The sequence below is a fragment of the Perca fluviatilis genome, chromosome 14 (assembly GCF_010015445.1).
Source record: "Perca fluviatilis chromosome 14, GENO_Pfluv_1.0, whole genome shotgun sequence".
Lineage (NCBI taxonomy): Eukaryota > Metazoa > Chordata > Actinopteri > Perciformes > Percidae > Perca > Perca fluviatilis.
This window is the reverse complement of record NC_053125.1, coordinates 19,450,647-19,511,594: the sequence shown is the minus strand read 5'-3', so window position 1 is coordinate 19,511,594 and position 60,948 is coordinate 19,450,647. Positions and strand designations below refer to the sequence as shown.

The window sequence follows — 60,948 nt, the reverse complement described above, 5'->3', positions numbered from 1 at the left end:
TTCTGCTGTCAATCCCATGATGTGAAACATTGCTTATCATATATATACATACATATATATTCATGTATACACACACATATATATATATATATATATATATATATATATATATATATATATATATATATGTTGTCCTCGCTCTTTCACTAAGCAATTTAAAACACCGGAGTCCATTTTTTTTTACACATACATGGCCTATAGGTGGTTCTGATTCTGAAGATGGCTTTGTTTACAATTTTAAAATTCATGTTTTTAGGTTTTATTAGATTCATTAAAAAAAAGATTATAAAACATATTAAACTGGTTGTTTAAAGAAAATCATTTAAGATCAATTAAAATCACTGCTGACAGCGTACTGTTGAAGCAAAAGTTTATTTAAGCATACAGCAATCAACCAAACATTTAAAAGAAGATTAAAAGACATATGATGTATTTACTGTAAATTAACTGCTATTAGATTGACTGTACAAAATAAACAAAGGTGCACACAATGATTACATACAGCTGTAAATATTATTAAAATAATGATGTGGGTTTTCAAGTTGTTATCCATTCTGTTGATTTTGTCTAGACGGATGTATTTATTGACCTGGAAGAAAACCAAAGGAAATAGAGATTTAGGATTATTTAAGAATTAAGGGTGCTTTATGACATTTTATTCCAATGTATAACACATTTCAATGCAAAATAAATCATTAGTGTGAATAATAATCCCAATATGCACACAGGCGGCATTATTACCAAGAGCTGTTCCTGGTTTGACTTCAGACTAAACAGTTTCATCTGCTGCTGCAGGACCTGAGAAATGGAGAGATGTTTGTTTCTTATGTTTGCCAGTAATGCCCCAGTTTATAATGATAATGTACTGATATATGTATACTGTTTTCTTCAGAAATGCAGAAAGTAAACGTGATGTAGAAAAGAAAAGCACATGAGAAAACATGTTACAGGCTACAACAGGTTGCAATAATAGGGCACAATAGTTTATAATGATAGTTGTTGCAAGTAACGATTTAGGAATAGATAAAAAATAAATAAAAATACAAATTAAAGGAAATTACAAACAGATACAATTTTATATATAGATATACCAACTTGTCTTGGATGGACACAGAACTCACATTTACACTGTGTCCAAGACAAACTTGCTGGACAATAACAGATGCCGGTTAATTTAGGCTTTATTTACCTGTATCTTTCTTGGCTTGAGTGTGGGAGTGTACCTGGGCATATAACAGGTCGTCTAAAACAGAAGCCACATTTTGGGTTATATATGAATGGATGGATCGATAGGCAGAATAAAGCTAAGTTAAATGTGTCATGCCCTCATGTTTATTTCAGGACTGCCTGCAGTAGGTTCAGACATTAAAATGCATAAATGGAGAATACAATTTACAAAAAGTCTCAAAGCTTTAATGTACTGTATGTGTAGGATTTGATAATTGCTGACTAGTGGTTGTATGAAAAGATTACACTGTGGCAGGCAGCACCCAATAAAAACTTCAGGCGAGTCTGTTGTACTTGACTGTACCTGCAGCTGATGCCATCTTCACAGTCGAGTAAACAGTGCTCTCTTTTGGCTCGTTATTCCTCCCTGTTAGAAGATCACATGAATGTATTAAAAGACAATCGACACTGCTGGCTTACAAAAGCATCTTAAAGTGCTCATATTATGCTCATTTTCAGGTTCATAATTGTGTTTATAGGTTGTACCAGAATAGGTTTAAATGGTTTAATTTTCAAAAAACACCATATTTTTGTTGTACTACACATTGCTGCAGCTCCTCTTTTCACCCTGTGTGTCAACACATTCTCACACCCAACTCGTAAAATAAGGACGTTCGGTCAGGAGCCTTTCTCATTCTTATTGACATTAAAAGTCTCCTTTAGCGTCTCATGTAAACGTGCTTGGTCGCCACTATTGCCGTCCCTTAAAGCGACTCCAGCAAGCGGGGGAGGACGCCTCAAAAGCCGGGAAATGGCCGCGGGTGAAGTGCGACAATAACGGAATCGCGGAGGTTGGGTTTAGGAGAAAAACCAACGGGGAAAGGACGCCTCAAAAGCCGCGAAACACAACGCCACACGCTGGGCGCGAACCTGAGTCTCTTGAGTGAAAGTCCGGTGTTTTACTCATCCGCCACCCCAACCAACCTCCTCACGCAGCAATTTCCCCTTACATACCACTCGCTAAATGTCATTCAACTGCGGCTCTCCCCAGTACGTTACACAAATACGCCAAAGGGTGCCTTTTTCGTCGCATCAGACGCTGAAGGACACTGCCCAAACATACTTATTTTACGAGTTCGGAATGAAAACGGGTTGTGTGTGTTGAACTCTCTGTGAGGCATCTCACTTCTGTTCCATCTTTGTTGCGAGTCCCACATGCGCACTAGCTAGGTAAGGAGTACTACCCAGCAGACATGGGGGACTGGAGTCACATGACTTGACTCGAGTCGCAAATTTTAGGACTTGAGACTTGCTTGATAAACATTCATAAAAGACTCTTGACTTTGACTTGATATTTATGAATTGAGACTTGACAAAAGGCCGTTTTACAGTTGTGCGGAGGCTCCACCCAGAGCTCTTGCTGTAGCCTATGTAAGTGGCCTGATGTTTATACTTGTGCGCTGGTCTGTGCGTTGAGCCGCATGTGTGTGTGTGAGGAGTGTGTGGTAGAAGGGAGAGAGTGCCGGCGATCGTAGCGAGTAGCGACTCTAGAGTCATAGTGACAGAAACAAAGTGTCTCCCCTGTGTTTTCTGACCACAGTGGGGAATCTGTAGCTGGAAAAGTATCCTGTCCTTGATTTCATGTTGTTTATGGAGAAGGGGAATCAGAAAATGACTAGGGGGAAATGCAACGCTACCAAGCCACGGACAAGCGGCGTGTAGTTACATTTTTCGAGAGGTGCAAGTCAGGCTACGGCGTAAGGTCTGGCGTAGACGCAGAGGGGTCTGCATCTACTCCAGACCCTCCGCCGTCGATTTGACGCACAACTATAAAAAGGCCTTTCGACTTGAGTCAAATGACTTGACTTTCTATTTAATAAATATTTATTTTTTTCCCCCTATAATAATGAGGAGGAGTTAATTTTATGAGAGACCTGGCTATGGCTAGTAACTTAACATCATGGATCCCTCTGCACCGAAAATAATAAAGTTTGGCTATAAAGATTACACATCTGACCAGGCAAAGAAGAAACGAACGGCAGTTTGCAAGGTCTGCAGTACAAACATTTCCGACGTCAACCACCACCACGTCAAATTTCATCAGACACTTCAAATCGGGAGAGATTCGGGTTCCAGTCCCCATATTCAACAGAATCACTATTTGGACGTTTGTGATGGATAGAACTCCCTTCAGTTTTGGGCTATGAATAAGCACACCCTCCCCTTTGTTCAAAGTGGGGGTTAGAAAGAATAAAACTAGGCACACACACATACACAGACAACACAAACTGCACTCTCTTTCTTTCTCTCTCTCTCTCTCTCTCTCTCGCATGCACGCACGCACGCACGCACACAAACACACACAGACGTAAGTATGTGAATAAAGCTAGGCACACATACAGTACACACACAACACACTCTGCACTCACACACACGCACATACACACATTCACTCACCAATATTAATAACTTTTCACTCACTCTCTCAAACACGCACACATTCACTCACAAATACACTGACAAATATTAACATACTATTCATTCCATGTGATAAATTCACTGTCAATCTCTCCAAATTACACAAAGATGGCGGGATTCAGCTACTCTTAAAGAATATGTTTTTTCTTTAAGAGAAGGAAAAGTTAAAGGATGTGTTTCTGTCCCATAAAAATGATGTTTGTTTGAAGAATATTATTTGACTTAGAAACCATTATACTTGAATTGTTTGAATTAATTTCATGATTTGATGTCATGTCTGAGGCATACTGAACAAATATGTATGTTGATTTATTGTTGGCCTAATATCAGTTTTAGGCTGTGCGTGTATCTGTATCTGTAAATTTAAACTGTTGAGATGTGGCTTGGACGCAATGTGTTTTGAATATTTAGTCAGAAAAAATGCAAATAAAACTCCAGCAGTTCATAACCACTGTCTTTAGCTTGTTTAAAAATGTATGACTTCACTTGTGACTTGCTTGATTGTCACAAAAAATGACTTGGACTTGCTTGAGACCTGAAGGTTAAGACTCGAGACTTACTTGTGACTTGCCCATGTGTGACTTACTCCCATCTCTGCTACCCAGTCAGAAGCAGAGTATGAGGGCGTGCCACGCTAGCAGCTAGGCGAGCATTATAACGTGTTACAAAGTGATGCATGTTCGTACCTGAAGTAAAGGCTGGACTACAATAGAGCAGTTTGGAGCAGTTTGTGCACAGTGTTCTGTTGGAGATGGTAAATCCCTTTGGGGTGGACTTTGGGCTTTTTCACTATCTAAACTCATTATGTGCACAAAAAAGATATATAACACAATAAAGAAAAGGGGAAAAGCCAAAAAAATAGAGCACTCACCCTTTTTAGCAATGTTTTTAAGCTCGACCACAGAATATGTGACATCCTTGGATTCATCTGAAATGTAGATGTTTTTTTATATAAGGGATTGTCAATCAATCATGCAATCATCTTATTCTACAGTTGAATTTGTAACTCCTCCAAATTAAACAAAGTATTTACTGTACCATGTTTAGGTTCTTCAGGGCCTTTGATTGTTTCGTAGAGATAAGCATCACCTACAGAGCAGTGAAAATCAAGCTACGGTCATATTAATAACTTTAATCCCATTACATGAATTCCATAATCTAAACAACAGATCACCAGAAATGTAAATTATTGGTTTAGAGTAAATTAGGATCAGGATTAAGGCTGACCATGGAGAACAGATGCATATTCCTTGTGTTGAGTTTCTTCCTGGTTGATCATGTGGTTTGTTGCAGGGCTCTGATTGGTGCTCGGAGACCTGGTGGGCCAGAAACATGGAAGTCAATCCAGTGGATTTAATAAGGAACATGTAATGTGCTGCTGATATGTTCAGAATGAGAGAAGAGAGTGTTGTACCAACCTGCTGAAACATGAATCTGTAAAAAAGACATTTGCTGTTACATTGTTTTGTATTACATAATGTTGTATTGTTACTACAGGACAGGTAATTAGATCAGAATCAATCTAACGTCAGAAGGAAACCATCTCACCGTTTGACTTTCTGTAGCGATACAGAAACAGCAGCAGGAGAAGAATCAGTAAAACTCCACCAACCAGCCCAACAACCAACAGCACAGGAAATGGAGAGATTTCTTCAGGCCTGGATGCTGCTAAGATGAATATTATATTAATAATTAATACTATATCATTTTAAAATGTTTCTCAAATAGAGTTTGACTCTCACACAAATACAAACATACTTACACATAATAAATGCACAGATAAAAGATAACCTACACTAAAATACACTTGCATGAACCCCTGTTCACATACGTCATAGCTTTCACTTCTAAGCGATTCATAAGTTCATATGTATAAAACAAGTTCTCACACTAACAGTTTGAATCAGATGAAACCAAGCCGACTTCTAATTCAGTTATAACTTTTCTATCTCAGACTGTAACACAGCTTACAAAAAAGAAACTTTAATCATACTCACGTTTTACTGACATCCAACTCTGTTGTGACGTCTGACTCCTCCGACCTGGTGACTCGTTTCCTTTACATTTATAAAAGCCTTCATGTGACTTTGACACTGCAGAGATAGTCAGCTCCCCTCTTGTATTATTTTGGATGAGTTTGCCATTTTTATAGAAATCCACATTATAAAGAACATTTTCTGTCTTCAACCTGCAGCCAAGAGTGACAGAATGTCCCTCAGCCACAGGAAGGACAGGGCTCACCAGGATAATATCACCATCTGTAAAAAGATCAAGGAGTAAGAGGTTTAGGTCAGAGAGATCAGCTGGTGCAGGGTGAACAAGCTGAAGTGCATGATGAGGAGAAATAAAAAAATTCTACAGCTGCACATAGCTGCTGAGCAAATTTCACGCTATTTGAATGATGGAGAAGGTGACACTTTTGGCTTTTACATAATTAAAAATTACAGCTATATTGGTTGTTGAATGTGTTCACACATCAACAAGTATTTTTTTGTTGGCAGCCAACGTGAATTTTGTGTCAGTGTACTACAGAATGGTCTACTGAGGGAACAAAAGTGTTTATTCTGACTGCAGGTGTAGCGTAGGAGTCGAGATAGAGCCAGATTGCTACTGTCATAAAGATGTCAGCGACATATACAATCTTAATGACATTTTCTTGGATAATATTGAGAAATGACGCTTGAATGAACTAAAGCTGTTGAGCTTGTTTAATGGTTTGTTAAAAGAGAAATAACATTTAACTCATTTTGAAAATAAGTTTGATTGTTAATCACCTACAAATTTCAAAACTATATTCAATACTTCAGAAAAATCTTTTAAGTTAATTCAAACTCACACTGTATAGTGATGTTGACTGCATTGCTGATCTGTCCTGTTTCAGACTCACACCAGTACACTCCACTAAACCAGAAACGGTCTATGTTGCATGTAGATCCATTCATTTTCCCAAAGATAGAACAGGAAAACACAGTGCTAGGTTCAGTAAACCTCTTCACTCTCCACTCAGTGGAGTTTCCCTCACAGCTCAGTGACAGAGACTCTTTGTTAAAGTGCTGCGATCTGTCAGGACCCACTGTGAGAGACGCTGCTAGATGAACATCTGAAAAACATCATGTAGGGAAAAGCAATGTATAAAAGTAAGATTAAGAAGACCATAATGAAAACAGTTATTTGGTTTTATTGTGTATAATCGTTTAAGTTGTTGGTGAATAAAATCAAAGGATCACACCTACACAGCTATATTTTCAGTTAAAAAGACCACAATGAAAACCTTTAGGTTTACTGTGGATTTAATCTTTTTCACAATTTTTTCAAGTTTCTTTTCACAGCTGATGCTCCATAGGGTACCTTTATGTAAAGTAGTAATACCAAAATAGACAAATGCCCCATTACAACTAAATGCCCTGTACTTAAGAGTTTGAGGGAAAGAGAGACGGAAACAAGCAAATGTGAAAAGAAGGAATTAAGAAAAGACAAATTAGGAAAGGAAAAATGAAGGAAGGAAGGGATGGATGGAAATAAGGAAAAAAATAGAAAGTATCTCAACCTTACACTACAGCGCATATTTAGGTAAAAGTTTATTTTCCAGATCTGGGCATTGTTGGCACGTCATTAAATTAAACATGTCTTAAAAATATAAACTATCATCATAAATACTTGTGGTATATAATACAAATATAATGTATTAGTCTTACAAGATGAGGTCATGGATTTCCAAAGTCAATAAATATATTACTTTAATTATGCAAGAATGGAAAAGCCAACCTACCTCCAGACCAGACAAACTTCAGTTCACTGTAATGAGTGTAAAACACTGGATCTCCTCTTGCAGCTCTGCACACATATCCTGCTGTGTGTGTCTGTCCATCAACGATGTAGGAATCCTGTTCAGTCCCATTGGTGCTGCCAGGTAGCAGATCATAGCTGTAGGAGATGTCTGACAGTCTGGGAACAGCCTTATACCAGTAGAACCTCCATCCTGCAGATGGATCTTTAACACTGCAGCTCAGAGTTACTGAGGCTCCAGGACTCAGCCATGATGGAGACACAGTGAGGACAGGCTGAGGTTTATCTGTTAGAAAGAGATTTATCAGAATGAAAACATGTTATGATAGTGGATCAAAAGCATCCTTTGAAATCTGTAAATACAAACTTGAATATTTACTAAAAACATATGAAACAAAACAACCTGAACATTTAGTTGAGTTATTTGATATTCACTTTTAAATAAATGTGATGTCACTTACTGTTTGATACTGTCAATGTAATGGGATCACTCCACTCTGTTGAAGACTGCTGTGCACCTTTCATTCTGCCCTTACAGCTGTAGGTCCCACTGTGGGATGCATAAGCAGATCTAATATGGTGTTCATTTTGATTTGAAGGTTTTATAGAGCTGGTTGTTCTCCATTCATACTCCCACTCAGAGTCTCCTTCATCTGTGATCTCACATCTGAGAGTGATCTTCTCTCCTTTGTATATTTCAGACCAGTTTGGTTGCAGAGTCACAACAACCTTGTTTGCAACTGTTCATGTTCAAGAATTTCCAGTAAGGATAAAAAAAGACAAAACATTTAATCTACACCAAAACATAATTTATTGTAATCAATCAATAATTTTGAATACAAAATAGTTTTTTAATTCAGTTGAAAAAAGACTGACACCAAACTCACGTTTTTTGTTGACAGCGATTGGATCACTGTACTCTGTGTAGTAATCAGGCTGTCCTCTTCCTCCTCTGCACCAGTAGACTCCTCCTACTGAGACACGGATTTGTCCATTTGTGAGGAAGACAACATCTTGTGTGGTCACGGGTTCAGAGGTTTTCTCTTCTCTGTACCAGAAGTATTTCCAACCAGACGATGATGATGATGATGATGATGATGATGATGCTGTGTTCACAGAGCAGGTCAGGGTCACACTGCCCCCTACTGGAATGTCTCTGTTGTCAACACTCAGTTCGGCCCGGGGTTTGTTTGCTGTGAAGTTAGAACAAAGAAATAAAAATAGTTATTATTGTCTCTTTTTAGCCCTTGGATTATGTGCCGTTCAGTTTAGAACAAAGACAAAACAAGTTCTTTACTTTTCCTGTGAATAAACTCAATCAAAATACCTTAATGAAATTAATTCATTATTAAGAATAAATAATGAATTTTACCCATTCTTGGAGGTGAAATACTAACTTTGGCAAGGCCAAAACAAATATTAATTAATTCCTTAATTTTTTTATTTAAATCAGTAAAGAAGTACATTTCAATGCTAATGTGCACTTATTGGTCGCTCCTCTTGAGCTGTTTTTGCACACACAAAAAGTTGTGATGAGGAGCCAGTTGAACAATTGAACAATTCTATTTTTCATTTTTTGGAAGACAACTGTAAAACTAATACTGTAGTATCTATATATCTATCATCTGTACCCACTTATCCTTTGCAGGGTCACAGGGAGCTGAAGCTGATCTTAGCTCATATTGGGGGAGGGCAAGGGTAGACCCTGGACAGGGAGCCAGTCTATCACAGGGTTAACACATAACACAAACTACTATTCACACCAACAGGTAATGTAGACCAGCCAATTAGGTTACTAATCTTAATTAACCTAACTACCAATTAACCTAACCTGCAAGTTAACTAGGTTCACACCCAGAACTTTCTTCCTGTGCTGGAGTAGTGTTAAACTGCACCATCATTACACTCTGTTAGTCACTTGATTTTGTTTCATCATTCCTGTACGTTTCTCTGTTAATAAAAAAAACAGTTAGAATGTCTTACTGCATGGCCTGAAGAGAGATACATAATTGTTGAATAAAAAGGTGTTGGAAAACATTGTTAACATGTATGAAAGATGGTCCATCTTACACAAGACTTTCAATGTGATGGCTTCACTCCACTCTGTTGAGGTATAGGTGTCTCTTCTACCCAAACAACGGTATTGTCCACTGTGGGACTCAGTAGCACTGATAATAGTATATGCCTTGTCTGTTGGAAATGTGTTTGAGCTGGTTGTTGTCCATCCATATGTCCACTCAGTGTCTCCACCTTCCTGGATCTCACATCTGAGAGTGATCTTCTCTCCTCTGTATATTTCAGACCAGTTCGGTTGTAGAGTCACAACAGCCCTGCCTGCAACTGTTCATGTTCAAGAATTTTCAGTAAGGATAAAAAAATGACAAAATATTTAATCAACATCAAAACATAATGTATTTAGCCTTTTCATCAATCAAAAATTACGAATACAAAATAGTTTTTTAATTCTGAAGACAAATTCCAAACTCACTCTTTTTGTTGACAGTAACTGGATCACTGTAGTCTGTGTAGTAATCAGGTTCTCCTCTTCCTCCTCTGCACCTGTAGACTCCTCCTACTGAGACACGGATTGTTTCATTTGAGAGAAGAACATCTTGTGAGGTCAGAGGTCCAGAGGTTTTATCTTCTCTGTACCAGAAGTATTTCCAATCAGATGAAGATGATGAAGATGATGTTGATGATGCTGTGATCACAGAGCAGGTCAGGGTCACACTACCCTCTACTGAAATGTCTTTGCTCAGTTGGGCCTTTGGTTGGGCTGTTTCATTTAGAACAAAGACATACAAAGTAGTAATTATTGTCCCAGTGACTTAGTGACTTATTTGAAAGATAATTCAAATCAATAATACATTTCCATCCAGTATTCTTGGTGGTGTTACAACTAATTGTAGGAAATAATACAGAAAATATTTAATCACTTATGTGGTATAGTAAACTGATGGAAATCAATAATAACTAGGTTAACACACTTATTAACCACTGAAGTTGTTGGTAAAATTAACCCAACATGGAAACAAGTTAGAACCAAGACACTTTTAATGATAATTTAAATTCAGCCTTCTCTTTTTCCCTTTGTTAAGTTTTCAGTGTTTCTACGATAATGCAGAGAAATCATCACTTTGCTTCTCTCTTGGAATGCCTGCCTTAGTATAAAAACTGCTTACGTTCCATTTTCAGTTTTATTGGTTCGGATTCTTCGTCCTCAAATTTACACGTGTAAGAGCTCCCATCTGATTTTACTTGAACTGTGTTATTTGATATTATCAGTGGCTGATGGTTCGTGTCTATTTGAATAGGTGATCCGTCTTTGTAGAAGACAGCATTCTTCTCCTCTGTCTGAGTACAATGTCTACAGCGCAGAGTCACTGATTCTCCTTCAAACAAAGTGGATGCAGGAGTTTCCAGGATCACATCTTTGTCTTTAACAAAGCTCATACCTTGTTTTACTAAATGAGCTCAATTAAATTAACATATAGTATGAATAAATGTTTAAAAAGTATCAGCAATTAATGTTTTCAATATATTTTGAATTTATATCATCATTATCATTACATGATGTGAACAGCTGACCCCTGCCCATCTTTCTTCTTATTTTAGTTCTCATGATCATGTGATCATTGGTCATTTACACAAAGTACAGGATTACACAGTTACACAGCTTCATATACAGCATCAGTGGTCAAACTTTAAGGTCTCTTAATCTTAAACTAGTGTTTACACTAGATTAACAACATTAAAACATTATATATTAGCACTTTGCCAAACAGGGTGATCATATCACCAAGGCTCTTAATAAGTAAGTATATAATAATAAGTAACTTACCTGATACAGTTAGAGAGACTTTATTACTTTCTTTTCTAAAAGGTGGCGAGATTTTGTGATCACCAAAGCACTGGTATTCACCACTGTAACCTATAACTAGTGGTTGTAATATATAGTTCTTGGAGCGGATAAATTCTCCACCATCCTTCCAGATTGAGTAATACCAGTCGGTGTCTTCTCCTTCCCTCATGTCACATATGAAGGTAACAGACTCTCCGGTAAATAAAGTGGACCAGTTTGGTTCAATGGTCAACACAGCATCTAGAAACCAACACAAGATACAGAGTAAAAAAGGCTTTTCTTTTTATTCAATGTATTTATCATACACTGACAAAACAGAACACAGAAAGAGAATGTGGTGAAAAGTGATGCAGTTGGTGATTTGTCATGAGTGAATATATAAAAAGAAATAAAATTATACAATTACCTTGAGCATGTCCACAGTAGAGTGCTAAAATAAAGTTTGAAATCTCATCAGACATGAAACTGACAGAAACTATCAAATACATAATAACCTCAGACATTTAACAAGTGTTATCAATGGTAACTATGATTTAAACAGAGAAAGTCACCGATGTACTCACAGAAAAACCCCAGCACACAGAGCACAGTGTGTCTCATGTTCACATCCAGCACCGACACTCTGTTACTCTGCTTCTGCTTGGTGTAAAGAGAAAGCTGTAAACTGTAGCATATGAAGAGAAATCAGGAACTGTGGAGAAACAGAATAAGCATTACATTTGAATGTTGGATCGGAAGTGTTCTCTAACTTCTTCTTCACATGGTCTGCACTTCCTTCCCTTTCAAACGAAGATTGCACAGCTAGTCTGATTTAATATTTATTTGTGCATATATAAGACATAAGACTATTGAATTGATTTCATCTCATAACGGAGAGATAGACATTTCAATTTCCTTCCTGATATAGCTTTTATCATCCTGTAGGCAACTGCTGCTGCTGCATAAAATGTTAAAGTCAAGAGTTTTCTTCTAGAATAAACGGCACACCAGCATGCAGTTTTAAAGGAACAGAAAAAAAGGCAGCTGTCATACTCATTAAGTAATTCATAGGCTTTCTCACTCAGTGGGGAATATGTTGAAATGCAGTTCCACTGTAGAGAGAGAAGTACCACTCCAACACAGAAGTTTTACACATGTTTTACACTAAGTTTATTGATGCATACAAATGCAAAAAAAAGGACTTTAAAACCACTCTTTTTGAGTAAAGTAAAATACATGGCGTAACTATCAATACATTATTTAGACAGAGGAAATATATACAAGTAACAGCAGGTTATTACATCTATTAAAGTAATGGTTGATGACCATCCTGGATCTTTCTTAACACTGAAAAGATGCTAACTTTAAAGCAGCTGGTTACTAAAGCTCAAATATACTGAATCAATCTTTTCTATTGGAGCTGTTTTTTGGAATAGCTTTCCTACAGAAACCTTAAAAAGCTAATTACAAAATGACTGTAAAAATAAAATGAAAATATGCCTCAGTAGTCATGTGCTGAGAGATATGAAATCTACATTATGGAATTCTTTCATATGATCTACCATCAAGATAACTGTACACGAGCATATCTGATATTTGGATAGTAGGGGTGCACACAATCATTTTATAAAAGAAGCTGTCAACTGTTTGTCGATACACCTCTCCTTACAGACCTGGAGGCAAACAAAAACACAAACAAAGATATATTGTTATTCAAGATGTAAGGATGCTAATAAATAATCCTTAAAGTATGCACATCATATGGCCACATTATTACCAAGAACTGTTCGTGGTTTATGTAACTTCAGAATAAACTGTTTAATCAGTTGCTGAAGGAGTTGATTTCCCTAGAAATGGAGAGGTGTTCAGTTTAAAACAATTGCAAAAAAGTGTAATAATAAATAATGATAATAAACTGAACTGTACAACATCTCCACTAATACCAAGAATGAATGTAATGCTGTACTCAAACTGGCCACATAGATAATTATATAGCTTTTATACAATTTAATAATGTATGCAAACTATTATTATTAGAAATACATACAAAAAGTAAAATAAACATGCATTACTAAAAAAGACACATAAGCAAAGAATAAAAACAAAAAATGATAAACAACTATGATTTTAGAAATATTGAACACATTCCATACTGTAAATTGCACGACCAACATGTTGGACAATACCAACTGTAGGTGAATGCAGACTCTACTTACCTTTCTTCTTCTTGACTTTAGCTTTATTGTGGCAGTCGACTTGGGCGTACATCAGACTGTCATCTAAAACAGAAACCAGATCTCAGGGTGTATTGCTCAGCAGAAATATACTGTACTGTACAGCTGGATGTCATCCATCCATGAACGGAGTGACAGGTAGAATGAAAATAAAAGAAATGTGGGATGCCTGTGTTAACCCTAACTGTACATCAGCGTCTGATATAAAAATTGAATAACTAAATATGCAACCGTAATTTTAGAGAAGGGACAAATTGGCAGCAAACATTTTACAACACATATTCAAAGATGAAATAATCATGTCAGTGATGAGACTGTTTTTGAATATAACAACCTATAATGGTGCCATTTCATTTGTGTAAGACAAAATGGAGAGGGTGGAGGGATATTTCCACATACAATCTATTTAATATGCATCAGCATGATTAGAGAGTTAAACAATAAGAAAAAAACAATTCAGTTCATACCATGTCTGTGGGATAGAAACATATTATGAACAAATGACACAACAGATATAACAATCCCATACTATATATGAAAAACACAAACTAAGAAATACCAAAAGTCTAAAAAGGCCCTAGATGTGTAAGATGTTGTATTTGACCATTTAAAACTCTGGTGACGCCTAGTGGTAGTATATAGTAGTTAGCCAAGGTGACTTGGATTAATTGAACTGCTGACTCATCATTACCTACAGCATGGTGTAATTATACGACACATTTCAATACAAACTTTGAACATGACTGTACCTGGAGTTCCTATATTCACATCAGAGTACACACAGCTCTCCTCTGGGTTATGTTGCTTCCCTGTTAAGAAGATCAGATGAATCCATAAAATGATTTAAAAAAAACACTTCAGGCCTAAACATTGCTTAACTGTTTTGTATCCATTGTATGAATTTCAAGTACTCACTCTTCTTTCCAATGTTTTTTAATTCAAGCAAAGAATACGTGACATCCTGGGATTCAGCTGCATCTGAAATATACATATTCTTTAGTTACAGGATTGTATATAAATCACTTCGCCTTACATATTGCTTAACTGTTTTGTATCCATTATTTGAAGTACTCACCCTTCTTTCCAATGTTTTTCAATGCAGGTAAAGAATACGTGGCATCCTGGGATTCAGCTGCACCTGAAATATACATATTCTTTAGTTACAGGATTTTATATAACATCCTGAAGTGCCCTTAACATGCAGTTGTTTCATTTCTAACTACCACCGCAAACACTCTATTTCCAAATAAGTGATATAATCTTACATTTAAATTTCAAATCTGACTTGTTTTAATTATTGATTATTGATTATCTAGTGCCAACTATACAAGGCTGTTTGACTTAAATCAAGTAAGTGTCACTTGCCACGTCTTAATTAACAATTTATCTTATTTAAATTGACATTTTCACATCTAGAAACAATAGTAGCACACATTTTGTTAATTTGATTATGCACTGGCGGCCAAATTTGCCACTGTTTCATGCAAATTAAACTAAAATTGGACAGGGCTTTTTTGCAGTGCATGAATCTTCAGAGCCTTTGACTGATTCATAGAGATAAGCATAAGCACATTTGAAATAGATTTTGTCCAAAAAGAGTAAGTAAGAGTAAGAGTAAGAATTGAATGATTAAAACTTTTATAAGTGGATGTCCCCACAGTGTTGCATGTCAGGGGGAGAATATGGTTGGAACTTGGATATTGAACTTGTTTTCCAGTCCAGAAAAGCGTAAGTGACTAGATTATTATTGAACTACAATGGTTCAATTGGGCTCTAAATATTTTTGGGAACCTATTTACCTCATGGCCCTCTGCATTCTACTCAGTGGTAGATAGGTTTAAGAGAGGTTTAAACTGTGATATGTCAGTTCATAGTTTGTTCATCTGTTATTCCATTAGTGCTAACCCCAGACTAACCTTCTATTTCTAATATTTGTAAAGTTTGAAGAATAGTTTTGCTAAAGCAACATGTTGCCTGTTAAATCCAACTTGTTGTAGACATTTTTGCACACTCAACCACTGGGACCTATAGGTTCAGGTACCTATATAAATCTGCACACATTTTGATGCTACACTTCCAGATTTTTTTACTAATGACTGCTGATTTCTTCTATTCTTACTTAACTGTTGCTCAGAGGGATCTTTGTCTCTTTCTGCCCTTGTTAGTCTGGTTGAACCATTGTAAACCGTTTTGTTCTCCATGTACAAAACATGACTATTAATGCAAACCCAACGTCATAGAAAATAACATCTATTTGTAAAGAGGTCCTTCAACCTAAAAGCATGAAAGACCCTTCAAACAGTAGTCCTCCCAGCCATCTGACTGTAGCCGGCAGTGTGCTGTATGCACACAGTAAAATCAAGATGTGTGCTCACCATGGAGAAGAGTGGAATATTGATTAAGTTGATCCTCGTTCTGGTTGACCATGTCACTAGTGGCAGAGCCCCGATTGGTGCTCTCGGTCTGGATCGGCCTACAACATGTAGCAAATACATTTAAAAAAGGAACATGGAATGTATTTGCTGCCATGTTCAAAAGAAGAGGGTGTTGTACCAACCTGTTAAAGCATGAATCTGTGAAAAAGACATTTGTCGTTACATGGTTTTGTATTGTAAGTTGCTATACAGCCATTCTATGTCATGAGATCAGAATACATCTGTGTATTTGAATAACTAAAGCTTAAAACATCTAATAGAAGAAAAATGTCTCACCTTTGGACAGTCTGAAGCGACACAAAAGAAGCAGAAGAATAACAAGTATGATTCCACAAACCAGCCCAATAATCATCAGCACAGGAAATGAAGAGCTTTCAGGCCTGGACACTGCTATAATAAATGATAACTGTTAATACTGAAAATTCTCTCTTAGACAGAAACATGGTTTACATGAAAGAAAAGCAGCATTTGTTTTCTTCCTCACCTTTAACTGACATCCAGCTCTGTGTGGACTCTGTTCCTGAGTGTTGACACTTGTAGAGGCCTTCATCTGACTTCAACACTGCAGAGATATTTAGCTCCCTTCTGGTGTCATTTTGAATGACTTCACCATTTCGATAGAAAAAAACATTCAAGGATTTCCCTGAATGTTGTTGTCGTCTCGATTTGCAGCTAAGAGTAACAAAATCTCCCTCAGTCACAGGACGGACGGGGCTCACCAGGATAATATCTTCATCTGTAAAACAGTCACAAAGAATATGAGTTTTCAGTCAGAGATCAGCTGCTGCACAACTTCAGGATGAGTGGACGTAGAATGATGAGAATGGATCACACTTTGTTTTTACACGGTACTATCAACTACACAGTACTTTTATGGGGATCCTTGGAATAAAAACTAAGTAAAGTACAGATCACCCATAAACCTACAGAAATATACTGTATACTACATTCAATCATCATCATCATCATCATCATCATCATCATCATCATCATCATAAGGTGATGGAATGTTTTTCAGCCTATACAAGGGAGATATGTGACTGGGCTTTATTTGGAATGAGTTTCATACTAAACTCTTAATTTTGAAAATAATTATATTTGGTGGATTGAATGTTACTGTTGTGCAAAGCATCTTATTCCCTAACTGGCTGCATAGTATTGTCGTATTGTGTAACAACAATATAATGACATTAATATTGAGCTTTTTGAGTGGATGGTTAAAGAAAACACATAACATAAAAAAAATACTTAATATTTGTGATATTTTCTTTCTGTCAAACATGTTGGTGTAACTTCTTTTGTTTCCAAAGGTGCTGCTAAATCTTGATGGTACATACTAATGGTCGAGACTAACACTGAATTATATTAAAATAGGCTAAACCATACATACTTAGTCAAATCTACAAACCATAGACAAATATTCTGGTTAATGTCAGTCACTTACAGTTACTTTAGATACCATGTAGCAGAGTAATGGGCCACACTAAATGTCAGTGTACTGTACTCTTCTATGTTGCATACAACATAATTGTAAAATATATACTGTATGTTGAAACATTTTATTATATATGGCATTTTCTTTTATATTATTTATAAAAGAACAAAGAAAATGTAATGAACCCATACTCTGTATAGTGATGTTGACTGCATTGCTGAACTCTCCTGATCCAAACTCGCACCAGAACACCGCAGCACTGAGTCTGTAACGCTGTATGGTGCATGTAGATCTGGTCATTGTCCTCCAGCTGGAGCAGTATGGCCAGTAGCTGTTCTCAGGAAGACTCTTCACTCTCCACTCAGTAGAGTTCCCCTCACAGCTCAGTGACACAGAGTCAGAGGTGAAGTGTTGCACTCTGTCAGGACTCACTGTGAGAGATGCTGACAAATCAAATTCTGAAAAACAAAACAGGCAAAGTGATTTTAAGATTAAAAATGCCTAAATGCAAATATTCATTTGCTCTAATTGTTTTTGCAGAGGATTAATGCTAACATTGCAACAAGGTGCAGTGTTTTAGTAAAACCATGATATCTCTCTTGAAAACGTTTTACCATTTGAGTGAATGATACTGTAGATAACCAAGTGAATACAGGAGCTGTTGGCTCAAAGATGGAAGGTAAAGGTAGGTCGTTTTTTACTCTACAAAGATACAGGGAGGGAGTATTTCATACTCAAATGTGCTGCATTGTCTCTCTCAGTGGTTTCCTTTGCCTGAATTTGTTTTTTTAGAAAAGTTGTGTCTGTCTGTACACCTACCTGACCACTGACCAGGTCTCTTCTAATTATTGATGTCCTGACTGTTGTGTGAGGTAAAAACTATACGTATCACCAGTAAAATGAGTTAAACTAGCTGAAGTAAATGTACTCATTGCAAAGAGGATTTCAGAGTTTCAGCAAACATCTTATCATTCTCTGGTGACTTATAACTCTCTGACTGATGTTTTAATGCTATCAGGTGAATTGAAAAAGGAAAAAGTTAAAGACAGAAGAAGTTTTCCAGTCCAGTATGTAAAATCACCCAGTAAGGTAGAAAGCAGAAAGTTTGGCTCATAAGGTCACCACAGTCAATTAATGTCTTCAATTGGGGCAGCATGGATATACACAACTAATTATTTTATAACATAGGCATAATTTTTCAAGATACTGTAGAAACATTAATGAACCAAGGTGAGAAGAACAGACAGAAACTAACCTACCTCCAGACCAGACAAACTTCAGTTCACTGTAATGAGTGTAAATCACTGGATCTCCTCTTGCAGCTCCGCACACATATCCTGCTGTGTGTGTCTGTCCATCAACGATGTAGGAATCCTGTTCAGTCCCGTTGGTGCTGCCAGGTAGCAGATCATAGCTGTAGGAGATGTCTGACAGTCTGGGAACAGCCTTATACCAGTAGAACCTCCATCCTGCAGATGGATCTTTAACACTGCAGCTCAGAGTTACTGAGGCTCCAGGACTCAGCCATGATGGAGACACACTGAGGACAGGCTCTGTTAGGAAGTGATTTAACAGAATGAAAACATGTTATGATAGTGGATCAAAAGCATCCTTTGAAATTGGTAAACACAAACTTGAATATTTACTAAAAACATGTGAACCAAAACAACCTGAACATGAATTATTTAATATTCACTTTTAAATAAATGTGATGTCACTTACTGTTTGATACTGTCAATGTAATGGGATCACTCCACTCTGTTGAAGACTGCTGTGCACTTTTCATTCTGCCCTTACAGCTGTAGGTCCCACTGTGGGATGCATAAGCAAATCTAATATGGTGTTCATTTTGATTTGAAGGTTTTATTGAGCTGGTTGTTCTCCATTCATACTCCCACCCAGAGTCTCCTTCATCTGTGATCTCACATCTGAGAGTGAGCTTCTCTCCTTCGTATATTTCAGACCAGTTTGGTTGCAGAGACACAACAGCCTTGTTTGCAACTGTTCGTGGTCAAGAAATTCCAGTAAGGATAAAAAAAGAAACATTAAATCTAGACCAAAACATAATTTACTTTAATCAATCAATAATTATGAATACAAAATATGTTTTTAATTTAGTTCAAAAAAGACAAACTCACCATTTTTGTTGACAGTGATTGAATCACTGTAGTCTGTGTAGTAATCAGGCTCTCCTCTTCCTCCTCTGCACCTGTAGACTCCTCCTACTGAGACACTGATTTGTCTATTTGAGTAGAGAACACCATCTTGTGTGGTCAGAGAGGTTTTCTCTCCTCTGTACCAGAAGTATTTCCAACCAGATGATGATGATGATGATGATGATGATGATGGTGCTGTGTTCACAGAGCAGGTCAGGGTCACACTGCCCCCTACTGGAATGTCTCTGTTAACAGCAGTCAGTTTGGCCCGGGGTTTATATGCTGTTTTAAGTTGGAACACAGAAATAAAAATAGTTATTATTGTCCCTTTTTAGCCCTTGGATTATGTGCTGTTCAGTTTAGAACAAAGACAAAACAAGTTCTTTACTTTTCCTGTGAATAACCCCAATCAAAATACCTTGATGAAATTAATTAATTATTAAGAATAAATAATGAATTTCACCCATTCTTGGAGGTGAAATATTAACTATAGCAAGGCAAAAGAAAATATTAGTTAACTCCTTCATTTTTAATTTTAATCAGTAAAGAAGTACATTTCGTGTGCTACTGTGCACTTGTTGGTCGCTCCTCTTAAACTGTTTTTACACACACAAAAAGTTGTGGTGAGGAGCCAGTTGAACAATTGAACTGTGTTTTTTTCCATTTTTGGAAGACAACTGTAAAATTAATACCGTAGTATCTATGTATCTATCATCTGTACCCACTTCTCCTTTGCAGGGTCACAGGGAGCTGAAGCTGATCTTAGCTCATATTGGGGGAGAGCAAGGGTAGACCCTGGACAGGGAGCCAGTCTATCACAGGGTTAACACATAACACAGACTACTATTCACACCAACAGGTAATGTAGACCAGCCAATTAGGTGACTAATCTTAATTAACCTAACTACCAATTAACCTAACCCGCAAGTTAACTAGGTTCACACCCAGAACTGATTTGTCTATTTGAGTAGAGAACACCATCTTGTGTGTACAGAGAGTTTTTCTCTCCTCTGTACCAGAAGTATTTCCATCCAGATGATGGTGCTGTGTTTACAGAGCAGGTCAGCGTCACACTGCCCCCTACTGGAATGTCTCTCTTCTCATCTCTCAGTTGGGCCTTTGGTCTGTGAGCTGTTTCAGAACCGAGAGGTAAAAAAGGTAATTGTGGTCACTGTGATTTAGCTCAATATAAATAGTAAAGCCCCCAGAGGCAATAACTACCTAGATTTTGACACATAAACTTGCTTGATATTGTAAACATTTAAGTTATTTATATACACTGCATACATACTAATTTAAATCTAACCAAGGAACTCTGTTGCATGTCAGACCCCTCTCTATTTTCCTGTGGGTCTTCTCTGTATCTCTACTCTAAATAACTAGAAGCATAATTTACCAAATTTGCAACATGAACGCTGCATTTTGTCTCTCCAGACAAGACAACTGTGTAGTTCTGTTCCTCCCTGTAAAGCATTATAAATCAACAGAACACTGTACTGTATGGGGGGGGGGGGTCCTCTAAAGTTATTCTGTTCTCACAGTAAAAAAACAACCACAATGTGTTGCAGAGCTCCCTGTAAGAGACTTCATTATTGTTGGAGAGAGAAATGTTTCCTAAATGAAAACATTAAAAACATTGTCCACATGGCTGAAAGACTTACCTGATACTGTGATGGCTTCACTCCACTTAGTTAAGAAATAGTCACTTCTACCCATACAACGGTATTCACCACTGGGGTACTCAGCACTGCTAATATACTCTTTTCCTGTAGGAACTATGTGTGAGCTGGTTGTTCTCCATTCATAAGTCCAGTCAGTGTCTCCACCTCCCTGGATCTCACATCTGAGAGTGATCTTCTCACCGCTGAATATCTGAGGCCAGTCGGGTTGAAAGGTCACAACAGCTTTGTTGGGAACTGTTCACATTAAAAATACAGTTAGGATAAAACAGGATTAACAACTAAACAGAAACAAAAAAAAATCCACTACAATCTTTATGATACTTATGTGAATGCATACTGTTCTATTCTGCAGCAAAACAATTATAGAGTAATCCTACAAATTCTTTAAAATAAACTGCTCAAAGCCCACTAAAGTGCCAAGTAGTGTTAATACTAGCAGCTACTCAGGGCATTAAAGAGCTTACAGAGACTCACAACAGTCTCCCAAAGTACTGCAATACTAGTAACCTTCCACAAGATACATGTAGTACAGGGACTAGACAGTTTGGCCGCAGCAATTTTGATTAAAAAAAAAAAAATGGTTTCACTAAAAGGTTTATGAACAAGACACCGTTTTATTTAATGTTTTTTTTAAATTCAACGATTTAAAGTTTATTCAATTTGAAATCTCAAAACAGGATGCATTTTGGCATAAATAACATTTATGTTTGCCTTCCAGAACAATTTGTCATCAATAACCCTGTAAGTCTAGAGACGTTTCAACAATCTTTCCACTGATTGTGTGTTAACAGCTAACTTAACTATATGTTCATAACTATGATCTTATGGACACCTTAAAAAAAGTGGATTTGCACCATATAAAAAATGAAATGATAGAGGAAAGATGTTGATTTGGCATCACTGACTCACTTTTAACTACTGTAAAATATTTAGCAGAATAATGTTTAAAGTCAAGGGGAAAATTGCACAAATACTGTGTTCAGGGGGTCCGTGTACTTTTTCGTTCATTCGATTTTCATTTCATAATCAGACTTAAAAAACAAAAAACGAATGGTTATTTGATTTTCGTTTTAAAATACAACAATTGAAATCGAAATACAAGGCCTTTTTTTCCTTTTCATGGTCAAAGGGGGATGGGAGAAATTAAAAATATGCTGTGATTTTCATTTTCTATTTCATATAACAAAAATAAAATCACTCGGAAATAGGAATGAAAAAAGGTTTGTTTTTTCATATTCAGAGACCGGATGTTGTCATTTCCAAGGCAACAGCGCCAGCCTAGCCTACCAGTGTTGCTTTCAGCCCAGGCTAAAATTACTTTGGAAACCTGTGCTCTTGATAATGCTTGGGGGGGATTTTATTTCATAATGCCACATGTATTTATTCCCCTCTCTCCCTGCCTCCCTCTGACTCTCTGTCTCTACCCGCCGCAGACAAGTTCGCCCCAAGAGAGTCGAACCAGCTGAGGAAACAGACTTTCAGTTCACGGCTGTAACGTTACCGTTACGCCACCGTTAACAATCCCAAACGTTCTGTTGCTGATCTGGCAGAGAGTCACCGGCGGTTCGGGATCAGATCATGGGGATCAGACCTCCGGTGCTGGGTCTATTCTAATATTAGCTGCTGCTGCAGATAGCTAGCAGATAGCCACCAGCCCTGTGACCTCGGTCCCCGTGGTTCGCCCCCCAGTGCTGACTGACTGGTCCGTCTGCAGAGCTGGCGTTACCCGCTCTAGCTGAGCTGGGAATCTGCCGCGCTCGTGATTTATTCATATTTTATTTTATTTGCAGATAGTGATATGCTATGATGCACTGATGTCAGGCAGGCTTGCTGCTGCTTTTAGTCTGAGTCTGTGAGATAACCAAACTTCCTTTAAATATAACGTGCATATAAATAGATGGAATAAATAAAAGTCCCTCGAAATACATAGTAAAACATACATGTATTTAGGCTATTGAACTATTATGACTAAAGCCTGTATTTCATGATCTATTTCATAGCCATATGTATATTTATGTAAAGGGGGGCAAAAAACGGAAGTTAGGCTACAGATTCCCTCAGCAGCAGCAGGGACATTCTAAAACGCTTAACGTGAAAAAGCTTAACTTTAATGTACATAAACAATGATCAATCAAATATCAGTCAGTTATCAGTCAGATAACGTCCATAACGACTTTTATAAACAGTGATCAAAAAATCGCTTAACGTGAAAAAGCTTAATGGTTAACCACGTTAAGCTTTTTCCTTACAATTTCCCTTAATGAAGCAGAAACCCTTAATGTCAGCTAACGTCCATAATAATTGTACTTTGGGTTAGATTTTTTAGTTTTTCAGTGGTTATGAGGAGCAATATGAGAGAGACATTTGGTAATCCTTGATCATTGCTCATTGATCATAGAGCGGGTAACGCCAGCTCTGCAGAGTCAGTCCCGGGGAGCGAACCGCGAGGACCGAGGTCACAGGGCTGGTGGCTACCTGCTAGCTAGCTGCAGCAGCAGCTAATATTAGAATATTAGACCCAGAAAATCGAATGAACGAAATATTAGACCCAGAAAATCGAATGAACGAAAAAGTACACGGACCTCAGGGTCCGTGTAGGCCTACTTTTTCGTTCATTCGATTTTCATTTCATAAACAGACTTAAAAAACAAAAAACGAATGGTTATTTGATTTTCGTTTTAAAATACAACATTTGAAATTTAAATACAAGGCATTTTTTTCCTTTTCATTGTCAAAAGGGGATGGGAGAAATTAAAAATATGCTGTGATTTTTTTTTTTTTAAAAAAAAAAAAAAAAAAGGGTTTTTTTTTTTAGAAACCGGATGTTGTCATTTCCAAGGCAACAGCGCCAGCGTAGCCTACCAGTAGCCTACCAGTTAAGTTATAGGCTACAGTAGCCTATAACTTCCTGAGCGACTGATCATCCGTTTTTTGCCCCCCTCTACATAAATATGGCTATGAAATAGTCAGCACGGGGAGCGAACCGCGGGGACCGAGGTCAGGGCTGGAGGCTAGCTGCAGCAGCTAATATTAGAATATTAGACCCAGCACCGGAGGTCTGATCCCCATGATCTGATCCCGAGCCCCCGGTGACTCTCTGCCAGATCAGCAAGCTTAACGGCAGCAACAGAAAGTTTGCTGGGATTGGTAACGGTGGCGTAACGGTAACGTTACAGCCGTGAAATGAAATTCTATTTCCTCAGCTGGTTCGACTCTCTTTGGGCAAAGTTGTCTCCTGCGGGTAGAGACAGAGAGTCAGAGGGAGGCAGGGAGAGAGGGTAATAAATAAATGTGACATTATGAAATAAAAGTCCCCCCAAGCATTATCAAGAGTACAGGTTACCAAAGTAATTTTAGCCTGGGCTGAAAGCAACATAGGCTACGCTGGCGCTGTTGCCTTGGAAATGACAACATCCGGTCTCTGAATATGAAAAAACAAGCCTTTTTCGTTTCTATTTTCGAGTGTTTTTTTTGTTATATGAAATAGAAAATGAAAATCACAGCATATTTTAAATTTCTCCCATCCCCTTTTGACCATGAAAAGAAAAAAAGCCTTGTATTTCAATTTCAAATGTTGTATTTTTAAACGAAAATCAAATAACCATTCGTTTTTTGTTTTTTAATACTTGTTTATGAAATGAAAATCGAATGAACGAAAAAGTACACGGACCTGTTGCTTTGGAAATGACCACATCCGGTCTCTGAATATGAAAAAACAAGCCTTTTTTCATTTCTATTTCCGCGTGATTTTATTTTTGTTATATGAAATAGAAAATGAAAACCACAGCATATTTTTAATTTCTCCCATCCCCTTTGACCATGAAAAGGAAAAAATGCCTTGTATTTCAATTTCAAATGTTGTATTTTAAAACGAAAATCAAATAACCATTCGTTTTTTGTTTTTTAAGTCTGTTTATGAAATGAAAATTGAATGAACGAAAAAGTACACCGACCGTTCAGCTGTCATGTGTTTTACCTGATTCCAGATATTTATAAATAAAACTCAAAAGATTAATGGAGGCATCCTAAACTCCTCTATTGTGTCTGTACACAAATTAAAGATCAAACAAATAGTTCATTGTTGCCATGACAATGGATATAATACCTTCTTTAAACTTTTTTTAGAGAAGTAAGGCAGTGGGCCCACATCATTTATTCATTAGGGTTCTTCTTTTCTCATAGCAATTGCTTTCCTACTGATCTAATGCACTGTTTAAGAACATAAAGAATGTATGAATGGTTTTATTTAGGAGCAGATCACTAAACTCACCAGTTTCCTGAATGGTGACGTCGTTACTTATAGGTGTGAAGAAATATTGTTCCCTGCTCCCTCCTCTGCAGATGTATTTGCCTCCATCTGGTATGTCTACTTTATTTTTATCCTTTTCAGTCTGAGCAGAAGGTTTTTCAGGAGCGTCTGAAGTACGTCTGAATTCATATTCATATTCCATGCCAGCAGGATCCTCCACAGAGCAGGTCAGGGTCACACGGCCTCCCACTGGAATGATTGTCTCTTCTGCTCTCAGTTCGACATTACGTCTACGTTCTGTTTAGTTTAGAAAATCAGTAAAACAAGAAAATTACTACAATGGACATGCCCACAAAAATGTATTTACATTTTAACATAACCCTATGGACACTTCTGTTTCACATGGTGTGTTACTTGTTTTGTTTGCACTTTTATACACATAACCAAACCCCAGACACTTTCTACATGTCTGCAGCCCCCCCCAGAGTGGTGCCAGAGAGAGCTTAACTCACTGCAGCTTAAGAAAACACATTAACATAGACAGGACATCAGCGAGTTAAGAAACATTTTCAACAGTTTGACAACACGCTCATGGCTGCAAATTCAGAAATCACGGAAAAATTGAGAAAAGTCGCACACAACAAAATTAGGTCCAAAAACAATTTTCTAGGAGACACACAAGTAGTCAGTAAATGGGAAAGGCTGATGCTAGGTGTACCCAATATCTCCAGTAATGAAATCATGCAATCACAATGTGAAATCTGAAATTAGCTTGTTTTCCAGTTAAATTACAAGTAGTCAAGTCATTCATCAGCCTTCAATATCTCCCTGCAGACCTCCATAGTGTTGTGTACAACTTGCAGCCTTTCTCTGTTTGCTTGTGTTTTCTGTATTTGCAAATCAGTGAATGTGTTTCATGTATTTGCAGCATTTTCAGTAGTGTCAGTAATTCTCACGGCCACCTGAACTCTTGTTACTAAATCTGTGGTGATTGGTTAGGTGAAGGCAGAGAAAGGATTCACTTGTTGTTCAGTACTTGCTCAGTATTTTTTTTAGAAGTATGAATACTTCATGTAGCATTTACTGTGAGACAAAAAAAATATTTGCTGAATGAAGACAATAAAATGCATTTAAAGGCTCAGAAAACAAAATACTGTAAGTGGACATTTGAGTTTAGATTAAGTTATGACTTCTTTTTGTATATTCTTGACTTAGAATTTTAAACAATAGTATATATTTTTTTCATCCCAGTGTGAGAGATACTTACCTTTCACTCTCAGTTCTTTTGGTTTGGATTCTGCCCCCTCTTCAAAGCTACACGTGTAATTGCCCCTATCTGACACAGACACTGAATAAATGATCAGTTCTGCTCCTGGGAGTGAATGATGGTTTGAGTCCATTTTAACAGGTGATCCGTCTTTGAAAAAGGTAGCTTTCTTCTCATTACTTGAAGCATGATTCCTACAGCGCAGAATCACAGAGTCTTCTTCAAACAAAGTGAATGCAGGACTTTCCAGGATTGGATCAGTAGCTATGTAACAGAGGTAGAGCATTGGTTTAGTGATAAGCTAAATCAAATAAACATATACTTCATATGACAACATACGAGTGATTTAGTAGTGATGATATCACGGGTACATAATAATATCTTTAAACAGAGGCAGGCACCCAGGTGTCCATAACCAAAACAATGCTATTTAAACCCAGATTGACATAGCCAATGTGGTTAATGTATTTACACACCGGTGTATAGCATGGCAGAGACAAGCACCCAGGTGTCCGTAGACATGTTTTTGCACCTGGGCACACAGACAAGCACCCCGTTTTTTAATTTGTACATAGAGTAAAATGATACAGACATGGCAAAAACAAAAAAGAGGATGTGACAAAGTGTGATAAAGTGTGTGATAATTAGGAGATAAATATTGAGTCAGTCATTTTTTTTTAAACATACAATAGTCACCATCATCCTGTCCAGAGAGGAGTGTATTCAGCACTAAAAATAAAGAATACAACTTCATTAGGCAATAAACAAAGGCTTTCATCAGTGGCAAAGCAACTATTACTTCATCAATCAACAGTATCAGGCATTGATGGTATTCTGTAAGTTGATAAAGAGGTGGGAAACAAATACTGAACTTGCATTGTGCAAATGTGTGTGAAAGTAACTAGTCCAGTAATGTATTCAACAGTCCTCCAGTCTGAACCAAGTCACATCAGATCATGATCATACCTACAAAACTAACATACTGATTAAGTCTGCCTCTAAAAGTCACCACACAGTGAAGTCACCGATGTACTCACAGAATAACCCCAGCACACAGAGCACAGTGTGCCCCATCCTCACATCCAGCACAAACACCGTCACTCTGCTGCTCTGCTACCTTGTATAGTAATGCAACAGAAAGAGAGAAGTTACATTTCATATTCAGTACAGCCTGTCTAATCATACTTCCCTATTACACAAAGCTCAGGCAGCTACAGCGGTTTTGACCGCAGCATACTTTGACAAAGTTATACTTCCTGTCCACTGCAACAACATATTAGCCTAAACTCTTTTGTGTTGTGCCTGGTACCTAAAACAATTTCGATAGAAATTGGTATAAATAAGTAATTATTGCACATCCATGAAATATGAGACCATTTTTTTTATTCATATCACCATATGCTGTACATAGCTAATATTGTATTGTGTGTTAAGTTAGTGTATGTTGTGCATATACTGCATGTATTGTGATGAGGTTTGTGTTGTGTATGTATATATATTTACACATGTATGATTATATTGTGTAGGTTTGTACAGTACATCCTGTATGTGTGTGTGCTTCATACTATCTCCATATTAAATTTAATATCAAATTTGGTCAGTATTTTTTTATTATAATTTTTTATTTTAGAATTGTAGTCTAAATAGATTGCCTTCTGGGCGGCTGTGTCTCAGGTGGCAGAGTGATCTTCTACCAAATCAGAAGGTCGATGGTTCGATCCCTGAACCCGGAGTGTCCTCGGGGCAGGACACTGAGCCCCAAATTTCTACTGATGCTGCGCTATCAGTGTGTGAATATGCATGAATGTTTATTATCTGATGAGCAGGTGGCCCCTTGTATGGCAGCCTCAGCTACTAGTGTATAAATGTGTGTGTGAATGGTGAATGGTACCTGTACTATGTAAAAGTGCTTTGAGTAGTTGTAGAGACTAGAAAAGCACTATAACAATACAGTCCATTTACATTCTGATTACTTAATAGAGAAATAACAATTGTGGTGATGTTATAGTAGCTTAGAATACAAGAGAGCACTCGTGGAAATGAAAAAAGTAGATATAGTAGATATAGTAGATTCAGTGTAATATAAGCCCTTTTCACACTGCACTTAGCCCCAGGCTAAGGGAGCATTTTCTTTTTTGTATGAAAATATGCCCCATGTTCCCAATACACATTACAAAATAAAGCTGCAGTACCAGTGAAACATATCCCCTCAGTATAGAATATATAGATGTTCTCACCTTGTTTCAAGTTTGGTTGAAACCCCACACACAGGAAATGACAAACTGCCTGCATGATTAAACTCACAAAAGCAAGCGAGAAGTAAGCATTATATGTATTCTTTGCCTTACTTAATTTTTTTTTATCTTTGTGCAAATTAAATCAGTAAAGTTATTGCAACATTGAAAATTAGGTGATTAAATGTGATATAAATACCAATGTGAGTAAAAATATCTGAACACAATAGTAGTTTAGGGGATTAGATCAGAATACAGCATTGAAAATCTGCTTAGAAATAATAATATAAAAGGAAAATAATAATAATAGGAAATATTGGCTAGGATAGAACAACACAATGCTAAATAAAACACATCACATTCATTATTCATTTAAAAAAGATATGGGATACGTGGAAATATTAATTGGTCATGTGACAAGGGCTAGGAAGATTTTTTGTCACAAAAACGTATAAAAATAATGTGCAATACACTTACAATAAACTTGCCTCAAACTTCAACAAAGAAAACCTTGCTGTACACAGTTTTCAGATAACAAAACAGAAATAAAGTGCAACACACAATTTATTTCTTACAGCAGCAAGTGATTTCAATATGTTTCTACTTTTAAACTGGCCTCAAAAACAAAGTACACAGTTGCCATACAACGTGTGTTTAAAGTATATATCCATTTACCAAATGGAAAGGCAGCAATTGGCAGAACAGGCAGCAGACACGCCCCTGCACTAGACACCACACAAACTAAAGCCAGACACTATATCGTATTAAGTTGCTGTGAGCTGTTAATTCACCACTTGCTTAACTGTGCTGCTAACTTACAACACTAATAAGATTACCGTCTGCAAAATAACCCAGCAAATCAAATCCATAATTTAACATTAACCTTCAAGCCACTAAGCCTGTTTGGAAATAAACACCTCTGCTGAAGTGTTAAATTTGTTAACGATAATAATGACGAGACGAGACAGCACCGCCATTAAGCACTGACTGTGGCGATATCAACGTATCGTTGACTAAAAAGACAACACTAAAATGAAGTTAAACAAAAACTCAATTTATTTGCATTGCTTTCCACCTTTTCTTCTGTGGGTTTACATATGAAGTGCTTTAAGGTCCTTCTGGAAGTAATTTTGGGCACAATAGTTCTGGAGAAAGTTAAGAGCAGCAATACCACGGACCAAGCTATTGGCCTGTTCCAAACAGGAACAATTTGAACGGGCACTGTAGTTTGTTGCTACAAAAACTTCAGATATAAAGTGCATAAAGGGGAAATCAAATCCAAAAAATCAAAACACTGAAATATAACGCTGCATGTTCAATTGTGCTATGAAGATGATTTTGAAACTAGAGCCTGAGAAGAAACAAGCGATTCCAATGCTTCTCAGCATGATTGGGAAACAACGTAGTTCCTCTTAACACATGAACCATATGTTACTGTGATAACAAGAAAAAGAAAATGTCGTCATCACATTTACACCAGAGCTCATGTGTTCACACACAGAAAAGAGAGGTCATTTACTGTGTACAGGATATATACATTAATATTAATAAGTGGTAGAAATGTAGTTAAGTGCAAAGGATCCATAATAGATTAGAGCAATAAAAGCACAATTTCTATAACAGAATGTGTTGAAAACGAAAGATGGTGACACAAGGAAATGGGGCCACATGGTCTTTAGACATTAGACATTTAAAAGATAATCCACAAAACCCTCAAAACTGAGATCAGAGGAAACTATAAGAGCTTTAATAACAACTTTTCACATATTGTATGAAATACTAATATGACAATAAACAGTGATGTACAAAGACTACAAGAGACCAACAATGTTAAATCCCTACAGTGTATTTTATATGGATCTTCATGTGATTTTTATTTGTAAACTAGACAGGAGACTTCTTTGGAAAGAGATTTCACAGAATGAAAACATGTTATGATAGTGGATCAAATGCATCCTGTGAAATTGGTGCATAAAAACTTGAATATTTACTAACATATGAACTAAAACTAACTTTTTAATATTCACTTTTAAATAAATGTGATGGCACTCACTGTTCGATACTGTCAATCCAATGGGATCGCTCCAGTCTGTTGAAACACATATCATTAAAGAAATTGTCTTCAAATACATTACAGCGTATTATACCTTAAAACAGTTAAATTTATCATCCATGATGTTAGGTCAGTTTGGCCTTCTTCCAACTAATGGTAAATGCTAACTGATCTGTAATAAAGCAGTAGTAAAGATGCTGCTGACTTTTATCAACTTTACTAAAAAGTTCCTAAATTATCAACATTATAATCTACCAATTGTAATATATGTCATGTAGCTAAAGGTTATGTTGTAGGGCACACTGTAAGGCTCCTACAGTTTTCTTTTGAGCACTTTTAGGAGTAAAATGTCAGTAGAAGAAATGAAATGATCTTAGATAATAGTTCATGAGAACCAGAAGCACAAATGCTGAAGTAATACATTTAATCACCTAAAATCAGCTTCATAATTTCATAACAACTCAAAAATCTATACATTTCCTAACTTAAAAACACCTGACACATGACATGATTACAGCCTGTTTTTATGAAACCTTGTGTAAATAGTTACATTTGTAACATGCAAATGCTAATACAATTTGTATTAATCAAATCTGCAATATTGCAACAGGAAGAAACATTTTTAATCTACTCAAAATTATTTTTCATCATTTAATGTCAACGATAATGAAACTATTAAACCCATATGTCACCTTTTTTCCTGCTTATCGCATCCCAGAATAGATAAACTGTGTAGCCAGACTACACTCTAGTGCTGACACAGCGCTGTGGAGATACAGTAGGTCTGGCAATGTGAGAGACTTCATCACATCTAAAGCAGAGACCAAATGTCAGGACTTCTTTGCAAAACAGAATCTAATAGCAAAGCTGATTGGCATGGCCAATAGCTTTAACTGATGGTTTCCATCATTTTATGAATGTTGATTTTCGGGACTTTATTTAATTGAACTTCTGAGGGGTAAATGATATCACACTAAAACCTAGTTTGATGTCCTCATATTTTGTTTGTGCTTGTTCTGTTTCTGACATCTGCCTTTCCTACCAATACAATAGCGATCAATGAAGTTTGAATGAATGGAATCCAACAGCAACATGTCTTTCCAGAGCAAAGGTCTCAGTTACTCTGGATAATCCAGACCAGTGAGCAGTTTGATTGGAACTAATTTTTACCAAAGAAATAGTCCCTGAAAATCAACACCAAGTCCACTTCTTCACTTCTGCCAAACTTGGTCGTATCAGAAGAATACTATGGGATGTGTTTATCCAGTTTGGCTGTCCAGTCAAGAAAGTAAAAACACAGCTGATGTCTTACTGCTGAAAAAAAGTTTATTGATGCAAAAATGCTAAAGATAAAGATTTTAAAAACACAAAACATATAAATCCTGTTACGTGAAAATAAAATACAATAGCTATCAATACATTTTTTAGACAGAGGAAAACATGAACATGCCATAGGATATGTTGTTTGATAGCAGATCATTACATATATTAAGTTAATTGTTGATCATCCTGGATCTTTCTCAACACTGAAAAAAGATGCCGACTCTGGTTACTAAAGCTTAAATGTACTGTATCAAACTGTTGCCTGGTGCTGGTTTCTACAAATTACTACAAATACAAATGACAAACTGACTGAATTTAAAATAATTGAAATAATAATGCAGTGCATGAAAACTAAGTAGGAATACACCTCAATAGTCTTGTATATCGCACACATAGACTATTGTGTGGCGGTGGTCCTCACTATCAACACCGGCTACCGCACATTGCATCATTTTTTTTTTTTTAAACGCTATTTCAAACACGTTCTGCATTTCCTTTCCCTACTCTCCTCTGTCTCTCTGTCACTTGTGTCTCGCTCACATACACACACGTTTTTAAATGTGCTATATAAATAAAACTGAACTGAACTGAATATAAATTTAAATCTATATAAACAAGGCACAACATACAATAACAATATAACAATCACATACTATATATGAAAAACACAAATATAGGCCCTACCCACAAACGGAATAAATACCCAAAAATGTGAAAGGCCCTAGATTGGTGAGGGATTGGACAATTTCCAACTCTGGTGATGCTCAGTGGTAAATAATATGTAGTAGCTACCCAAGGTGACTAATTGAGATTAATTGAAGTGCTGACTCATAATTACTTATTGTGTAATGATATGACACATTTGAATACAAACTTTAAGCTTGACTGTTGTTAATGTTAACTCTACTTGCAGTTTATAACTTCACAACAGAGCTCTCCTCTGGTTCATGTTGCTTCCCTGTTAAGATGATCAGATAAAAAGGACATGAATAAATCAATACTTTCTTTAAAGCTTTTTCAGGCCACAACTTCTCTGAACTGTTAATATGTATTTGTTGCATGTATTTGAAGTACTCACCGTTCATTCCAATGTTTTTAAGTTCAAAGAACATGTGACATCCTGGGATTCAGCTGCACCTGAAATATACATATTCTTTAGTTACAGTATTTTATATAAATCACTCTTAATCAGTCCCCTTAAATCATGCAGATGTTTGTCACGGAAAACAAGAATAGAACAATATGAAGTTTGAAGACTTGTGGTAGCTGGATATGCTGACTTATTTTAAAGAAATGTTTGAAGTGAAAATCAGTTGCTGCACTAGCAGCCAATTCTGCCACTGTTGTTGTTTTTTAAAACAACAACAAAAATGTGTTTTTTGATAGGGCATTTTTGCATAGTAGAATTTACCTGATGAAGGTCTGAGACCGAAACGTTGTATTTTTCTAAATACATTTTTGCTAGTGTAATGGTCAGTGTGCGGGATTTTCTTTGAACAAATTTTGATCTTCTACCTTAGATCATATCTTACGCACCTGCCCAACAAAAGAGGAGTGCAAAAAAGTTTTCTTACGTTGCATAGTAGAATTGCATATACTGTACCATTTGTATTGTCTTCAGAGCATTTGATTGTTTCATAGAGACAAGCATCACCTACAGAGCCGTGGAAATCAAGTCAAGGTGAAGTTTACCATTTGAATCACATGGTACTCATTAAACATCCTTTGATTATTTAAATGTATCTTTAAAGGTCCCATGGCATGAAAACTTCACTTTATGAGGTTTTTTAACATTAATATGCGTTCCCCGAGCCTGCCTATGGTCCCCCAGTGGCTAGAAATGGTGATAGGTGTAAACCGAGCCCTGGGTATCCTGCTCTGCCTTTGAGAAAATGAAAGCTCAGATGGGCCAATCTGGAATCTTGCTCCTTATGAGGTCATAACAAGCAAGGTTACCTCCCCTTTCTCTGCTTTGCCCTCCCAGAGAATTTGGCCTGCCCATGAGAGAGAGACATCATGGCTTTCAAACGAGCAAAGTGGCAGTTGGTCAAGGCCACCCCCTCTCTCCTCCTCAATAGCTCCAGACACAGAAATGGCACATACTAAGGAAAGCTCATTGTGGGACTGGCTCTAGTGGCTGTAATTCTGCACCAAGGCTGAATTTTGGGAAAGAGACTTCAGATAGAGTATTAGGGGACCACTAAGGTCTATATAAAAGAGACTTCAGATACAGTATTAGGGGACCACTAAGGTCTATATAAAAGAGACTTCAGATACAGTATTAAGGGACCACTGACTAAGGTCTATATAAAAGCATCCAAAGAGCACCATGTCATGGGACCTTTAAAAGGTGTCAGAAATGTGTGCTTACCATGGAGAAGAGTGGAATATTCATTATGCTGATCCTCATTCTGGTTGACCATGTCACTAGTGGCGGAGCCCCGATTGGTGTTCTCGGTCTGGATCGGCCTACAACATGTAGCAAATACATTTAAAAAAGGAACATGGATGATCAGCCTTAATTCCCTCAGAGACCAGTGGGAAGTGGATCTGGGTATTGAGATCTCAGACTCTCTTTGGTCAAAGATGATAGGGGGAATAAACTCATCTTCAATATGTATGAAACATACTGTTATACAGTTTAAAACTATCCACCGCTTGCACTGGACCATGGTTAAGCTATCACAGTTTTCACCCAATATAGACCCTATTTGTGATCGCTGCAAGTTGCACCGCTAAGTAATTCACATGTTTTGGGATTATCCTAAATTGTTTGATTATTGGAAACTAATATTTGATATGCTTTCCTGAACCACTGATGAGCACCTAGAACCATCGGTTTTCTTGCTTTGTTTGGAGTGGTGACACAAAATCTTGTTCTAAATAACAATAAAAATAAGACTTCTGTCGTTTGCCACACTGACAGCCCAACGACAAATCTTGATCAGGTGGAAAGATTGTAATCCCCCAATGTTTGCGAAATGGGTAAGGGACATGTTGTATTTTATTAAATTAGAGAAAATATAGTATTCTGTCAAGGGGTCAACTGACTAATTTATGTTGATATGGCAACCTTTCCTTAATCGTCTTGATGCTTTAACCCCTGATGACGTTATGGCTGAGTGAAGATTATGGTACATGCAGCTAGCAGTGTTGGACGTGTAGTACTGGACTGTCTGTTGATTAGATCATGGCTTTGGTACCCCAGACACCAATGTAGAAAACTTGAGCTCATGTTTTGTAGATCTTGGTTTGTTTATTTACTTTTGTTATGTTATTTTATTTATTTACTGTTGTTATTATTTTCAACATTGCTTAAGTTGATTACCCTCTGATGTTTCCACGGTATGGTATATTATACAAGCCCAATGTGTCCTCATGGTGAACTGTTAATTTGCTGTAACAAAACTTAAATAAACTTTGTTCAAAGAAAAAAGAACATGGAATGTATTTGCTGCCATGTTCAAAAGAAGAGGGTGTTGTACCAACCTGTTAAAGCATGAATCTGTGAAAAAGACATTTGTCGTTATCATCAGATAAAAAGGACTTGAATAAATCAATACTTTTTTTGAAGCTTTTTCAGGCCACAACATCTCTGAACTGTTAATATGTATTTGTTGCATGTATTTGAAGTACTCACCGTTCATTCCAAGGCTTTTAAGTTCAATCAAAGAACATGTGACATCCTGGTATTCAGCTGCACCTGAAATATACATATTCTTTAGTTACAGGATTTTATATAAATCACTCTTAATCAGTCCCCTTAAATCATGCAGTTGTTGCATGTTTGTCACAGAAAACAAGAATAGAACAATATGAAGTTTGAAGACTTGTGGCAGCGGGACATCCTGACTTATTTTAAAGAAATGTTTGAAGTGAAAATCAGTTGCTGCACTAGCAGCCAACTCTGCCACTGTTGTTGTTTTTTGATAGGGCATTTTTGCATAGTAAAATTGCATATACTGTACCATTTGTATTGTTTTCAGAGCATTTGATTGTTTCATAGAGACATGCATCACCTACAGAGCCGTGAAAATCAAGTCAAAGTCAAGTTAACCATTTGAATCACATGGTACTCATTAAACATCCTTTGATTATTTAAATGTATCTTTAAAAGGAGTCAAAATGTGTGCTCACCATGGAGAAGAGTGGAATATTCATCACGCTGTTCCTCATTCTGGTTGACCATGTCACTAGTGGTGGAGCCCCGATTGGTGCTCTGGGTCTGGATCGGCCTACAACATGTAGCAAATACGTTTAAAAAAGGAACATGGAATGTATTTGCTGCCATGTTTAAAATAAGAGGGTGTTGTACCAACCTGTTAAAGCATGAATCTGTGAAAAAGACATTTGTCGTTACATGGTTTTGTATTGTAAGTTGTTATACAGCCATTCAATGTCATGAGATCAGAATACATCTGTGAATTTGAATAATTAAAGCTTAAAACATCTAATAGAAGAAAAAGGTCTCACCTTTGGACAATCTGAAGCGACACAAAAGAAGCAGAAGAATAACAAGTATGATTCCACAAACCAGTCCAATAATCATCAGCACAGGAAATGAAGAGCTTTCAGGCCTGGACAGTGCTATAATAAATAATAATTGTTAATAGACTTATATAGCAGGAGTTTTCTTAAAAACATGACATACATGTACAAATGCAGAGGTATAAACATGAATGTACACACATGAAAATGATTTCTTAGACAGAAACATGGTTTACATGAAAGAAAAGAAGCATTTGTTTTCTTCCTCATCTTTAACTGACATCCAGCTCTGTGTGGACTCTGTTCCTGAGTGTTGACACTTGTAGAGGCCTTCATCTGACTTCGACACTGCAGAGATATTTAGCTCCCTTCTGGTGGCATTTTGAATGACTTCACCATTTCGATAGAAAAAAACTTTCGAGGAACTAATTTGTCGTCTCAATTCGCAGCTAAGAGTAACAAAATCTCCCTCAGTCACAGGACGGACGGGGCTCACCAGGATAATATCTTCATCTGTAAAACAGTCACAAAGAATATGAGTTTTCAGTCAGAGATCAGCTGCTGCACAACTTCAGGATGAGTGGATGTAGAATGATGAGAATGGATCACACTTTGGTTTTCTTTTTGTAATGCTTGTATATTTTACAGAGTGATTATAAAATGTGATGTTTTATCTCGTGTACATACAATTTATGTGTCTAATAGTAGCACAACTAGGAGCACAACATCTATTGCTTTTAAACTGCAGCCGGGATATATACAACTGTGTGGCATCTTGTCCTATCGCCTCACGCTGCAGTAGCTACTTCTGCTGTTCACTCATTTCTTGATTCTTCTTTACCAGAAGTCTCTTCCGGCAATAGATGTTGTGCTCTGGCCGTGATCTTGTGGGATCTCGCATGATAGCGCAGTAGCAGCCAAGAGGAGTATCCATCCGGAATGTTTTATTTAAATATACTTCTGGTGTAGTTACAAACTTTCTAATCTCTCCTTTTATGAGTACAAAAACTATTTGTACTACTATAGAAGTTTGGTATTATTCCGGGCATTATTAGTGGGGTAATTTACGAGATACAAACGTGGATCCATTAGCGCCTTCACTAAGCTAACAAGCTGATAATGCTAACTCGACCAACATTATAAAAATTATGAAATTACTCCAAACCATCACTTTAACCTTTTACCAAATTAACAACAGGTGTCTACACAGTACTATTATGGGGATCCTTGGCATATAAACTAAGTAAAGTACAGATCACCCATAAACCTACACAAATATACTGCATAGTCTATTACATTCAGTAGTCATCGTCATCATCATCATCATCATCATCATCATCATCATCATCATCATCATCATCATCATAAGGTGATGGAATGTTTTTCAGCCTAAACAAGGGAGATATGTGACTGCGCTTTATTTGGAATGAGTTTCATACTAAACAGTTCATTTAGAAAATAATTATATTTGGTGGATTGAATGTTACTGTTGTGCAGAGCATCTAATTCCCTAACTGGTTGCATAATATTGTAGTATTGTGTAACAACAATATAATGACATTAATATTGAGCTTTTTGAGTGGATGGTTAAAGAAAAACAAAACATAACAAAATACTTCATATTTGTGATATTTTCTTTCTGTCAAATGTGTTGGTGTAACTTGTTTTGTTTCCAAAGGTGCTGCTAAATGTTGATGGTACTTACTAATGGTCAAGACTAACACTGAATTATATTAAAATAGGCTAAACCATACATACTTAGTCAAATCTACAAACCATAGAAAAAAATATTTTGGTTAATATTAGTCAGCTATAGTTACTTAAGATACCATGTAGCAGAGTAATGGGCCACACTAAATGTCAGTGTACTGTACTCTTCTATGATGCATACAACATAATTGTAAAAATATACTGTATGTTGAAACACATAATGGCAATTTGATTATATATGGCATTTTCTTTTATATTATTTATAAAAGAACAAAGAAAATGTAATGAACCCATACTCTGTATAGTGATGTTGACTGCGTTGCTGAACTCTCCTGATCCAGACTCGCACCAGAACACCGCAGCACTGAGTCTGTAACGCTGTATGGTGCATGTAGATCTGGTCATTGTCCCCCAGCTGGAGCAGTATGGCCAGTAGCTGTTCTCAGGAAGACTCTTCACTCTCCACTCAGTAGAGTTCCCCTCACAGCTCAGTGACACAGACTCAGAGGTGAAGTGTTGCACTCTGTCAGGACTCACTGTGAGAGATGCTGACAAATCAAACTCTGGAAAACAAAACAGGCAAAGTGATTTTAAGATTAAAAATGCCACAATAAAAATATTAATTTGCTCTAATTGTTTTTGCAGAGGATTAATGCTAACATTGCAACAAGGTGCAGTGTTTTAGTAAAACCATGATATCTATCTTAAAAATGTTTTACCATTTGAGTGAATGATACTGTAGATAACCAAGTGAATACAGGAGCTGTTGTCTCAAAGATGGAGGTAAAGGTAGGTCGTTTTTTACTCTACAAAGATACAGGGAGGGAGTATTTCATCTTCATATATGCAGCATTGTCTCTCTCAGTGGTTTCCTTTGCCTGAATTTGTTTGTTTTTTTAGAAATGTTGTGTCTGTCTGTACACCTACCTGACCGCTGACCAGGTCTCTTCTAATTATTGATGTCCTGACTGTTGTGTGAGGTAAAAACTATACGTATCACCAGTAAAATGAGTTAAACTAGCTGAAGTAAATGTAATCATTGCAAAGAGAATTTCAGAGTTTCAGCAAACATCTTATCATTCTCTGGTGACTTATAACTCTCTGACTGATGTTTTAATGCTATCAGGTGAATTGAAAAAGGAAAAGGTTAAAGACAGAAGAAGTTTTCCAAACTCACCCAGTAAGGTAGAAAGCAGAAAGTTTGGCTCATAAGGTCACCGCAGTTAATTAATGTCTTCAATTGGGGGAGCATGGATATACACAACTAATTATTTTATAACATATAACATTATTTTTCAAGATAGTGTAGAAACATGTATGAACCAAGGTGAGAAGAACGGACAGAAACTAACCTACCTCCAGACCAGACAAACTTCGGTTCACTGTAATAAGTGTAAAACACTGGATCTCCTCTTGCAGCTCTGCACACATATCCTGCTGTGTGTGTCTGTCCATCAACGATGTAGGAATCCTGTTCAGTCCCATTGGTGCTGCCAGGTAGCAGATCATAGCTGTAGGAGATGTCTGACAGTCTGGGAACAGCCTTATACCAGTAGAACCTCCATCCTGCAGATGGATCTTTAACACTGCAGTTAAGAGTTACTGAGGCTCCAGGACTCAGCCATGATGGAGACACAGAGAGGACAGGCTGAGGATTATCTGTTAGAAAGAGATTTCACAGAATGAAAACATGTTATGACAGTGGATCAAAAGCATCCTTTGAAAGCAGTAAATACAAACTTGAATATTTACTAAAAACATGTGAACCAAAACAACCTGAACATGAATTATTTAATATTCACTTTTAAATAAATGTGATGTCACTTACTGTTTGATACTGTCAATGTAATGGGATCACTCCACTCTTTTGAAGACTGCTGTACACTTTTCATTCTGCCCTTACAGCTGTAGGTCCCACTGTGGGATGTATAAGCAGATCTAATATGGTGTTCATTTTGATTTGAAGGTTTTATTGAGCTGGTTGTTGTCCATTCATACTCCCACCCAGAGTCTCCTTCATCTGTGATCTCACATCTGAGAGTGATCTTCTCTCCTTCGTATATTTCAGACCAGTTTGGTTGAAGAGTCACAACAGCCTTGTTTGCAACTGTTCGTGGTCAAGAATTTCAATTAAGGATAAAAAAAATGATAAAACATTAAATCTACATCAAAACATTATTCATTGTAATCAATCAATAATTATGAATACAAAATAGTTGTTTTTTATTTAGTTAAAAAGACTGCAGGTACAATGCCAAACTCACGTTTTTGGTTGACAGTCAAATAACTGTACTCTGTGTAGTAGACAGGCTCTCCTCTTCCTCCTCTGCACCAGTAGACTCCTCCTACTGAGACACTGATTTGTCTACTTGGGGGGAAGACAACATCTTGTGAGGTCAGGGGTTCAGAGGTTTTCTCTCCTCTGTACCAGAAATATTTCCAACCAGATGATGATGATGATGATGATGATGATGATGCTGTGATCACAGAGCAGGTCAGGGTCACACTGCCCCCTACTGGAATGTCTCTGTTGTCAGCAGTCAGTTCGGCCCGGGGTTTGTATGCTGTTAGAAGTTAGAACAAAGAAATAAAAATAGTTATTATTGTCCCTTTTTAGCCCTTGGATTATGTGCCATTCAGTTTAGAACAAAGACAAAATAAGTTATTTACTTTTCCTGTAAATAAACCCAATCCAAGCAAGGCCAAAGAAAATATTAGTTAATTCCTTAATTTTTTTATTTTAATCAGTAAACAAGTACATTTCGAGTGCTACTGTGCATTTATTGGTTGCTCCTCTTAAACTGTTTTTGCACACACAAAAAGTTGTGATAAGGAGCCATTTGAACAATTAAACTGTTTTTTTTTCTTCATTTTTTTGGAAGACAACTGTAAAACTAATAGCATAGTATCTATGTATCTATCATCTGTACCCACTTCTCCTTTGTCAGGGTCCCAGGGAGCTGAAGCTGATCCTAGCTCATATTGGGGGAGAGCAAGGGTAGACCCTGGACAGGGAGCCAGTCTATCACAGGGTTAACACATAACACAGACTACTATTCACACCAATTAGAATTTCTTACTGCGTGTCCTGAAGAGAGATACATAATTGTTGACGTGTTGGAAAACATTGTTAACATGTATGAAAGATGGTCCAACTTACACAAGACTTTCAATGTGATGGCTTCACTCCACTCTGTTGAGGTATAGGTGTCTCTTCTACCCATACAACGGTATTTTCCACTGTGGGACTCAGTAGCTCTGATAATAATGTATGCATTGTCTGTTGGAAATCTTTTTGAGTTGGGTGTTGTCCATCCATATGTCCATGCAGTGTCTCCACCTCCCTGGATCTCACATCTGAGAGTGATCTTCTCTCCTCTGTATATTTCAGACCAGTTGGGTTGCAGAGTCACAACAGCCCTGCCTGCAACTGTTGATGTTCAAGAATTTCCAGTAAGGATAAAATAATGACAAAACATTGAACCTACATCAAACATAAAGTCATTAACCTTTTCATCAATTAATAATTACGAATACAAAATATTTTTTTAATTCTGAAGACAAATTCCAAACTCACTCTTTTTGTTGACAATAACTGGATCACTGTACTCTGTGTAGTAGACAGGCTCTCCTCTTCCTCCTCTGCACCAGTAGACTCCTCTTACTGAGACATGGATTGGTCCATTTGAGTAAAGAACACTTTGTGAGGTCAGGGCTTCAGAGGTTTTCTTGTCTCTATACCAGAAGTATTTCCAACCAGACGAAGATGATGATGATGATGATGATGATGCTTTGTTCACAGAGCAGATCAGGGTCACACTGCCCCATACTGGAATGTCTCTGTTAACAGCACTCAGTATGGCCCAGGGTTTGTATGCTGTTATAAATTGAAACAAAGAAATAAAAATAGTTATTATTGTCCCTTTTTAGCCCTTGGATTATGTGCCGTTCAGTTTAGAACAAAGACAAAACAAGTTCTTTACTTTTCCTGTGAATAAACCCAATCAAAATACCTTGATGAAAATAAATAAATTATTAAGAATAAATAATGAATTTCACTCCATCTGGGAGTTGAAATACTAACTATAGCAAGGTCAAAGAAAATATTAATTAACTCCTTAATTTTAATCAGTAAAGAAGTACATTTCGAGTGCTCCGTATTTATTGGTCGCTCCTCTTGATCTGTTTTTGCACAAAAATTTCAACAGTTTGTGTGGTTTTTAATTTTTTGGAAGACAACTGTAAAACTAATAGCATAGTATCTATGTATCTATCATCTGTACCCACTCATCCTTTGCAGGGTCCCAGGGAGCTGAAGCTGATCCTAGCTCATATTGGGGGAGAGCAAGGGTAGACCCTGGACAGGGAGCCAGTCTATCACAGGGTTAACACATAACACAGACTACTATTCACACCAACAGGCAATGTAGACCAGCCAATTAAGTGACTGATCTTAATTAACCTAACTAACAATTAACCTATCCTGAAAGTTAACTCACACCCAGAACTTTCTTCCTGTGCTGGAGCAGTGTTAAACTGCACCATCATTACACCCTGTTAGCTATTTGATTTTCTTTCATCATTCCTGTACATTTCTGTTAATTACTATATTTCAACAGCTGTAATAATCTACTGAAGAGAGATACATAACTGTTGAAGCAAAAGGTGTTGGAAAACATTTGGGTTATGATAGTGGATCAAAAGCATCCTTTTGAAATCTGTAAATACAAACTTGAATATTTACTAAAAACATTTGAACCAAAACAACCTGAACATGAATTATTTACTATTCACTTTTAAATAAATGTGATGTCACTTACTGTTTGATACTGTCAATGTAATGGGATCACTCCACTCTGTTGAAGACTGCTGTGCACTTTTCATTCTGCCCTTACAGCTGTAGGTCCCACTGTGGGATGTATAAGCAGATCTAATATGGTGTTCATTTTGATTTGAAGGTTTTATTGAGCTGGTTGTTGTCCATTCATACTCCCACTCAGAGTCTCCTTCATCTGTGATCTCACATCTGAGAGTGATCTTCTCTCCTTCGTATATTTCAGACCAGTTTGGTTGCAGAGTGACAACAGCCTTGTTTGCAACTGTTCCAGTAAGGATAAAAAAAAATGAAACATTAAATCTACACCAAAACATAATTTACTTTAATCAATAAATAATTATGAATACAACATTTTTTATTTTCATGTTTGTTAATTTTTATATTTTTTAATTCAGTTGAAAACTCACGTTTTTTGTTGACAGTGATTGAATCACTGTACTCTGTGTAGTAGACAGGCTCTCCTCTTCCTCCTCTGCACCAGTAGACTCCTCCTACTGAGACACTGATTGGTGCATTTGAGTAGAGAACACCACCTTGTGTGTACAGAGAGTTTTTCTCTCCTCTGTACCAGAAGTATTTCCATCCAGATGATGGTGCTGTGTTCACAGAGCAGGTCAGGGTCACACTGCCCCCTACTGGAATGTCTCTCTTCTCATCTCTCAGTTGGGCCTTTGGTCTGTGAGCTGTTTCAGAACCGAGAGGTGAAAAGGTAATTGTGGTCACTGTGATTTAGCTCAATATAAATAGTAAAGCCCCCAGAGGCATACCTAGATTTTGAGACATAAACTTGCTTGATATTGTAAACATTTAAGTTATTTATACACACTGCATACATACAAATTTAAATCCGACAAAGGAACTCTGTTGCATGTCTTACCCCTCTCTATTTTCCAGTGGATCTTCTCTGTATCTCTACTCTAAATAACTAGAAGCATAATTCACCAAATTTGCAACATGCACGCTGTATTTTGTCTCTCCAAACAAGACAACTGTGTAGTTCAGTTCCTCTCTGTAAAACATTATAAATCAACAGAACACTGTACTGTATGGGGGGGGGGGGTCCTCTAAAGTTATTCTGTTCTCACAGTAAAAAAACAACCACAATGTGTTGCAGAGCTCCCTGTAAGAGACTTCATTATTGTTGGAGAGAGAAATGTTTCCTAAATGAAAACATTAAAAACATTGTCCACATGGCTGAAAGACTTACCTGATACTGTGATGGCTTCACTCCACTTAGTTAAGAAATAGTCACTTCTACCCATACAACGGTATTCACCACTGGGGTACTCAGCACTGCTAATATACTCTTTTCCTGTAGGAACTATGTGTGAGCTGGTTGTTCTCCATTCATAAGTCCAGTCAGTGTCTCCACCTCCCTGGATCTCACATCTGAGAGTGATCTTCTCACCGCTGAATATCTGAGGCCAGTCGGGTTGAAAGGTCACAACAGCTTTGTTGGGAACTGTTCACATTAAAAATACAGTTAGGATAAAACAGGATTAACAACTAAACAGAAACAAAAAAAATCCACTACAATCTTTATGATACTTATGTGAATGCATGTTGTTCTATTCTGCAGCAAAACAATTATACAGTAATCCTACAAATTGTTTCAAATAAACTACTCAAAGCCCAGTAAAGTGCCAAGCAGTGTTAATACTAGCAGCTACTCAGGGCATTAAAGAGCTTACAGAGACTCACAACAGTCTCCTAAAGTACTGCAATACTAGTAACCTTCCACAAGATACATGTAGTACAGGGACTAGACAGTTTGGCTGCAGCAATTTTGATAATCCCCAGTAGTAAGTCTGTGTCTAGTTTATGTACAATGTAAGGTGGTTTCTGTAAGTAAAAAAAAATGGTTTCACTAAAAGGTTTATGAACAAGTCACCATTTTATTTAATGTTTTTTTTTATTTTACGATTTAAAGTTTATTCAATTTGAAATCTCAATAAACTTTAAAAACAGGATGCATTTTGGCATAAATAACATTTATGTTCCCTTCCAGAACAAGTTGTCATCAATAACCCTGTAAGTCTAGAGACATTTCAACAATCTTTCCACTGATTGTGCATTAACAGCTAACTTAACTATATGTTCATAACTATGATCTTGTCTTTATGGACACCTTAAAAAAAGAGGATTTGTACCAGATAAAAATGAACTGATAGAGGAAAGATGTTGATTTGGCATCATTGACTCACTTTTAACTACTGTAAAACATTTAGCAGAATAATGTTTAATGTCAAGGGGGAAATTGCACAAATACTGTTCAGCTGTCATGTGTTTTACCTGATTCCAGATATTTATAAATAAAACTCAACAGACTAAAGGAGGCATCCTAAATTCCTCTATTGTGTCTGTACGCAAATTAAAGATCAAACAAATAGCTCATTGTTGCCATGACAATGGATATAATACCTTCTTTAAACTTTTTTTAGAGAAGTAAGGCAGTGGGCCCACATCATTTATTCATTAGGGTTCTTCTTTTTCTCATAGCAATTGCTTTCCTCCTGATCTAATGCACTGTTTAAGAACATAAAGAATGTATGAATGGTTTTATTTAGGAGCAGATCACTAAACTCACCAGTTTCCTGAATGGTGACTTCATCACTTGTAGGTGTGAAGAAATCTCGTTCCCTGCTCCATCCTCTGCAGATGTATTTGCCTCCATGTGATATGTCGACTTTATTTTTATCCTTTTCAGTCCAAGCAGAAGGTTTTTCAGGAGTGTCTGAAGTACGTCTGAATTCATATTCATATTCCATGCCAGCAGGATCCTCCACAGAGCAGGTCAGGGTCACACGGCCTCCCACTGGAATGATTGTCTCTTCTGCTCTCAGGTTGACATTACGTCTACGTTCTGTTTAGTTTAGAAAAACAGTAAAATGAGAAAATTACTACAATGGACATGCCACCAAAAATGTATTTATATTTTAACATAAACTTATGGACACTTCTGTTTCACATGGTGTGTTACTTCTTTTGTTTGCACTTTTATACACATAACCAAACCCCAGACACTTTCTACATGTCTGCAGCCCCACCCCTTCCCCCTCCAGAGTGGTGCCAGAGAGAGCTTAACTCACTGCAGCTTAAGAAAACACATTAACATAGACAGGACATCAGCAAGTTAAGAAACATTTTCAACAGTTTGACGACACGCTCATGGCTGCAAATTCAGAAATCACGAGAAAATTGAGAAAAGTTGTACACAACAAAATTAGGTCCAAAAAGTATTTTCTAGGAGACACACAAGTAGTCAGTAAATGGGAAAGGCTGATGCTAGGTGTACCCAATATCTCCAGTAATGAAATCATGCAATCACAATGTGAAATCTAAAATTAGCTTGTTTTCCAGTTAAATTACAAGTAGTCAAGTCATTCATCAGCCTTCAATCTCTCCCTGCAGACCTGCATAGTGTTGTGTACAACTTGCAGCCTTTCTCTGTTTGCTTGTGTTTTCTGTATTTGCAAATCAGTGAATGTGTTTCATGTATTTGCAGCATTTGCAGTAGTGTCAGTATTTCTCTCAGCCACCTGAACTCTTGTTACTAAATCTGTGGTGATTGGTTAGGTGAAGGTAGAGAAAGGATTCACTTGTTGTTCAGTACTTGCTCAGTATTTTCTTTTTAGAAGAATGAATAGTTCATGTAGAATTTACTGTGACACAAAAAAATATTTGCTGAATGAAGACAGTAAAATGGATTTAAAAGCCCAGAAACAAAGTACTGTAAGTGGACATTTGAGTTTAGATAAGTTATGACTTCTTTTTTTATATTCTTGATGTAGAATTTTAGCCCTTATGTGCTGTTGGGGATGTTTTCAGCCACTAAGGGGTAATTTTGAGTCTAAATTTGGCCATAACTTTTTCCGTGTTACAGCAAATGGAATGACACATAACATAACACATAACACATATTTTAGGAAAATGGTTTGAAAATTTTCCAAAACCCAACAGTACACTGTGGGCAAATTCACTACCCTTTCGTTATGTTCGTGGCTGAAAACAGCCACTACTTTAATCTGCTGTAAAAATGTATCAGATAAATATCTTTTTCAAATATTTTTGCATACATCTATTAATCAACCTCAGTCCTGATCAAAACTACTAAATTTTCTAAAAAAATCTGGATTTTTACTCTTTAATTGCCAATTTCATAAATGATGTCACAGATTTGGGAAAAAAACACACAAAATGACTGATTTTCAATATAAATTGTGATTGTGGACTGGATTTTTTTTTACCTTTTATCACAGTCTTGGACTGTAACAGTAAATTAGGGAGAAAAAGTAAAAATCTGATCCTGCACAAAAACTAACAATGCATCAAAACCAATGTTGTTTCTCATCTTTGACATGTCCAAGACTGTGATAAAAGGTAAAAATGGTAATTTACTGTTCGTGGCTGTTTTTGCCCCATTGACTGCCATTATAACCACATTTTTTGATTGCAAAGCCATGACACCATATAATCATGCATTTTTGATTGTTGGTGGTTTTCCCTGTTGGGAAGAGGTAAAATGTGTAATTTTTACTGTTGATTACCAGGTTGATTAACCATTTAGATAGGCCTGTGCAAAAAAAAAAGCTTAGATTCTGGATTGTACATGGAGTTATATGGAGTATAATAGCATATTAAAGTGTGTGTGAGTGTGTGTGTGTCTGTGTGTGTGAGAGAGTGTGTGGGAACTCACCTTGATGTGACCTGAGAAAATCAAAACATGCACCTCAGCTCTCAGTACTACATTGAAACAAGTAAGTGTATTTATCATCTGCTGCCTTTTGATGGTGAGAAATGCAGACAAAACAAAAACAAAGCGAGTGGATTTCAACACTTGCATGCAAGCCTGCTGGTCATTTGATGGTGAAAAGAGCAGCAAGCAACATGAGAAAGGGCTTGACTCGCAGTGAAGTTTTAGATGTGACTATGCAGCCTGATTCCTCCAGCGAGCTGGAGGATGTATCGTCGTCTCCCTCTGACACCACAGACTCAGGAGAGTCAGATCCTGATGTATCGTTGTCTCCCTCTGAAACCACAGACTCAAGTGAGTCCGATCCTGATTTGGATGTGCCACCCTCATCATCCTCTCTAGCTTCCACTGAAGGCGAGGAGGATTCAGAGGATCCTGGATCTGGGTGGATTGGAAGAAACGGCGAAGTGTGGTTTTCTACCAACGCGGAGACAACTCCCTTTCTTCAGCCAGCCAGAGTCGTGACTCCAGGGCCGACGCACTATGCCATTGCAAGGGTCCAGAACATTGATTCTGTGTTCAATCTGTTTTTTACAGAGGAGATGATTGACCTCAGTGTCAGCATGACCAACCTCCATGGGCGCCGCACAATGAGAAACTGGACCGGGATGGACTCCACAGATCTCCGTGCCTACATGGGGCTACTGATTTTGGCCGGCGTCTACAGGTCCAGACGGTAGTCCACACGTTGCCTGTGGGATGATCGCAGTGGTCGTGTGATTTTTCGAGCCACCATGTCCCTCTCAAGATTCCATGAAATCAGCAGAGCTCTGCGTTTTGATGACAAGCTGCAGAGACCAGCTCGCCATAGAGAGGATAAGCTTGCCCCAATCAGATCCCTGATGATACATCCTCGCTGGAGGAATCAGGCTGCATAGTCACATCTAAAACTTCACTGCGAGTCAAGCCCTTTCTCATGTTGCTTGCTGCTCTTTTCACCATCAAATGACCAGCAGGCTTGCATGCAAGTGTTGAAATCCACTCGCTTTGTTTTTGTTTAGTCTGCATTTCTCACCATCAAAAGGCAGCAGATGCATAAATACACTTACTTGTATTAGTTTACTCAATGTAGTACTGAGAGCTGAGGTGCATGTTTTGATTTTCTCAGGTCACATCAAGGTGAGTTCCCACACTCTCTCTCACACACACAGACACACACTCACACACACTTTAATATGCTATTATACTCCATATAACTCCATATATGTACAATCCAGAATCTAAGCTTTTTTTTTTGCACAGGCCTATCTAAATGGTTAATGGTGCCACCTGGTAATCAACAGTAAAAATTACACATTTTACCTCTTCCCAACAGGGAAAACCACCAAAAATCAAAAATGCATGATTATATGGTGTCATGGCTTTGCATTCAAAAAATGTGGTTATAATGGCAGTCAATGGGGCAAAAACAGCCACGAACAGTAAATTAGGGAGAAAAAGTTAAAATCTGATCCTGCACAAAAACTAACAATGCATCAAAACCAATGTTGTTTCTCATCTTTGACATGTCCAAGACTGTGATAAAAGGTAAAAATAAATCCAGTCCACAATCACATTTTATATGGAAAATCAGTAATTTTGTGTTTTTTTTCCCCCAAATCTGTGACATCATTTATGAAATTGGCAATTAAAGAGTTAAAATCCAGATTTTTGGGGGGAAAATTTAGTAGTTTTAATCAGGACTGAAGTTGATTAATAGATATATGCAAAACAAAATTGAAAAAATATTTATCTGATACATTTTTACAACAGTTTAAAAGTAGTGGCTGTTTTCAGCCACGAACATAACGAAAGGGTAGTGAATTTGAACAATTTTCATCCCAGTGTGACAGACTTACCTTCCACTCTCAGTTCTCTTGGTTCAGATTCTGCCCCCTCTTCAAAGCTACACGTGTAATTTCCCCTATCTGACACAGACACTGAATAAATGATCAGTTCTGCTCTTCGGAGTGAATGATGGTTTGTGTCCATTTTAACGGCTGATCCGTCTTTTAAAAAGGTAGCTTCTTCTCATTACTTGAAGTATGATTCCTACAGCGCAGAGTCACAGAGTCTCCTTCAAACAAAGTGAATGCAGGACTTTCCAGGATTGGATCAATAGCTATGTAACAGAGGTAGAGCATTGGTTTAGTGATAAGCTAAATCAAATAAACATATACTTCATCTGACAACATACGAGTGATTTAGTAGTGATGATATCATGGTTACATAATAATATCTTTAAACAGAGACAGGCACCCAGGTGTCCGTAACCAAAACAATGCTATTTAAACCCAGACTGACATAGCCAATGTGGCTAATGTATTTACACCCCGGTGTACATAGAGTAAAATGATACAGACATGGCAAAACATAACCAAGGATGTGAAAAAGAGTGCTTCAAGTGTGTGATAATTAGGAGATAAATATTGATATTGTCATTTTTTTAAACATACAATAGTCATCATCATCCTGTCCAGAGAGGAGTGTATTCAGCACTAAAAATAAAGAATACAACTTAATTAGACAATAAACAAAAGCATTTACAATCCTGCTTTCAACAGTTTCAAGGCAACTATTACTTCATCAATCAACAGTATCAGGCATTGATGGTATTCTGTAAGTTGATAAAGAGGTGGGAAACAAATACTGTACTCGCATTGTGCAAATGACTGTGAAAGTAACTAGTCCAGTACTGTATTCAACAGTCCTCCAGTCTGAACCAAGTCACATCAGCAACAGGATCATATCTACAAAACTAACATACTGATTAAGTCTGCCTCTGAAAGTCACCAAACAGTGAAGTCACTGATGTACTCACAGAATAACCCCAGCACACAGAGCACTGTGTGCCCCATCCTCACAAAAGAGAGAAGTTACATTTCATATTCAGTAAATCCTGTCTAATCATACTTCCCTTTTACTCAAAGCTCAGGCAGCTACAGCAGTTTTGACTGCAGCATACTTTGACAGTTATACTTCCTGTCCACTGCAACAACATATTAGCCTAAACTCTTGTGCAAAAGTTTGTGCCTGGTACCTAAAAAATGTTCGATAGAAATTGGTATAAATAAATAATTATTGCACGTCCATTAAATATGAGACCATTTAATATAATCATATCACCATATACATAGCTAACATTGTATTGTGTGTTAATTTAGTGTATGTTGTGCATATACTGCCTGTATTGTGATGAGGTTTGTGTTGTGTGTGTGTATACATTTATTTACACATGTATGATTATATTGTGTAAGTTTGTACAGTACATACTGTATGTGTGTGCTTAATACTCTCTCCATATTGCATTTAATTTAACATTTGGTAAGCATTTTTTTATTATAATTTTTTATTTTAGAATTGTAGTCTATGTGAGCTCTGAATTACAAATGTTTTGCCTTCTGGGCGGCAGTGTCTCAGGTGGCAGAGTGATCTTCTACTAAATAAGTGTACTTACAAACTTTCCAATCCATCATTTTATGAGAGCATAACCTATTTGTACTACTTGTAGACATTTGGTATCATTTCGGGCATTATTAGTGGGGTAACTTACAAGATATAAACGTGGGTCCATTAGCCCCTGCGCTAAGCTATTCAGCTGATAACGCTACTCTAGCTAACTCTCCCAATGTTAGACCCAGGTGAAAAAAGCTTCTGGGGGGGTGTTTGGCTCGAGGTCATGGTGCAAAGGACCCTAGGGTGAATTACTCCGAACCATCACTTTAAGGCAAAATATTGTGTATGTGGAAATATTAATTGGTCATGTGACACATTGACCAATAAAACAAAACTAAAATAATGTGCAATACACATACAATAAACTTGCCTCAAACTTCAAGAAAGTAAACCTTGCTTTACCCAGTTTTCAGATAATAGGAAACAAAACAGAATGACAGAAGAAAATGTATTTCTTACAGCAGCAAGTGCTCTACAGTGATTTCAATATGTTTCTACTTTTAAACTGGCCTCAAAAACAAAGTACACAGTTGCCATACAATGTGTGTTTAAAGTATATATCCATTTACCAAATGGAAATTGGCAGAACAGGCAGCAAAGTGACTGTAGTCTGATCCAATGGAAATCAAATTTGTCAGATTGACAGCACTCTAGGGGGTGGAACCAGGGGGGCCAATGATATTTCAGGGGGCAGGTCCAATGAACAAAACACTGAAATATATAAAGCTGCATGTTTTAGACATGTGTCTACTACAAGCAAAACGTCTTATTGCTTTACACTGGAAGAACATAAAGGCGCCAAGTATAGGTAACTGGCTGAAAGAAATGGCAATAAGTATCTCTATTGAAAAGGTATCTTATATTGTGAAAGGTAAATATGGGAGGTTTGAGGAGGTTTGGAACCCTTTTTTTTTCTTTCTTGAACGTGGGGGAAATGATGTACCAATGGCTGATTAAGAAGTTGTGTCAAACATAAGATGTGATGAGAAGCTTTTACTTCTTTTTTTATTTTATGTATTTACTTTTTTTATTTTTATTTTTAAATGTATTTATTTATTTTTTATTCTTGGTGTCTGTCATTTGCATTCTTAGATGCTGAACGTGCTTTGTATGTGTGTGTAAAAAAGTTTTTTTGAAAAAAAAAGCTGCATGTTTTGTTCAATTGTGCTATAAAGATGACTTTGCACCTAGAGCCTGAGAAGAAACAACGAATGCCAATGCTTCTCAGCATGGGTGGAAAAACACTTTCCAGTTCCTCTTAACACATGAACGATGTGTTGCTGTGATAACAAGAAAAAGAAAATGTCATCACCACATTCACACCAGAGCTCATGTGTTCATACACAGAAAGTAGAGATCATTTACTGCGTACAGGATATATACATTAATATTATTAAGTGGTAGAAATGTAGTCAAGTGCAAAGGATCCACAATAGATTAGCAATAAAAGCACAATTTATATAACAGAATGTTATGAAAACAACAATGACAGATGGTGACATAAGGAAATGGGTGGTAAATATTTCTCAATCTGAAACATCATAAGGAAATGATGAGGTGATTTGTTTTTATTAAAGAGGTGGTACAGAGAGGCCTGTAGCTCATTGGACAGTTATTTACATATATATTATATATAATTTGTTGGAACACAGTGCTACCAGGAACTGAACACCGGCAATTGAGCAAAACAGGATAGGGCTAATATTTTTATCTGTCAAAAAAGCCTATGAATATGAGGAATTTAAAAAGTTATTAGACATGAAGAACTAAAGCTTTTAGAGAATGTGGCTCATGAGTCACCTTTTTATGGCACTCTTGGACAAAACTACAGTAGCCGTAGAGTACTTGTGTTGTGTAGGTATCAATTATGGTAGTTTGACACCACCTTGTGGTCATTTATGGACATTTCTATTTTTTCTGCACAGTGACTGGGGTCTAACAAGTCAAACAATAAAACATTCTCAATTAAACATCCTCATCTACAAATCAAACAAACTTAAGATCTCTGTAGTGAGTGCAATTCATGTCTCCTCATCCACCTTTATTGTTCTGTATGTGTTGACCCATGGACAATATAGAACTCCTGTACTGTACATTCAACTCAAATCCTTTAGAGATCCACCATTCAAATAAGCATATTACACTGATCAATAGTCTCTACAGACACTTTACCAAGTTCAAATAAGGTTTTAAGGAAACAGTGACCAATTTTAGATTTTAATGACCCATTAAGCTCTGGTTCACTGCTTTGTATGAATGCCATATTGGAATATCTATTTGAAATACAAGGACATGTTCTGCTTTCATAACCAGACTGTAATGCTTGGTTTTGCAGTGCAAACAGCTAGTAATGATACTACTAATGTGAAACATTGTCATTAAGTCCTGTTGGAGTTTGAAATATTTGTGTCAAACTTCTCATTGTTCATCTGACAGTCTGCAGCTTACTGCTGCTGCAATTGACAACAGTGGATAATACGGTACTGTACATGTTGATATAGTGGTGGGTGGAGAAGTTCAAATTAGTTCAGTTGCTAACTGCAAGCATGATAGAAATTCCATTCTTTTTCAAGTTGATTTGGTTAATCTGCCTGCGAAGAAACACAGCACATAAATAGCAGAAAGTGAATAAATTGTATTATTTAAGAAAATACAGATAATGGCCATGTTTTTTAAAATACAAATATAAAATAAGCTCCTCTATCTCTTATGAAAGAAAAATAATTACATGCATAATCCATAAAGATGTGTCCTCCAGTTTCAAGTTAATACTGCATGAATGTCCATATGATCATCCTGGCTTTTACAGAGTCTAACAGGCTTCTTTCTCATTATGTCATCTCTTTGGCTTCTGAAAATCTTGTTTGACCTATTGGTGGTGCTGTGACTTTAGATTTTTGGGCTTTTGCAACACACTGTACACTGTGTCAATTTTCGCAGATTGCTGTGCCTCATCCTGGGGGAAATACTGTGAAGTTGATGCCTCTTGTACCTCCATGTGTCCTTTACTACCATCAATCTTGCCTAGAGAGGAAGTCACGTTTGGTACCTGTAAAAAGCTATAGACAGTATCTACTGTCTGACTTTGCTTGGACCCCAACTCATCTCTTGGGCTGATGGTTGGGCTGCTGGTCTGGCAGGGCTGTGTGGCATCCACGTTTTCATAACAGGCCTCAGCTTGACTGGAAGAAGAGGTAGAGACTCTAGGCACAGATTGTGCCTCCACTGGCTGGCTTTGTATTATCGGAGCAGTAGATGTCGCCGTCTAGAAATAATGCAGTAAAATATGTTTTCAGTCTTTTTTTAAAAAGAAGTCACAGTCTATGACAAGACACCTAGCATTAAAGTAGAATTCAATTTCACATGTTGTAGACTTGTTATAGTTGTAATCACCTGAACATTTTATTAAATAAGGAATACACCATCTTGTCAAATTCTTCTTATTTAAAATCCTCAAAGTGGTATCACAAAGATCAATTTAAAGTATTGCTTTGTAAATCCAGCTTACCTGATGATTATATTCTGTTGAAAAAATCCCCTTAGCGACAAACACGGCAAACGCACAGAGGGATAGACACGCAATAATTACTATTACAATCACAGTGGGCTGTTCTGATGCCTCTTCATGCTCAGGGTTAGATTCTCTAAAGCCTGGAAAGACATTTAAACACATTTTAGCAGATAGAACCCGGAACAACTTAATTATTAAAATGATGAGGTGGTGGCCCACAAATGACCAAGAAAGAAAAAAAATAATATTACTGGATTTAAAGTTCAACTATAAATGAGTGAGCAATATATAAATAAATCACATAACACTTACACATTGTCTCTATGCTTTTAGACACATTGCTTGTGCTGATGTGGTTGTTGCCACTGCAGATAATAGATGTGTTGTCAGTGAAGATGGTGATGTTGACCTTCCTGAATAATGATCTCTGAGATGTTCTGCAACTGTCTTCGTCACAGACAGACAATGCCCAGTCATCCTGGATGGAGCAGTTTACTGTGATGTTGCAGAATCCAGCAGACAGGTTGGAGTGCAGTCCTGACATCCTCATGACAGGTCTGGGAACAGTATCTGCAAAACCCGCCCAAGCTGATTAATTAAGGGCATTAGTACAGGTTATTAGTTGGCACACTCTATCGGTAACTAGTAAGAATCACCACTTATTTCACACAGGAATTGCACATTTGCATCCACTATATATGCATGTATAACTGCATTGGGAGTGTTTTTCATAATAATAATAATTTACTTGCTGTCCACGGTTTTCCCCTTAAAGTACCTCAGTATTTGTCTAGCTCTGATGTCACCAAATTTATTGTTGGGGCCACGTGCTCTTTATTAGACATTTAAAAGATAAACCACAAAACCCTCCAAACTGAGATCAGAGGAAACTAAAAGAGCTTAAATAACAACTTTTCACATATTGTATAAAATACTAATATGACAATAAACAGGGATGTACAAAGGCTACAGGAGGCCAACAATGTGAAATCCCTACAGTGTATTTTACTTGGATCTTCATGTGATTTTCATTGGTAAACTAGACTGTAGACTTTTTTTGAAGTCACAATGAATAAAAGCATACACATGTCATCGCTTTTTGCTCGCAGGTTTCTCTATAGAGCTCCACCTACAGCTTCGGAATAGATATTTGGCAACAAATCTTATCTTAAGATAAAAACTGCAAGATAAAGAACCATACGCATCATTAGGACTCCCATATTAATCTTGGATAAAGAAATCTGCAGACCAAGAAGACCCATACACCGGCTAAAGACATAGTAGCATTTAGAACTTACTTTCAACAATTACTCTGTGGATTTCAACTGATTCAACAAAATGAGAATCAGGGTCTGATGAAATATATGCAATTTTATATTCGCCACTGTCTGTCTCAGTGAGTTTGTTGATACACAAGGAGTGGTGACTTGAATTATAATCCACTTTGCCTTTGTATTTAGGTGTGATGTTTTCTTTGAAAACAATTAGTTTATCAGTAAAACTCCACTTGACATCTTGAAATGGTGGCGATCCTCCAACTTTTAAACATAAGGAGCCATTTTTCACACTGTAGTGCCTCATTGGTGGGTCCTCTGCTGTAATCCCTGACAGGAAATAAAGAAATTGTCTTAAAATACATTACAGATTATACAGATTATAGTTATGCTGACGACACACACATTCACATGAACACATCACCAGGGGACTATGGTCTAATAGAAACACTGCATTGAACGAATCAACAATTGGATGTAATGATGGTGATGTAATCTATAGGCATGCAGCTACATCTACATTGAAACAATTAGAATCTGTTTATCATTCCGCCCTTAGATTTATCACCGGTGATAGTTATAATACACACCACTGTGTTCTCTATAGTAAGGTTGGCTGGTCCTCTCTTTCCTTGAGGCGCAGTTACCACTGGCACTTGTTTGTTTTTAAAGCCATTAGTGGTGAACTTCCTCTCTATATCTCCTCCCTATTACATTGGAATCTTGGTTTCTATCAAACCAGATCCAACAATTGGCTCAATCTTAGGGTCCCTTGCGCGCGCACGGATCTTGGTAAAACGGCCTTTTTCTTCGATGCCCCTAGCACATGGAACGCTCTGCAACAAACTCTGAGGTTAAACATACTACCATCTGCTACCATTTTTAGACATTTGGTGTTAAACGCTGCTCTTAAAATTGCAATTGTTTTTAGTTTTGCTTATGTTTATTTGTCATTGCAACTGTTTTTTGTGTATAATTATTGATGTAAACTCGTCGTCATTGAAAATGAGAGAAACCTCAATGTCCTTCAAGTATAAATAAAGGTTAAAAAAATGTGCCACAACTTTCTTAAATTAAATGAAGACAAAACTGAGGTAGTTTTTTTGGGAGCCAAAGAAAAACAATTAAAAGTCAGTGCTCAGCTTCAATTGGCAATGTTAAAAATAACAGACAAAGACAGAAATCTTGGTGTAGTCTTGGACTCAGACCTGAATTTCAACAGCCACATTAAGACAAATACAAAGTCAGCATACTATCACCTTAAGAATATATCAAGGGTTAAAGGACATGTCTCAGCAGGATTTGAAAAAACCTGCCCATGCCTTTAATGGTGTCTTTACAGGTCTCCCTAAAATCAATCAGACAGCTGCAGCTGATTCAGAACGCTGCTGCTCGAGTCCTCACTAAGATCAAATAAGTGGATCACATCACTGCACTTCTGAAGTCTTTACTCTGACTTCCTGTCCCTCAAAGAATGGATTTCAAAATACTTCTGTTGGTTTATAAAGCGCTGAATGGTTTAGGGTCAAAATACATTTCTGATCTGCTGCTACACTATGAACCACGCAGACCTATCAGGTCATCTGGGACATGTCTACTTTCTGTCCCCAGAGTCAGAACTAAACAGGCAGAAACAGCATTTAGTTTTTTAGGTTCCATATGTCTAGAACAAACTTCGTGAAAACTGCAGGTCCACTGCAACTCTCTGTTCTTTTTCAATCAAGGCTGAAGACTTTTCTCTTTGATGCAGCCTGTGTTTAAATAATTGTTTATTTCTTATACTGCACTGTAACCTTTATTCTTGTATTTTATACCTGTCTAATTCTATTTCTGTTTTATATTGTTTTACTGTGTTTAACTGCTCTTTTTATGTAAGGCCCTTTGAATTGCCTAGTGCTGAAATGTGCTATACAAATAAAGCTGTCTTGCCTTACATTACAGCATATTACTTTAAAAAAGTTAAATGCATCATGCATGATGTTAGGTCAGTTTGGTCTTCTTCCAACTAATGGCAAATGCTAACTGACCTGTAATAAAGCAGTAGTAAAGATGCTGCTAATTTTTCAACTTTACTATGAAGTTCCTAAATTATTAACAATCAACAACAATTATAATCAACCAACTGTAATGTAAGTAATGCAGCTAAAGGTTATGTTGTAGGGCACACTGTAAGGCTCCTACAGTATTCTTGTGAGCACTTTTAGGAATAAAATGTCAGTAAAAAAAATAAAATTATCTTAGAAAGCAAACAAAATGTTTTTGTAATACTGTATGAGAACGAGGAGCACAAAGGCTGAATTAATACATTTAAACACCAAAAAGCTGCTTTGTAACTTTTCTGCCGTAAATTAGAAACACCTACTGCGTTAAGAAAAGACTTCACTGCATTATTATTATAGTGTTACAGCCTGTTTCTTAATGAAACCTTATAAAATAGTAAAAAAAAAAAAAGATTAACTGTTTTGGACGTATATATGAAAACGGCAATACAATTTGTATTCGTCTTACCTGCAATAATCCAACAAATCAGAAGAAGAAGCATTTTCAAACTGCTCAAAATGCTTTGCAATGTATGGTTAGGGCGAGTAAAGTTGTAAACAGGAAAGATAGTTTTGATGGCAGATATTCTTCAAAAGGCAGGAAGCGGAACACAGTGCAGCTGTCACTTTAAAAAAAATATTACAATGAAAGAAAACTAAAACATAATTTGTTTAATTTAATTTGAATGCAACCAACATGGCCTAATCCTAAACTACATTGTAAAATTAACATTGCTGTTTATCCACCATCCCTCATTTGAGATACAAGATATCGGGTAAAACTGATTTTTTTTTAATCTTATTTTACAAACTCAGCATACAGATGTTGAAACCAAAACTCTTCCATGCATCACTTCTCGGATGTCTGGTGTCATGGTTTAATGATCAGCACAGCTGGATTTGAACATTACAGATTGAAGACTTTTCTTCAGTCTTTCTCCTGCTATTTCACCATCACTCTCTTATACCTTTTATTTATTTTATTTAACCTTTATTTATCCAGGTAAACTGTTTGAGAACAACTTCTCATTTACAAACATGACCTGGCCAAGAGGCTACAGAAATAAAGGGTAACATACTCCACAACTATACATATACATATCATACACATAACACACAGAACAAGCAATTAAAAAATAAAAAATAAACAGCAAAGAAAAAAAGAAAAGAAAATACTTAAGTATATGTGTATAAATATGATTCATGTTTATCAGCAGGAACAGGAATCGACTATGTTGTTTTGTAGGTTAAGCTTAAAGGTGAAATTTGGGATTAGAGATGTAAGTTTCAGAGTATTTTGTAATGTGTTCCAATCATGTATTGCTGCTCACAGTGATGAGTATAAAAAGGTGCATTAGTGGCGAAACGGATGGCTGAATGATAGTGTATCAAGTTTTTTTAGTGCTGTATTTGATGCAATTCTGTAAATAGTATCGCCATAGTCCAAAATTGGCAATACTGTCATCTTAACAAGGATGCATTTGGTAGCATACCTGATCTCATAAAGTGGCGTATGTATGACACGCCAATTCGTATGCCGTTTTTGCGTGTTATCAAGACACATAATCACTTTCTAGCGTGTTTATCAATGCCGTTGGGCCGCCGTTGACCTACATTACGTATGAATTTTCGCCTTAGCAAGTAGTACGAAAGGATGTAAATCCGCAGAAGGGGGGTGGATGGGTAAAACACGGGACTTTCACCCAGGAGAGTCAGGATCTCCGGGAACCATCACCTTATCGTGGTGGAGAGGTTTGTGTGTCCCTATGAACCTGAGGGCTGTGTTGTCTGGAGCTGTGTGCTCCTGGTAGGGTCTCCCAAGGCAAAGTGGTCTCAGGAGAGGGGCCAGACAAAGAATGGTTCAAAAACCCTATGAGCCAACGAGGAAGAGGTGAAGTTACCCTGCCCGGAGGAAGCCCGGGGCCCCCGTCTGGAGCCAAGCCCAGATGGCGGGCTCGTCAGCGAGCGCCTGGTGGCCGGGTTTGCCACGGAGCCCGGTCGGGCACAGCCCAAAGAAGCAACGTGGCAACTCCCTCTCCATCCCATGGGCCCACCACCTGTGGGAGGAACAGCTGGGGTCGGGTGCGCTGCCACACGGGTGGCAGTGAAGGTCAGGGGCCTCGACGGACCAGACCCGGGCAGCAGACGCTGGCTCTGGGGACGTGGAACGTCACCTCTCTGTGGGGGAAGGAGCCGGAGCTTGTGCGGGAGGTGGAGCGCTACCGGTTAGATCTGGTGGGGCTTACCTCTACGCACAGTCTTGGTTCTGGAACCATACTCCTGGATAGGGGTTGGACTCTTTTCTTCTCCGGAGTTACCCAGGGTGTGAGGCGCCGGGCGGGTGTGGGGATACTCACAAGCCCCCGGCTGAGCGCCGCTATGTTGGAGTTTACCCCGGTGGACGAGAGGGTCGCCTCCCCTACGCGCGCGGTTGTGGGGGAAAACCTGACTGTTGTTTGTGCATATGCACCAAACAAGAGTTCGGAGTATTCGGCCTTCTTGGAGACCTTGAGTGGAGTCCTGTATGGGGCTCCAGTGGGGGACTCCATAGTTCTGCTGGG

At 37.3% G+C, this 60,948-nt stretch overlaps 4 protein-coding genes across 9 annotated transcripts; all 4 read right to left on the bottom strand.

Annotated features, from left to right (window-relative positions):
- Window positions 1–356: 356 nt before the first annotated feature.
- LOC120572471 (Fc receptor-like protein 4) lies at window positions 357–11,993 on the bottom strand. 4 transcript variants are annotated; one of them, XM_039821801.1, is made up of 20 exons: window positions 11,857–11,993; window positions 11,700–11,723; window positions 11,273–11,533; window positions 10,614–10,823; window positions 9,920–10,207; window positions 9,502–9,771; window positions 8,319–8,624; window positions 7,893–8,171; window positions 7,415–7,717; window positions 6,482–6,745; window positions 5,643–5,903; window positions 5,194–5,313; window positions 5,064–5,079; window positions 4,873–4,961; window positions 4,684–4,734; window positions 4,517–4,573; window positions 1,532–1,594; window positions 1,190–1,243; window positions 742–798; window positions 357–589 (listed from the first exon to the last, which is right to left on the bottom strand). In XM_039821801.1, the coding sequence occupies exons 1-19, from the start codon at window positions 11,891–11,893 to the stop codon at window positions 770–772; spliced, it is 2,982 nt and encodes a 993-aa protein (XP_039677735.1). In that variant the 5' UTR covers window positions 11,894–11,993; the 3' UTR covers window positions 357–589; window positions 742–769. The 4 variants fall into 4 exon arrangements, with proteins under 4 accessions (XP_039677735.1, XP_039677737.1, XP_039677738.1 ...); XM_039821803.1 differs by lacking the exon at window positions 10,614–10,823 and having other exon boundaries at window positions 11,857–11,992; XM_039821804.1 differs by lacking the exon at window positions 10,614–10,823 and having other exon boundaries at window positions 9,920–10,132; window positions 11,857–11,992.
- Window positions 11,929–27,837, bottom strand: LOC120572472 (Fc receptor-like protein 5). Its single transcript, XM_039821806.1, has 19 exons — window positions 27,768–27,837; window positions 27,418–27,459; window positions 26,731–26,994; window positions 25,485–25,760; window positions 21,194–21,448; window positions 19,515–19,814; window positions 19,099–19,377; window positions 18,636–18,929; window positions 17,568–17,834; window positions 16,426–16,677; window positions 16,218–16,331; window positions 16,064–16,079; window positions 15,882–15,979; window positions 14,582–14,644; window positions 14,422–14,484; window positions 14,256–14,315; window positions 13,489–13,551; window positions 12,326–12,945; window positions 11,929–11,957 (listed from the first exon to the last, which is right to left on the bottom strand). The coding sequence occupies exons 1-18, from the start codon at window positions 27,802–27,804 to the stop codon at window positions 12,938–12,940; spliced, it is 2,751 nt and encodes a 916-aa protein (XP_039677740.1). The 5' UTR covers window positions 27,805–27,837; the 3' UTR covers window positions 11,929–11,957; window positions 12,326–12,937.
- Window positions 27,838–36,971: 9,134 nt separating this feature from the next.
- LOC120572521 (Fc receptor-like protein 5) lies at window positions 36,972–46,234 on the bottom strand. Its single transcript, XM_039821857.1, has 11 exons — window positions 45,963–46,234; window positions 44,583–44,837; window positions 43,783–44,058; window positions 43,359–43,637; window positions 42,116–42,415; window positions 41,699–41,968; window positions 40,803–41,102; window positions 40,367–40,645; window positions 39,895–40,197; window positions 38,835–39,101; window positions 36,972–37,341 (listed from the first exon to the last, which is right to left on the bottom strand). The coding sequence occupies exons 1-11, from the start codon at window positions 46,141–46,143 to the stop codon at window positions 37,061–37,063; spliced, it is 2,991 nt and encodes a 996-aa protein (XP_039677791.1). The 5' UTR covers window positions 46,144–46,234; the 3' UTR covers window positions 36,972–37,060.
- Window positions 46,235–53,109: 6,875 nt separating this feature from the next.
- Window positions 53,110–58,982, bottom strand: LOC120572222. 3 transcript variants are annotated; one of them, XR_005641403.1, is made up of 6 exons: window positions 58,857–58,980; window positions 56,373–56,678; window positions 55,387–55,644; window positions 55,072–55,214; window positions 54,292–54,828; window positions 53,110–54,154 (listed from the first exon to the last, which is right to left on the bottom strand). XR_005641403.1 is itself a non-coding variant. In XM_039821428.1 (6 exons), the coding sequence occupies exons 1-6, from the start codon at window positions 58,888–58,890 to the stop codon at window positions 54,146–54,148; spliced, it is 966 nt and encodes a 321-aa protein (XP_039677362.1). In that variant the 5' UTR covers window positions 58,891–58,982; the 3' UTR covers window positions 53,110–54,145. The 3 variants fall into 3 exon arrangements, 2 of the variants coding, with proteins under 2 accessions (XP_039677362.1, XP_039677361.1); XM_039821428.1 differs by having other exon boundaries at window positions 54,613–54,828; window positions 58,857–58,982; XM_039821427.1 differs by having other exon boundaries at window positions 53,110–54,828.
- Between the last annotated feature and the right edge of the window lie 1,966 nt (window positions 58,983–60,948).

Excerpts from the sequence above, each read along its gene's own strand:
- LOC120572471 (XM_039821801.1), bottom strand. The coding sequence starts at position 11,893 with ATGAGACACACTGTGCTCTGTGTGCTGGGGTTTTTCT. Across the intron at positions 11,724-11,856 it reads CTGTGTGCTGGGGTTTTTCT|CACTCTACTGTGGACATGCT; the intron begins GTGAGTACATCG and ends ACTTTATTTTAG. Across the intron at positions 9,772-9,919 it reads AGTTACTGTCAACAAAAAGA|TTGCAGGCAGGGCTGTTGTG; the intron begins GTGAGTTTGGAA and ends GAACATGAACAG.
- LOC120572521 (XM_039821857.1), bottom strand. The coding sequence starts at position 46,143 with ATGGAATATGAATATGAATTCAGACGTACTTCAGACACTCCTGAAAAA. Across the intron at positions 42,416-43,358 it reads TACATTGACAGTATCAAACA|CATACAAACCCTGGGCCATA; the intron begins GTAAGTGACATC and ends AATTTATAACAG. Across the intron at positions 41,969-42,115 it reads AGTTATTGTCAACAAAAAGA|TTGCAGGCAGGGCTGTTGTG; the intron begins GTGAGTTTGGAA and ends GAACATCAACAG.
- LOC120572222 (XM_039821427.1), bottom strand. The coding sequence starts at position 58,890 with ATGCTTCTTCTTCTGATTTGTTGGATTATTGCAG. Across the intron at positions 55,215-55,386 it reads TAAAAGCATAGAGACAATGT|GCTTTAGAGAATCTAACCCT; the intron begins GTAAGTGTTATG and ends ATGTCTTTCCAG. Across the intron at positions 54,829-55,071 it reads CAACAGAATATAATCATCAG|ACGGCGACATCTACTGCTCC; the intron begins GTAAGCTGGATT and ends CATTATTTCTAG.
- LOC120572472 (XM_039821806.1), bottom strand. The coding sequence starts at position 27,804 with ATGGGGCACACTGTGCTCTGTGTGCTGGGGTTATTCT. Across the intron at positions 18,930-19,098 it reads TACATTGACAGTATCAAACA|AGCCTGTCCTCAGTGTGTCT; the intron begins GTAAGTGACATC and ends ACTTCCTAACAG. Across the intron at positions 16,678-17,567 it reads AGTCAACATCACTATACAGA|ATGAAGATATTATCCTGGTG; the intron begins GTATGGGTTCAT and ends ACTGTTTTACAG.